This window comes from Hetaerina americana, unplaced genomic scaffold (genome assembly GCF_022747635.1).
Source record: "Hetaerina americana unplaced genomic scaffold, ioHetAmer1.1.p SCAF_19, whole genome shotgun sequence".
NCBI classification, from domain to species: domain Eukaryota; kingdom Metazoa; phylum Arthropoda; class Insecta; order Odonata; family Calopterygidae; genus Hetaerina; species Hetaerina americana.
In genome coordinates, this window is record NW_027286752.1 from 4697475 (window position 1) to 4769563 (window position 72089).

Here is a 72089-nt window from a genome sequence, read left to right on the forward strand (position 1 = left end):
TTGGTGGACAACTAACACTGCTCACTGATTGTAAGCAATAATATGCTGAGTGTATCACTAAAAACAATGTGCTATTTGCTAATATATTTTAAACCCATAAAAACAACATGCAAGCATAAGAACTTGAACAAAATTAGATTAGGGTTAAAGCTTTAGTTCTCTGTCAATAATATTCATTGATTAATTCTTAACAATTTAGTTTCTATAAAGTTGAATATTTGACAACAAATTAATTGATGCAGAAGAATGTAATTAACATTGATTCGGCCTCATTAATGTATATTCACTTCTATGACAAGTTTTATATTATTGTATATTTAATTAAATGTAGGTAAAAACACGAAATTATAATAGAACCTCAAAATATGGCAATGATCTTATCTTCACCCTCATGGTACTTGCATATTTCGTGACAGTGATATATTTTGACCAAGGTTGCATGTATTTTGACAGATTCGACCGTTAAACGTAGCCATTCAATGCATCCTTTAGAGTAATGAAACACTAACTTTTTGTGTAGACGTAACTTTCCTCTTTAATCGGACAGGCAACAAAGTTCCAAGTTTTTCGTTCGTTCCCTCAAATGAAAGATGTGGTTCTGATAAAAAATACCCGAGATTTAGAGTAAAAATATTTTTCTCGCAGGGGAACTGGCATCATCTGCGACAATAATAACAAATTTAAATTTTGCCGTATGCCTTAAGCAGTGTGAAAAACTTGTACGGTACTAACTGCACCAATGAGGTTTGACATGTTATCTAATATGAACGAGCATTTAAAGTTCCGGATTCGGGGCAAAACACCGCTTATAAATTTTGTTTCCGTGACCTTTGCATCGTAATTTACTATCAGAAGTTGGAATCTATTATCTTAACTATAGATTATCATCGATATTTTAGTAGTGGACTTCGGTGGAAATTTTATTTCTGATTAGAAGTTTTTTATGCCTTTTTATCACGTTTTGAGTCAATACTTTATCAGTGTATCGGTTAGTTGTTGGATTACTCGCCGCATTTCGGGAAGCGTATTTATCGGACAGAGTTATTTCGCTATACCGTACTACATGGATCTCAATTTTTCTCAAATATTTTCATATCAAAGGAGAGATATTTATGCCTTTGGCTGCCATTGCATGACCAATAGCCCACCGTTTTAGTCATTAATCGAAGTAACTGTTAAGACAAATGGCATTCGAATGATGAATAATGGATTCAAAGTATATCTTAAAATTCAGGGATCCCAGTCTCATTGAAGAGCGGTCGTCGGAAAGAGGATCAAAAGAAGAATCAACTTAATCTGTGTCGTTTAATTTTCCAAACATGTACGTTTGATTATTGATTTTTTCACGTCCACAGACATTGAGGTGAATCACTTACGAGCTTCATCGAGAAGAATTTGTGCTTGAATAATGTATAATGAGTGGTAATAATTACTATGGAATTTGAAACTCGGCAAGTAGGCCTTAACTTGATGGTATTCCCCCAATTATAATCACGACTTGTTAAAAATTCATGCATGTATTCCTCAAAATTACACTTTTAAATAGGGGTCACGAAAATGAAAATAACATTGTGAACTCCGCAATGGATATTCATTAGAACAACCTACATTTTGACACGTTGTGGCATCTTCAGAAAAAGATAAATTATCTATCTAGATATTTATCTTAATCCGATGATGAGATAACACAATGAGTCGAAACTTAGGTCGTTCCAATAAATATTCACGGAGTTCACAAAGAAAGTTTCATTTCCGCGATGGATAACTTCCGCCATATCGCAACAGAAGACATCTCCTCCGTGGAATAGGGTTTCTTCACTTTATGAATCCGAGTAAAAATGGCTACTTTTATTGTGTGCTATTATTTTAAATCTAATGTACAATTTTTTAACCAATCTATATTTCATTTCAATAACCGATTTAGGCGATTGGCTCTTGAGGGTTTTTGGACTCCCAGGTCAGAGGTGTCCTGCGATTTTTTTTACGATAAGTGAGAAATTAATAGGAACTAGACATTCGGATGAAAATATTTAGCTTACTGTTCTGGGCTAAAACGACTTGTCAGCCAAGTCATTTCCTGTTCACAGCAATTTTTAATCATGCGCATAATCCTTAGGTTGTCTTTTCCTTTCAATCACTCCATTTGTCTGTATAGATAATGAGTCATTGTGTTATGAGGCCGGTTGAAGCCATATGAAGAGGGTCGGGGTCAATGCGAGATGCCGATCTCTCCCTACGAGGCAGCGAAAATTCACACTTCATTTTCCTCCAGCGAGAGATGCCGAAAGATCGTTTGGCAGGGACCATTGGAGCGGGGTCCATGAATATAACAGACTTCTCCATACGACGACATCTACATCATCTGTCATTGTTGCGATGCTTGTATTGGTTGAGCGTTGTATGAATCTTGGGATACACAGCCTCGGCTGTCCTCATCACAGTACTCTACTAGTCATATATCTCACTGATGATTATGCAAAATCACACGATATCATGGTTAAATTCGTTTTATCATTTTATCTTAGGTTCTTCTCTTATAGGTCCTCCGGTTAAATTTATGAATCTGATTTTTGACCGTCAAACTTATTTATCCATGTTATAACTGAGGCGGACTAAATTACATCTGTCTAAGTGCTCGACTTTTTCCGCTATACTTTGTAGGAACAGGAAATATATCGGACGACTAGTGCAGAGTGTGTCGTGGGAAGCTGGAAAGCGGAACGAACGCCTTATTGGTCGACTTCATTGCTCGACATGTTTGCCGTTGGCTTTGCATTTCACGTCGTGTAAGGGGCGAACCTTGGATAGCAGTGAGACCGAATGCATGAATTTGTAGAAGTGAATTTCCGACTCGGATATTTCGAAAGTAATAATCAGCCGCGACTTTGACAGAAGGGTACTAGAATATGTAGATTTTAACTTGAGATCCTTGCAAACTGTCTGATGTAGTTCGAATGAAAGTCTCTCTTCTAAAATAGGAAAAGAGAAATTTCCGCGTGATGCTCTTGAGTGAGGCTTCTCACGTTTATGGTATCCTTCCTCATGATGGAGCCCACTCCTAATGCCCACTCCCCCGGAATCACCTCTTCCCCCCTCTCCGCCCCTCGATTTCTCTCCCTCCACCCTCTAACCCTTCGCTTCTCAAGGATGCATGATGGTCTGTTATTGTTTCAAAATTCACGTGTAAAACTTTCGGGTGTGCTTCCTTACTCTGAACTTAACGCATTTCTTCCTGGCATGCAACGTGAAAACCTCTTGAAAGTCAGTATAAACCTTTCTCAATCATACATACGAGATTTTTGGAAATGATAGTGTTGCCGTTTGTTCAGGTAACTATTCAGCATACCTTTCGCCGTTTTTATTTCAGTCGTCTACAAGCTTAGGCATGGACTAGTATACGTTATCATTTAACCATGAATCAAGTCATAAAGTTACAAAAGAGAAAATGATTGAAATTATAGCACTGCTCGATGAAATTACACCGATATAAGTGATATACTTAGCAGTTTTTCCCTCCACAATAATAAAAACACATATGTATGGTGCGAATTCAATCCCTGGACTTATTTCTCAACGGGGAAAGAAATTGAAAAAATGCATATTAATATATCTCTGAGTTAAGCTGCATATATGTATGCTTAATAATTTTCAGCACCCACTTCAACAATTATGCCTACTTACGTCGAGTTGTTGAAAAGTGTCTGCCTCGTCGAGTCTTTACTTCACGGGATGTCAGTGTGTATTACACTGCATCTTATATCAAAGAATTAATAAATATATGTACGCACGAAACCTGAAACCTAGGTCCTATGTCATTGGTGAATTGTATAAGTACTTGTGCTTCTAAGCTTACTTTTCTGTTATTTTATCTCATGCTCTCATCAACAGCGATCTAATTAATAGTGAATAATAACAAGTTTGTAACCAACACCTTTTTCATCTCTGAAACTAAAAACCGATTTGTGCGAAGCTCGTTCAGATATTCGAGTTTTAGTTTTTCGTTTGATGCCCATATTTAAAAAGACATCGGCTTACTTTCTAAAATTGAGGAGTGTACGTATTCCTCCACTTATTGATCCGTGTTTTATAAACACTCTTTTTCTCCAGCAGTTTTCAAACTCTTTAATTTGAGGAAACTTTAAATTTATGGTGTTAGAAAAAATATTCGGCCTATCCTGAACATATTCATGCTGAACTGAGCCATTTAGACTTATGATTCCCCGATATTTTTCAAAGACTGAAGTCACTGTAATACTATTTCTATAGAGTTGAAGAAGAATCAGTCGACACAACCTCTTCGAAAGCGAACACATTTTTGTTCGATATTTTTTCCAATGGCATTGAAACTAGGGATTCAAAACGTTACGAGAGTGTTTTTCCAATCCTCCTATAGCTAACTCTTTCATAGAGATGAAATGAGTTTTTTAGCGAAATTATTACTCCTTTAAATCCGTTTATTTGATTCACGATAGTATATGGCTTCGGCAATTTATAATAATACTCCTATGGGAATATTAATTTTGTAAGTATTAAGAAGGAGGGAGTTTATCGCCCTCTAGTCTAAATATCTGCAGAAAATACATTTGGAGATTTTTTTTGCAATGTTTTCATTTCGTTGCGATAATTCTTTCTCGTCATAGTTGATAGAGCATGAAAAATCTTCATTTTTAAATCGTTTTATCCATATAAAAATTGGATAACTATGTATGTATATAATATATGAAGAGTATTTCTGGTGAAAAGGTTACGCGGCTCACCCCGTATATTTCATTATTTTCACTCCTATCTCTCGAACTTCCTGCGTATAAACTGCGGCTACGGCCGTTTCCCTTTCACGATACTCTTTTGTTTCCCGCCATTCCTCTTCTCTCCGCCCCGCGTCCATTTTCCTCACGCTGCAATCCATCAAAATCACTCCCGGAGCCGGCCCAATGAACCTGTCTCTCCTCCTCACGTCCACTCCGGGTCCTCCCCCCTCCCCACAGCCATCTCTCCTACCCATGGCAACCGACCGCATTCACCCCTTCATGCCCCTCCCCGCCTTATCAACCCCTTCTCCCTCCAATGATCCATTCTTACCCTCCCTCCCCCCACACAACCTGCTCCCTTTCCTACCTCCCTATCCATTCGCATCCCCTGTAACTCTTCTCCCATAACACTCCCCGTCTCTTTCCATATCCACCCATCTCTCCCTGGCTTCCCTCCTTATCTCTATATATCTCTCTCTCTCTGCGCCTCGCCACCGCAGTTTGTCTCTCCTTTAAATATTTGCGTCCCTCCCAAACATCCACACCCACACACACATTGGTTTTTTTCGGCCAGCGGTTTGCATTCCATGTGTTCCCATTTTATTTCCTTACTTGGTGTCGATCGATTCAAAATCCCATACAGATAGAGAAACAAAAATAGTCAATTTTTGTAGCATATAATGGTTTATTATGAATTGTATATCTAGTGTAGTATAACTTCAGCACTCTTCGAACAAAATATTACTCTCCTCAAAGAAATGATTGCTGTTACTTCGTAGTCATTATTAGGACCACATCGAAATCTTGAAAAAGTTGAAACAACCGATAAAATAATATACGAGTAAATTAGTCTACTTGTAATCAACCATGGAACCACTTTTGATCCGCAACAAGGAAAGTAATTGGAGTTTTTCTTGAAATTCTTTTATTTTTACTTTATTTTTGATTGGATTGACGCATTAAATGTTTCTAGTTCAAATGAGACTACTATTTCCCTCTGATGATTTGGAATATTCATTCATATTTATTTATTTTTTCACTTCGTTCTTGCTTTGCATTTAAATGATCGAGAACTTTAGGAATTTGTTAAAGTGAACGCAATTGACTGACTCTGTATGCATATGCTTTATGATTTTGATTAAATGTGATTTTAGGTTATCATTTTCTACAACATTGAGTGAATATTTAATTTTCTACACGTCAAAAATATCTACGAATATTATTTGTTAAATCAGCCGTTAAAATAATGCCATTTTTAATTTGAAAACATCTCTATAGTCATAAACTTAAATGCAAAAACTGTTTAAAAATATTCACGTCGCCTTTTTCCGGTGTGTTCTCATTCTCCCCGAAGGATCCTTAGGATCACAGCCGTGCCCTGATCATTATATGCAGTTATTTGAAATATTAATCATGTAATGTTACGATTTCATAAGTCACCTATCATCTAATTGATTTATGATTATAGATATTCTACCGGTTAAGGTAGGTTTTGGATGGACACTGGGTAAATAAATGTACAAAATACCTTTCTTTCCTCTCCTAACCGAAAACAACTAGGAATTGGGAAATACAGTGAGTTCCTCTTCTACTCCATACGTGCACTTCATTTCTTACTTCATTGGGTCCAACATCCTTATGATTTTTCCACTAATGCTTCGCTTTCTCAACGTTCTCCACTCTATTACAGACTTCAACATCCCACTACCGTCCAATACGCCCTTCATCCATTTTTTCTGCCTCCATAGAATTTCTCCCCACAATCCCCTCTCCTCCCCCACCACACCTAGCACTTCCTCATTTATTTCTCTTTCTGTCCAGTTCACCTTCTCCACCCTACTCCGCGCCTACATTTCAAAAGCCTCCAATCTACGCCTATAATTTTGCTTCAATGACTATGTTTCCGTACATGACCATGCGCCGTATAAAAGTTTTAAAAAGCCTTTTCTGAGCATCCTTACTTAACGTCCTTGTCATTAATTCCTTCCTCCTTGTGCAAGCTTCTTTTCCTATTTGAATTCTTCTTCTTACGTGCCTACTACGTTGACCAGTTTGTTCCAAAACACTTCCGATATACGTAAACAGTTTCACCTGCTTTTTATCAAAGAAATGGTGGAAAATTAATCCTTTCGGGAAATTCCAGTCACTGCTAAAATACTGTGTGCGTCCTAAATGATATTTTTCGGATTAATGCATCATTTTAATTTGAAAAAACTCTTTGTTGATAATGTAAAGTTTAATTACATATTCATCGTTTGGCAAACGGCAAACAAGGCTGGCTGCTCGGCTGTTTAATTGCATCTTCTAAATATATCAGTTGCGCATTATTAATAGAAAAAATTATTCCAGTGTTAGATGCTGATAATTTACCCTAAATGCGATTTTCGACTAATTGGATGCGATTTGATACTCTCGCTGAGTTGCGCAATTCTCAATTGATTGATGGCTTAGAGGGGACATCGGTTCGTTTGTTTAATAAATGCAAGTAAATACAAGCTGGGAAAAGTACTTCCCGTCCTGCTATTCGGAATTCCAAATGAATTGTGGAAAATTAAAGAGAGATGCGTGGTAGTCCGAGTAACAGGAGCATATGGTTTTAATTTTAAAGAGTAAAAATCGGTTGACGAAAGGGATCTCTGCTGGTGGTATTTTCATTTATGATTTAGCATTCATTAGCGCCGTTGTCGAATGAAACAAGTTTTTGCGAGAGTTTATCTCTCGAGTCTCATTAATGATTTTATGTCCAACGAACATAGTGACTCGTGAAATTTTTATGTGCGCTATGATTTACTTGTGGTCTTTCTGCGTTTCACATTATTTTGAATTGTGCATGTCATTTGGTTTCTGTTGAGGTTTAATACTAAATGAATATATATCTAATTGCAATGACGCAATTACTTCCATTAATATTAATCGCATTTTCATTGATTATTAATAACGGTGAAAGTTCAATATTCATCTTCATTAAATCAAATGATATATAGTCTATTTGTACACTAAGTGAATGTAAAGTTGACAGGAAAAAATAATGAATTATTGTCATTTTTAATATTTCGAGTGGCCTACGGATCGTTGCTTTGAAATGAGTGTTAAAGGATACGAGAGTCACCAAACTCTAGCATCTACCCTTCTCGAGTCACTACTACTCATGCTAGAGTCACCCACGCTAGCATTCCATGCTTCCTATATTAGGGATGGAAAAAGTTTCTATTCATTTACATAGGTACACAATGAGAATTTCGGGGAATAATTGGGGAAAAAATTATAGAAGAAATTTCAGCATTTCCCGTTTAATCAATGACCTCCTTGATCACTGAAGTCCTCTAAAACTTCGGAGTCATCCTAACCGAAGGAAATTCTGAGAAATAGATAGGTCGTTCTTTTATTCATGAGGGCTGGCATTCCCTCTTATTCCACAATCGTAACTAGAGGGAAAAGTAAATGTCGCCACTAAATGGTAGCACACAGCCAATATTATACATTTACCAAAGAAAAAGTGAAAGCAATAAGAAAAAGTTGTGACATTATTACCACGCAAATGGGAACACAATGAAAGATTTCTTAAGTAAAGGAAGAAGGTTTGGAGATTAAGACTTGGCGAATAATTCGACATCTTATGCTCTTAAGACGAGAGAAAAACTGTCTCTCAGAAAAATATGGAATCTATTTAATAGTGGATATAATTGGAATATTACTTAGGATCTAGGAAGAAACTAAAAGTCAAGCGACGCCAATTATTTGGGAGAAATTCCAGAGATGAAAATACGTATGGACTGGTAACTAGGCATCTTGCTTCTACTGGATGCCTAAGATGATAGAGGAGATAAATTGGCTCAATGGCCAGCAGCTAAGTGGATCGCGTTGATACGTTGGCTACCTCCTGTCATTCCGAGGGCCTGGGTTCAAATCACGGCTTAGGTAAAAATTTACGATGATACTAAGCGCTTCTGTGCACTTGGCTATTATGTTTGGAACCCTTAAGTTCGCGCCTGCCGTCCGTCGGATGAGGCGTTAAATTGCATGACCCCTAGGCGCCTTTCGTTAACAGTAGTCTAATGTCTACACCAGGCTTTTTCCCACCCTCTACCATCCCCTGAAAATCCTATTTCTACCAAGTTACTAGCCTATTTATAATGACTCAAATGAACTCAGGGTCACTTCAACTAGAGGTGTAATTAACAGAGCCGTATATTGAGAACCCGTAAAACTTCTGTAACTTATTTACTCAGTGGGCCGCGGTAGTCCAGGGGTAAAGCGTTGGACTACGGGCCAGAGGGCCCGGGTTAGTTGCCCGGGCAAGGCACTCTGGGCACCTGCAGCTCCACCCAAGCTAAAGTGATTTTTTTGGTACCAGGTCTTCCTGGGGAACCATAAACGGCTCAGGGAAAGGAACGGCCCCCCTACTCTGATGTGTAAATTTCACACGCCGTATAGGGCTTAGTACAGGGTGAACTCTACCATCACCAACCAAACCGACCTTCGGGTTGAGTACTCTGTTTATGGTTTTTTAATAGCTACTCAGTTACTACCTAATTCATAAGTGTTTTTATTGATGTAGGTTTGGGTTAACGGCACGTAAATTAACTCCCTAAACGAATTTTTACTATGGATTACATCATTACAATTATCTTGTCGTCCAGTTATTCAGAGAATTTTCATGGATAATGTCTAAACTTCATAATAAACACGTACTGAGGAAATGGATAAGGACTCTCGAGGATACGCTGACCTACAACCAAAGAATGCTTTCTTTTGGTCTTATTCAGGTTAAACCTTTCGTTTAAGCTCCTTGCTGAGTAAAAACCATTAAATTTTAATTGTGTGACTCTACTTTCAGATACAAGAATATATAGGATCAGTGATGGTTAAAGCATATATCCTTAACAAATGCGAAAAAAAGAGCTAAATATTGATGAATTCCTGATGGTAAGAAAGTGTCGAATTCTGCGTATTATTCCAATTAGTGTTATGCTCTTTTTTCCTTCCAAATATGGTTTTCTTGACTCATGCTGAGCGTGAGTCACCCCTGTGGCTCTTTACCAATGTATCTCAAAGTTTTCAACAAATACGAGCGAATTAAAGTAAAATCGTGATAAAGTAACATTTGAACAAACACTGTAATCGCATTCTCTATTTTGTGTCATTTGCGCGAGGGCTATTTTGGATAACAGAACGTGCCAACACTCCGTCCTCACGGTTCCCAGCTTGTATCATTTTCGACACGCAACGAGAGATTGGATGGCCGTCAATGGTTCCCCATTTTATCAATACCTGGACGATAACGAAGCATTTTGTTGTTTTAGTGTGCACGCTGTCAATAACATTAAACGCTTTACGACTGGGAGCAGATAAACGTTAAAAGTGCTCGGGTATCGGTGAGTTTTGAATATCAGCAATATTAACTTTTAGGTTAAAATAATTTTAAAAATAAGTACATTAATAGAGGCATGGAGTGCAGGTATTATATATTCTTCCATGCTGTACGGGACTTTAATCTGCATTTAAACGTGTCTAAAATAAAGTAACTCTTAGATGAAGTTCTCTCGGGTCTTCCACCGGGTCAGGGGTTCCATGTTGGCCGACGTTTCGATGCACGAGTCGGGCATCGAAACGTCGGCCAACATGGAACCCCTGACCCGGTGGAAGACCCGAGAGAACTTCATCAAGCAGATACGCCGGGAAAGCACCAAATCTTACTTCAAAGTAACTCCTACTTTGCCCATTATAGATTTATTGAATTCGAATTAAAACTGAACACTTCTTGTCCACTAGACAGAAAACAACACAATATGCTAGAAATCATACTTCTATTTTTTGTTACGAACGTGGGCTATATTCGTCAAATGTAATAGTTTTTGGGGGTCACACACGCTCGCCGATTTTGGTTCTAACCCGGCGTCTCTTCCTCAGCGGCGGAGACTTCTTGTGGGGGTGGATAGGTTTGATTGGGGGCTGTCGATTTCTGCTCGGGTGTGGAGTGAGTGGGGGTGGATTTTGGAGGTCGGAAAATTCCGGAGTGGTTTCTGGTCTCCTCGCTCCACTGAGCACTTGTCCTAATCCCTGTTGAAATTTCCGGGATGTTGACCTATTTCAGTGGCCACCCTGATAAGCTGGGTCGTGAAAGGTCTTTCCTTCGCCAGGGGTATTTACATTCGTCATGTCAATTTCATAATCTCAACTGTGTACTCAGCAATGCCGTAGCTTGCCCTCCCCGCGTTCTCTCGGCCTCGTTCCGGAGGGGTTCGACGGGGGGAAGGGTTTTGCTCTTGCCTCTGTCTGTCGGCCGCTAACTGTCTCTGTCCTCTTGTGTTCCCCAACTCACCTTTGATGGGATTTCTGGTTTGAAGGCGATGGCTTATTGTATCTTCTAAACACCCGAGCGTTTATATTTTGTCGAGGAGATGCTGTCAATGTTTTCTTCTCATCCTCTCCATCTCCCTTTCCCTCGCCGTCTCCTGATCCTCCCTCTCACATCGCTTGTTCATTTGCTTATTCTCATGGTTACATCAATTGCTTCTCTCTTTGGCCAATTTTATTTCATTGCTCTATTTTAGTTGGGTTTAATATGCATATTAGGCTTTGCACAGTAGTAATAATCTAAGGATTATGGCTTGCCTATATATTGCCTATGCATGATAATAAGTGAATTAGTATATTCTAGGTTCACTCATTCGAAACCTCCCGCATGATTTATCTTCTCCCTCTGAGGACTTAGCAAGGGATATGGGTTTGGTATTCCATTCTACCACCGTAATAAATTTTCAGTTGACGCTGATGTCATTTGGATGTTTAGAAAAGGCTTCGTTCTTTTCGCGACCTTGAAGCACTTGGCAAATCATGCCCAACGTTTCCATACCTGATTTCTCCTGTCCAACACAAACTTTAATGGCGTACCGCGCCTACCGCTGTTCAATCCTTCACTGCAATTTGCGCTTGCATGGGGTCACTCGACAAGAGTCCCCTAAAGGCACGGTATCTACTGGACGACCGCTCTCAGGTGCTTGGCGCGTGTTACAGGTCAGCCCCCCCTACCACCGAGCCTGCCCAGTGCAAGCGCGCTGCGACGCAAAGTCACTTCAGGAAAACGTTGTCCCCGATACTTTTTATACAAACCTTGTTTGGTGGTCGTTGCCTCAAAGCATTCATTCCATTCTCGCATTTTCAGTGATTGCTCGTATGTTCGTGAAGTTTCTCTCTCTTCTTGAAAAGTTGTTGTCTCCCGCAAACCTTCGCGGGCTTGGATGTGCTTGAATTTGGATTTTTCTCTCAGCAAAGTCGATGACCGATTGCGTCGATATCGCAGTGAACAAGGGCATGACGTCTAATTTCACTGAAATTACTTCAGGCTTTGGTCTTATATCTCAAATGCGGCAGTGAAATCGGTGATAATTTGAAGCGCAATACTTCTCTCTCAGGTCGTGGTGTGTTTCTGGCGTGCTAAGATAATGTTTGGCCTGCAGTTTAGCCAACGGGATAATGTATCACTTAGAAAAAAGAGCGGAAACTGCACGTGATAGTAGTATCGTCGATCTGTATCGACTCGCCATCAAATTAACCCCTGGAGCCACGTGTGTGGACATTTTTAAAGAAAATCATTCACTACCTTTTTTCCGGTATTTTCGTAATATATTGCAGGTGTCTCTGTGCGCCATTTAGAATAGAATTAATAGAAAACATGATAATTTTGCGATGAATGGGATTTGATGAAGGGGGTAGGCAGGGGAGTGAAACCCTGTGGCTGCTCTATTCCGTTGTTAACCAGTGTTATTATGGAATTCTGCTTCCCAAAAGACACACATCGTTTTTCATTTTAAGCGTTGACACCTTTAAAAAAACCCAATGCTGGGAATGAACCCCGGAGCTACGGGATGGGGAGCCGACGTGCAAAACAAAGCGCCAATGCTCCTTACTCGAACAATAGTGGATGAGTAATGAAAGGAGCGTTGTGTACAAAAAGTTACGCCTCATGAGAGTAAAATTACGAAGTTGGTAAACGAGCAGCGACATGCTCCCACACACCTACGAACCCTGTCAGACACATGTCCTTCTGTAGCGACCGCCCGCCCCCGAACATCCGCCCCCCCCCAGCTCCCCGCCCCCTTTTACCTCGCCCGCCTCCCTTCACACATCACCCTGATCTTTATCCACGCCCCCCCCCCTTTCCCACGTCGACCGACACCTAGGCATATTCTTCCTCCGTCACGCCCGTCATCATTCTATTTTTTCCCTTGCTTCCAATTTTTATTTTCTTCACCGCCCACGTCCGTATCCGCCATGTGAGGGACCAGAAAACGCACACAGCGACGGCACACGTACGTCCTTTGTGATACCCATCCGCCCCGCGTTTTTGTTTGTCTCCATAATCCACCGAGGAGCGTTCCCCCTCTTCCCCCCATTCGCCCCCACCGCACGTGGAACCCATCCCGCCACGTCACACGAAAGCTTCTCAGTTTCTTCGCTTTTTTTGTATTTTTCCTCCTGCCATGTATTATTGTTTTCCTTTTCACCTGCTTCCTCGGCGATAAGAGGACTGTGGGAGGGGGATGATGGAGAAAGGGCGAGAGATGGAGATGGAGGGAGAGAAAGAGGGGTCAGAGCCAAATGCGCATAATAGCTCCCGTATGCTTTTTCTCTCTCTTCCTCGTATTCTTCCTGCGCCTTAGATTCCGGATGTGTATTTGCCGCGCCTCTCGGCTCCTCCTCTAATGGAGGAGGAGCAATGGAGATGTTGTTTACACGCTCCGCACGCTATTCCCGTCGCTGGAGGCAGAAGGAGACGGGATCGCCTAAATTTCCGTCCCTACTTGGAGGTGGCGATGGGGGGAGGGGAGGGGGAGTTGGGTGCAGGTGGGCCTCCGTCGCATGCGAGATGCGGCGGTTTGTGACGGAGATGTGCGACTCAAACCGATCCGAGCCTCTACGAGCCCTCTATACCTCTCGTATAGAAAGGGCTGAGCTACCCCGTCAACTCCTCATACTCTCTGCCTTCCGTCGTTTCGGCCAACGTTCCTAATCTTTTCCACCCTATTCCTCGCTTACCCAAACTCCTCCCTTTTCTATCCTAGGCTTTAGCATCCCATTTTCCCCGCGTTACCTCACGTATCCACTTCTTCCTTCTTCGTATTCCTCCAAATACTTCCTTTCTCCCCATACCGTTCCTTCAACCTCTTCGATCGTTTTCCGTTCAGTCCATTAGGTTTTATTTTTTTCATTCTTCTCCACACTCACGTCTTGATTACCTCCAATCTACATTTGTCCTTTTGTCTTAGCGGCAGTGTTTCACGGCGATGCACAGTTACGCTCCGTTGTGAAGGTTCCGCTAATCTTTTGTTCGCGGATCTACTCTTGCAAGGCTTGCATAAAATGTGCCGGTGACAATTTATCCCTCACGTGCGCGTGAAGTGCTGAATTCAGACCGTCGGTTAAGTCTGCGCATGATCGCATTAGTATGATCGTGTTGGCATTGATAGGATGACAGTGTACAGCATTATCCCTGGAAATTTTGCGATGCGAAAGATCTGAGCTAAACTTGTCCCGAAGGAGTGTGATGAGATGAGACTAACTCATTGTGTTCTTTGGATTTCCCCACTCTTTCCTATTTTGGTCAATGAAGAAAGAACACTTCCTAAACATGTGAACTTGTTTCCTCCCGTTGTTCTAACCACATTAAATGTTTGTGCCCACATTCGTGCAAGGTTATGGAACATACTTTCGCTAGTTCGATCGTGAGACACCTCGATAATCACGAGCTATTAATGAAATATCAGCATGGTTTCCGAAAAGGTAGATCCTTCGAGACACAGTTTGCGCTTTTTGCTAATAATATTCTTATTTCAGGAGAGAGCAATGTTCCAGTGGACGCGGTTTTTCTAGAGTTTAAAAAAACAACAAAGACCTTCGACAAAGTACCTCATAGTGAACTACTCACAAAGCTAGAAGCATATCGCATAGATAAAAATATCCGGGGTTTGATGAAAAACTTTTTGAATGGTCGGGTACAAAGAGTGGTGATAGACTTTGCTCAAATGCAGTAGAAGTTACTTCAGGTGTCCCCCAAGGAAGTGCTATCGGACCTCTTTTTTTTCCTACTTCACGTTAACGACATTGACTCCGTAGTCACTGGTAAGATATGTTTATTTGCCGATGATGCAGTAGTATAGCGTGATATAGTAGTAGTAATAGTATTTAGGGGAGGCGACCGACAGCTAAGGTCCTTCGCGCCATTAGAGATGGACAGGAAAGGATGAAGGGTGGAGAGAAACCCAGCGTCGGTTTTAGCCTACTCTTTACGAAAGGCGCCAAGGGGTATGCAGCTTAACGTCTCATCCGACGGACGGCGTACTTACGCGAAGTACCTTACACAAAGCACCTCAAGTAGGAATCGGGATGCCACTGAAAAATATTCAACATCGCCGTAATTTTAACCCGGGCCCTCTCGGTGGGAAGCCAGTATGATAGCCACCGCACCATGCCGATCCCCTTTAGGATTTATTGGAAGAGTACTGAGTAAATGTGATGAAAAAGAGAAATGTTATCTGTCGCTGGTTAGGCCTCAGGATATGCTGCAAGTATATGGGATCCTCACGAAGTTGGATAATTGCAGAATTAGATCACGTGCAGCGAAGAGGAGCTAGATTAGTAAAACGTCGTTATGATAAACTTAGTAGCGTATCCAAAATATTAGGCCTGCTAGGCTGGGAATCACTTAATGGAGCGAAGGTTAAATTACAGATTGAAGCGCTTGCATAAATTGGAATGGAGTCTCTTTAACAGTGATGTTGAAAATGTGTTATTACCCCCATCGTACTACGGTAGGAGAGATAATGCTAGTAAAATTAGAGATATTAAGTGTAGAACAGATGGATTTATGATGTCATTTTTTCCACGAACGATTTAGGATCATAATTATATTGTTCGACTGCGGTAAAATTATTCTGCTGTGTATTCACTGCCTGCCACACACCCTGGCGCTGGCTTGCAGGGTATATGAATAAATAAATGAAATAAAATTATAAAAAATGGTCCTCTCCAACTTAAATGTTTTACGTGACAGTCTTCATAGAGGTAATATTGGTGAAGGTGGTGTGGCGCAGATTGGAGTCGTCGATTTGGTGTGAGAATACTCCAGAAAATATTTGATATTGTGCGTGAGTAATGTTTGCTTTGACAGGTCGTAATTTCTGCTCATTGACTACGCGTACGGCTGCGCCAAAACACAGGTTCTTCGCTCGAAAAGCTTGTCCAGACATACCAAAAAGAGATTCCTGGATGTCCAAACAACATTTTAGAAAATGTTTGGCAAATGCAGGTTCACTGTTAAGTTTGTACCACCATCATAGATCGCGTGCGGAATTTGTTGTAATGCATGTCCTAAATAATTAACCTTGCAATAAAATATCATCTTTATTTGAGTTTTAATTGCAAATAACAAGACTTGAGAGATTTGTTTTATTTTGCCTTTGAGCACTAACCAGCGTCTGGATATCTATTGCTAAATGATTGCATTTTTATTTATTCATTGACTATTCCTTGTACTTACAGAATTTCCGAGTATAAAAATCATTCGCCTTGATTGGGATGCGAACGCAGATCCCTCAATATCCGGTCGAGTGCTTTAGCCAGTTAAGCTACCGAGGCGTTCTCATAAACCCTGAAATTTTGGGGATTTTAATGGAACAAGATGTTGTGACGAAATACCTTACATACAATGTCACAGGCATTCGTAGTCGTGCGCCACGCGCCACAGTCCTCGAGGTTAAAGCCAACTTTTAAACACTTATGCTGTTTAGTCAAGGCGAATGATTTTTACACTATGAAATTGTTGCATTGAAATGCACATTAGCGGATGACTCCGTTAAAGGTTACTGTTGCGGCATCTCCCGCAGTTTCTTTTGAATGTAGCCTTGGTTCTATTGAATGCCTTATTCTACGTATTTAAGTCAAAAGAGTCGCTCTTATAGGAGGATAGAATGTTCTGAAGTCATGAATATCAACTGCTATCTTAATGAAATTAAGAATACAAAGTAACTTTCCACTGTTCTTTATTAGCGTACAACCGGTTTCAACGCTCAAGCGTCATCATCAGGTACAAAAAAAATTTTTTTTTTGTACCTGATGATGACGCTTGAGCGTTGAAACCGGTTGTACGCTAATAAAGAACAGTGGAAAGTTACTTTGTATTCTTAATTTCATTAACATGAATTTCCACAAGGTTGAGCCAGAAACAATTGAACTGCTACCTTATTTATTAAATTACTAGAAGGAAGAATCAATTCAAATTCTTAGAGGAACTAAAAATATATGGCTTAACTTAGAATCTCATAAGGGTTATCTTATTTACTTTAGCCTTAGTTTCTTTGGAATTTGTCAAGGTATAAACACCATAAGTGTTTAAAAGTTGGCTTTAACCTCGTGGACTGTGGCGCGTCGCGCACGAATACGAATGCCTGTGACATTGTATGTACGGTATTTCGTCACAGCATCTTGTTCCTTTAAAAGCCCCAAAATTTCAGTTTAAGAGGAGGCCTCGATAGCAGGGCGTGCCTGTGTTCACCGAGTGTCTAAAATTCGCCGGCGTCCGAGGCTTCGGCCGCCGGGATTTGGAGAGCGGCACTGCCGGACTCTCTCGGAAATCGAGGTTCCGATCGTGTTTTGTTTCGAGCGGCGGTTGACCGTCTAGTCCATCAAGAAGCGTGCGATTTGACTCTTGACTTCTACTGCCGGGAAGGCCGTGCTTTCCGTTTGTTTACTGAATCAAGACTGACCTTGACTCCTGGTGTAGAGCTTAGGCTCCTTTTTATTTGCTACCCCCGGGTGCGTGTAGCGGGGAGGGAGTGCACACGATTGTTTTTTGTCCTTTCTTGGAGTGCCTTCGGTGCGCTCTTCCTTTTTTTCGCGCTGGTGTGCTCAATTTGATTTGTTTCATAATGGTCGTTCGTCACGTGAACACGCTCGCCTTGCAAGTTGATGAGAAGGCGAAGCCCCTTACTCCGTTGGAGGTCCACCTCTTTACACTAGTCGCTGGGCCTCGCACCCGAAGAGATTGTGGCGATCCAATTTGGATATAACCGCCATTTGGTATTCCTGAATTTGGCAACTGAAGCTACTATGAAGAGGATTCTAGATAATATCCCACGAAAACTACCGTTTCCATCCCTAAATGATCCGAGGACGACGATTACCAGTGACTAGACCTCCGGTAGCCCTCGTAATGTCAGGGTTCTTTTTCTCCCCGTGGAGACCCCATTGGAAGATATAACAGGCGAGCTTCAACGTTTTGGAAAAATCCAACGCTCGTGGGAGAACAGGTGGGAGGGCGACAAAATGGCGCGCGTGCTGATAGATACGAGAGTGGTGTGGATGACGGTCGAAAGAAATATCCCCTCGTACCTCCATATCGGCGGAAACGGGTCCATTATCATCTATGAGGGTCAGCGCTGCACTTGCGCTCGCTGCAACCAAGAAGGCCACGAGCGCAAGACCTGCCCTCGGAACCAGGGATTATTTCCAGCATCGTCCCTTTTTCAAGCCGTAGTTTACATTATGGTGATTATCGTCTCGATGTGATGAATTCTTCCGATGGGGGGCCGTTTGGAGTGGATTGCGACCCTACGATGGAGTGGATTGCGGTCCTGCGATGGAGTGGATTGCGGTCCTGCGATGGAGTGGATTGCCGCCCTGCGATGGAGTGAAACCGTGCACCTCAACTCGGCCAAGGGACATCAGAATTATGATGAGCGGAAGTAAGTGCAGTTCCGCTTTATCGTGCTCTCTTTGGCGTTTCCTATATTGCGAACCTAAATGAACGGAAACAGTTGTGTGCCATTCGTGAGAGACTGCAGCGTTCTCTTGCAAGCCAACAGAATTTGAAATTAAGTGGATAAGGGACTTCTTATCTAACCTTAAACAAGCTGTAGCAAGTAGTAGTTGATGGGTTGAGTTTAATAGGGGGTAGTAACTTAAGGAGTGTCAAAGGGGAGTAGTAAATGCAGACGACACAGTGATTTACTGACAAATAAAGTCACGGGCAGGTTGCGGGTTAATCTCTCACGATTTACTAGAGATATCGGAGTGGTGTCAGGCTAGAATTAAATACCAGGAAATGCACATCCTGCTCGTGCTTGCTTGCATGTACGAGAAAATCTATATTCATGCACATGCATGAATTCATATTTGTACACATTTGGCTGGTGCCCTAACAACCCCACCCCCTTCATACGTCTTTTGGACGGGGCCTGAGAAGTTTTGTGTAGATAGATCCGTGGTATCGGATCCTTGAGATCGGCAACTGAAAAAATCATGGAGTCGTGTTCCGATGGGAAATTGTATTTGCTATAATAGTGCATGTTCACAAATATGTATATAGAGCAATGAACGAGATGATAAAAATATAAACATTTGTGTATTGCTACGGCTATGATATATTATTATAATACGGTTAAAATATAAGGCGTTCGGTGTATAGTAGTACGTCAACAGTGTCATCCCACTGATACCTCTTAAAAGTATATGGGAAAAACATTACGTTATTATATGATAGGACTAATTTAATGTTCAATGAAAAACCACCCAAAAGTAATGCAAGATTAGGAAAAAGACTAATATTTCTTGGAATATTTTATATCCTGGCTTAGTTATTTGAGATGAATGCAAATTGTATTCTTTGGATAAGTCGTGCATGTTTTTGGAGCACAATTCATTCGAATTAACAGGAAACCCATATCTTCCAGTGGATTGATGTGAACAGGAGAAAATTGTTGTCCGTTTAATAGTTGTAATTTTTGTTTCATCTAAGTACATCACTAAATAAGTGATATTTAGTTGTTCCACGTACAGCCGGTCCTTCCGCTTTGTCGATTTTTCCCATTGTTTCATCCAAACTTACATCTGTACGTATGTATTTCGTATGAGGCTGATGCCCTACCACCCCCCGCCACACCCCCTGAGTATTTGATGCTTGGAAAATTTAGTACCCTGCAAGGTACATTTACCCACCGCTGGGGTGTTATTCTGATTCCTTATCGTTCGTAGAAAAAATGACATCTTACATATGTTCTACACTTTATCTCTTTAATTTTATTGACATGATCTCTCCTACCGTAGTACGATGGAGTTAATAATGCATGTTCAACATCGCTGCTGAAGTAACTTGCGAGGTACTTGTATTTTGCTGGTGTAGGTATGAATGCCGCGCCGCATCATCTTAATCGCGTCCATATGATCCGCTTATGGGGCAACAGATAATCTCTCTCCATTTCTTTTCATTGTGAATAGTTAAACTAGATGTAATAATGTATTCTCGTATAATAGATAGTGATAATATATGTGTATTTTCCATAATTCAGCTTACGGTGACATTATGGAATGTTGCGAGGGAAGGATTAGGAAGTTGTCTAGCATTTTAAATGGATATACATATACTGACGATTGCGTCCAGGGTAAGTGAACGGTATTTGGAATATGTATGGCTGATTCTATTGGGAAATCGCGACCCTCCTTTCCTCTTCTCGCTTTTCGTCACAATTTCCGCAAACGCCCGACATGGTGGACGCATTGAAATCGTCCATACAATTGCAAACACATTGGAAATTAAGCATGCTCTACATCCGAGTTCATTGTGTTGCCGATGTTGCCGTTGAATCGTGAAATCATTTGATTATCTACCTGTAACCGAAATGTTAGTTTCACGGAAATATAGCAATTCAGCGCATATAGCATTCATTTGAAATGTATATGACGACTGAAAATGATATTTCGTATGAAATGTGTAGCAATGCGGTGACTACTTTTTCCTCTGACCCTCAGTGAATGGCATTTGGCGATTTAAATACAACGCAGTAGATGCACTTGCTTGGTGACGTAAACCCAGGGATGTTAACATGGACTGGTGACGGAATAGTTTTTCTATTTCAAATACAAAATAAAGACAATTCATCGATTGAGGACCTCGGCGTGATACATGAAATGCCTTCTGCTAACGCTTTACCCTTTGTTCCTCCTCAGCTCTTCGAAAATAATTTGGAATGAAGCGTTTAGCTATTGTGAATTGACGCTGATCATAATTTTCAGAATGCTTTCATAACATTGAGATGATTCACACATCATCCAAAGTTTTATTGAATTTCATTTCCCCTTTCAAGTAACTGGGGCGTGAGGGACATTTTATTTTTCTTTCGTCATTCAGTCTCTATCTCCTCTCAGAGGCCCTTATGTTTCCCGCATAGAGTGGTGCTGCATGCAAAATAACACATAGAATTAGAATATATTTCAAAGAAAATTCCGTATTAATTTTTGCTCCCGGCTCCACCTTGCTTATTCATCACATTTTTTCCCATTTCTTTTGTGTAACATATGCTCCTTGTTATTTTCAAGCTGAAGAATACATGCAAGAACGTCCTTTTCTGCGCCCTAAAAATTGTAAGCTTGAAATTCTATCGTCGGACAAATTTTTCTTGCGACGTGACGTGTGCAAAAGCTGCATATATGTACGTATTTTTTTAAAATCACGTGGTCGAGGCGAGCATTTCCTAAAATGCCTGGCTCTTTTCATCCCTGTAGAGATATGTGTGTGTATGTGTGTATGGTAGTTGGAAAAATAACCGTGAGTCCGTATCCCGCCGTAACTGCACAGCAGTGAATCATTGTTCTGAAAGAAGAATAAGATACCATGTGTCTATTTTCTCCGCTTCTCGTCAGAGTCGACACAATGGCGCCACCGTCTCCGCGGCGAAATCATCATTCCTTCGTAATAATTCTTCGCTCGACTCCAGCGCTCACATTGGCCACGAGTGGGAAGAGGGAGAAGGGAACGGACGAAACAATGCAGCAACGCCTTATATCACTGCTGCCCCCTTATATCACCCCCCCTCCCTCTGTCGAAGCCTGGCCCATGCCCCAGGGATATTTACTAAACGCTCCCTGGAATGGAGGGAGAAAAATAGGAGTATGCATGGCGATTTTAATTGCTTCCAACTCGTCTGGTTCTTCTTGCAATCTCCAGACTAATAACAACAATTATCGCGTTCTGGAGGACGAATAGATGTGAAATTAAATGGGGCTGAGAGTCAGAAACGGTCACTGCTTGAAAGAGTCATATGTCCCAAGAGGGTTTAGTATGGGCAGCGTACTGCCGTTTACCGAACGGAAAGGGTCACATTCTTTTCTTTGGACTATGTAAATGGTCAAGCCTACAAAAAAAGAAAAGCTTTCCTTTATTCCGCAATCATTTGAAGTTATTAATAATTTCATCGTTTAAAATTCTTGATGCGTTAAGTAAAAAACAATAATGAAGTTATTCTCATTAGCAGTGGCATAACTCGTATCTAAATTTTCATGTTCAAATATTAAGTGAATCCGTCTGAACTTTAACTACACGTCGTATGCATAAGATTTATATCTCGGTTTTACAATCTCCCCCGTTAGAAAAGCTGGTCGAGCGGTACGAAATTTCTAATGAATCAAAATATATTTGAAACAAATTATTCGGAAAGCATTATTATTGCATTTTTAATGATGAAAATTACGTTATCCATATGGTTATGGTTCTACATCTACATCTACATAATACCCCGCAAGCCGCCGCAAGGGCGTGTGGCGGGGGGTGTTAGGTCACCAACCGTAAAAAGGAAAAATACCACATGCAAAAAAAACAACACGGAAAATTACACCCACAGCAGCGCACTCACTCATGCAAAAATCCCTTCATCCAATACTCATGCAAACACATATACCGCAAAACAACTAAAAAACTGCACCCCATGATGCAGCAGCAGCAGATCATGGTTATGTTTATGTTACGTATCCATATGGTATTTTTCCAAAAAAACGACAATTTCACACAAAATTAGAGAGAAAAACAATGGATTTGAACAGCATTTAATCAATATGTATGTCATTTATCGTTGTGTAATCATTGAGGTACTTTGTAATTCGGAGATATAGACGAGACTTCGCACTGACACAGAGAGGGAAAACGCAATTCCGAATTCATCGCGCTACTTGGCGAATACATTTCGTGAATGCGCTACGATGATACCGCTGGGGTGTATTGAAGTGTTTGGAAAATGACGCGAGGAAAAATCACAGATATCGGTCTTTGAAAGTGTTCACTTGTTGTGATGGGGAATCCAAGCCAAGGAAAAACTGATCACATAATTTTTGAGCTCTTCGTGATCTCTTCGTTTCATTCGATGCATCAGATTAATCAATATAGTAATAGTAATGGATCCTAACGGTCCACCATGATTAAAACCGCGTGTCCCTAATCTTAATCCTATGGAGCAATATTTTTAACGTCTCTGTGTTGCGCCTAATTTTCCTCCCTTCACTGTCACATTTATTATATTAAAGGTTTTTGGAGAATGGTGAGACTTCCACCTTGGACTTCCCTATTTTTGTTTTCTAGCAAAAAATACTTGGAAGATCCATCGGTTCTTCTTAGTTCCAATTATCCAAATAAATTAAAACGGATGTTTTTGAATTTGTTTCAAATCCTTGTATTTCCAATGTGGCCCTTGACTAGTGTGTGATAACAGGTACATTAAAATTTGATTGAATGTATTTTGTTTGATGTCAAATGAAATATTTCTCTAATACATGTTCTATTGGAAATATATCTGTAAGGGTTGTTAATGAATATTTACAGAGAAAATACAGTTAACGTAAAAAATATACGCACATGCAATTGTTTACCCACAAAGATAGTAAAATTTTACTGATTTAAATTGTTTTTAGTCAAGTGTTTAACAATATTTAACAAAATGGATGAATTATATGGCTGGTGTTCGGAAATTGTTTAAACTGTTGGGGCCTGACTTTAAAGGGTTGTTGAAAGCAATTAAAACGCTTCAATTTTTGAGATATGCCTAGACGAAATTCTTGTCAATAGGAAGTATGCATTAATTTATTGCCATTAGACATCTGAGGCGGAGTAAAAATTGCAAAAATCAACCAAATCTGCCGGTTGTAAACAAACTGAAAAAAAAAACTTGTCGGTCAAAAATTCAACTCTAGAAGAATGCAACACACCGTATAAGATTTATTTTACCGTTAGTATAAATGGATAAAGGCAATGTTTTAGCTGTTACATGATTGATATTGTCAACGGTTATAATCCACAAGTAGAATTCTTATATAATCCCGATTCCATGGTTTCTTGTGGTGTCAAAACTGAACTACTACTGCTAATAGTGGTTGGCAGCCTGCGTTATGCCCAAGCGGCGGGTCGCTCTGTGCCACACGGATGGGGATATATTCATTTAATGGCATTCTAGAAGTACCAACTCGGATTGGCCAATATAGAAACGAACTCTAGGGAAATAGATAAGGATATTTAGGGCGGCAGACAAAGTTGAGGCAATTCCCGGAGCCTGGCAGTCTGGAGAGGAAATTGACTTTGTGAAATATTTGGGAGTGTTTTCTGGGGAGAAATTCTCTTGGGGGATGGAAATAAATGGTGATAAGTTGACGAGAAAGGTAACAACCAAGCACCAGCAACTTAATGTGCGAGAAATTGATACCGTCTAGCTCCTCTTCTGCAGTCTTTCCATTGCTTATCGCGGGGAAATTTGATAATAGCGGTGCACTCAGAGGAAAGGGAAACGGCTTTTGAGATTGGAGGGAAAGGGAGGGGAAAATAAGTGCAGGAGAAGCGTGTGCCTTCCGATGAATAATTCAGATTTCAAGTCCTGACGAATGTTTCAATGAAGAAATGGAATTTTTCTAGAGAGAGAGACGCAAAGCAAAGAGAATGCTCCCTTTCTCTGGAGCACGCGTCTTCTTGAAATCAGTGAACTATGAGAGCTCGTGTCAATATTTAGCTTCTTTCATGCCGCGAAAGTCTGGATTGGGGATGGATTTGGTTTTAAAAAACCAAACTCTTATGCAATTGAGGTAATAGTTTGGAGATAAGTTCGCCTACTGCTTCCGCTTCATCGATTCTTGTCGCAACACTGCAGATGTGTAAGTTTCATTGATCAGGTTTGGATTCGGTGTAACGGGAAATTTGGTTTCTTCAGTGAATTTACTACCAGTAGAAATATTTTATGCATTAAAAAACACGGAAAACTATTTGCATAAACAAATGAAAATAAATCCAAACCAAATTGCTTGCATTATAATATGTAAGCTGAATGGAGGCTATCCATTTAAATGCGAGATTTTCATAAAAAATTGAGCATGTAATAATAGCTTTCAGGTATACATTAAAGGTTTTCCATGGGTATACTTTTTCCGCTTTGCATGAAAATTTATAATGCACCAATTTAATGTTTTTTTGTGCGCAACAAATATTTAGACGAACAAATATCTTCGTATGACATTAAAAACAGAGCATTTGAAGACACGAGGCTCTGGGAGCTCTTGTCGACCTTGGTATTACCTATATTTGAAATGCAGGTGTCATTAACTATGGGAATTTAACATGAAAGAGCTGATACCAATGTTCATGCTATAACAATTTAAATGAGGAGTGACAAACCTTTGGCATTTTATTTTATGAAAATCCTTTATGATATCGCTGTAGCAATTTTTAATACCATTTTACAGGATGAAATAACTGAGATTTTAAGAATGGAATTGGCAACAATAAGGATTTAAAAACAGCAGGGATAGTTCGAGAAAACTTAAGGGATACGGTTGGAGGATAAAATATTCAGAGAAGTCAAAAAGTAGGAATCGGAAGGTGCACCACGCCTGGGTTGTCTGCAAACACACAAGCCCCTCTCTAGTATTTCCCTCTCACGTGACGGCGTCGTTGGTGTGAGTTTGTGAGTTAGGAAGGCGGAAGGTTGGTGACGCAGGGTGACGTAGAATGTGAGGGCGACTGTCTTTTGTCCTCTCCCATTCTCGCGGGGAGAGTTCATGCTGAGCTGCCGTTGGTGCAGGGGAAATGTCACGCGATGCAGTATCCGGTCGCCGGAATATCATTATTACTACTTTCGGACGAGGTGTGGGAGGGCGAAATGGGAGGCGGGAGGGTGCTGCGGTTTATTGCGAACCCGCGAAGGGGGGAGACCGGACGGGACACGAGTTACTGGCGCTTGCGGAACCTAGGTGCCGTGACTGCTTCGGCCCGTGGTTCCCACGATATCTGGTGCAGTAGTTCCCGGACCCCGCGAGATGACGTCCGCCTCCTGGCGTGACGGTGCCATTAAGGAGTCCTGATGGGACACGCGGCATCGTCTCGTATTTATCGACAGTTTGCTCGCCAAATTGCAATCCCACACTTCCTCCATGTAACGAGTGCCTCGCAAATCGTGTTGTCAAGTCGTGGTGGCAATCCCTCTGGCCCTCTTCCCGCAAAAATGTCTAGATCTTTTTCTGCTCAGAGTTATTTTATTATTATTTTTATTGCACAGTACCGTGCAAGCCACCACTAGGGTGTTTGGCAAGGGGTGATTGCACAAGAGACTATTTTTGACACAAAATACTTCCCCACCCTAACCCCTAGCGCGGTGAGGGTTTCCATTGGGATTGAGCTTTAGTTTCCGCGCCATAACCATAAACCCATGATTCGTCACCAGTGATGACCCTCTGCAGTAAATTTGGGTTGTCGCGGACAGACTCCAACACCTCATTAGCGATGTTAATGCGTTGCTGTTTTTGGTCGAAATTGAGCAATTTTGTTACTCGCGGCGGCCCGTGTCATGCCCAAATCATTGGTAAAAATCGAATGGCACGAGCCAATCGATATGTTTAGGTCCTCAGCAACTTCTCTAACGGTGATTCGACGATTGGTCAACACTATTTTCTTCACTTCATCAATGTTTTCGTCTGTTGTTGACGTGCTCGGGTGTCGTGCTCTTCGTCGTTCACTTCTTCTCGGCCCTCTGAGAACATTTTGTACCACCAATAAACGTTTCTTCGGTCCAAGGTATTTCCTTCATATATCAAAGTTAACATTCGGAATGCGTCCGCGTACTTAATTTCGTTTTTCACACAAAGTTTGATACAGATTCTGTGATCCATTTTTAGAACAGGCAAAAATCGAAGACAAGCCAAAACACATCCATGCAAAACAGCTGTCAACAATTAACCGGACATTCAAAATGGGCGAAATTTTCGGCTTAAGTGGGAGACGTAAGTACCAACATAGCGCCACAAAAAAATCGAACATGAAATGTAACCCGCGGAAAATCAAAATTCGCGATACTTTTTGAACAGACCTCGTTCTTTGTCCAATGCGTGTTTATAATCCAGACAAACCGTACCCGCTGGAACATGTCCAATATAATGTCAAATGGATTGAAATATCATCTTTCAATCTAAAAGAAGTTGGCTCTTTATTATTGTGATAGCCCAATTGAGAAATATAATTTAGAAATGTAAAAATCAAATCATTAATATTATTAGTAAATACGCGTTAACGGAAATGTAGATATTGGAAGAGTTATGAACTCTTAGGGAATTCCCCTTCACTAAATACCCAGACTGATATATAATTGATGGTCCTCCCTTTTTGGCCAACCGTGTGCGCAAATGCATGACAACTCGTAGTATCATCAGAATTAACCCTTTGACGCCAATGTTAATTCTGAAATCATGGAATGCCATAGACATTGCCTTTAATAGTATCTTATTAAATATGGCTTTCATAGTCTGCATTTTTCATTTTATTATGGCCGAAGCTCTCGGTTACATCATGTAGTTCATCCATATTTGCCTCACTGTAAACGATGCAATAATCATCGAAATGAGAATTTCGCTGCACTATTTGCTGATTTTTTAACTCTGACTCGCTAAAGTTGAGAATGATTAAAGAATAAAACATCTGCATCGCATTTCAGTTCCAATCGCACAATCTTAGGTTAATTTCGCCGAACATTAAAGGCTTTGAAGTATTTTACACTAAACCAACCTATTGTTCCTGTCCTTTTGACAGATCGAAGAGGGTCGCATCAATTTTTCTGTTTCCTCGATTTCATCACATGTCAAATCAGTACGGCTCGTAGCGAATCAAAAGATCTTCTCTACATGGAAACCATTTTGCTTGTTTTTGAAAACAACTTAGCACTCTCTGTCGGAAGTTCATGATTTCATTCTTTGTTCTAATGTGCTCGAGGAAGAAGCATTAGAAAGTAGTTAAAGGCAGCGGTCTTTTATATTTTCGGGATGTTAATTATTTCCCTTTTTACGCGGATATTTATCTACAGTATGACCATTCTCATGTTCATGCCAATCTCCGATCTGGAATTTGGCTTCTAATATTTTTCAAACGATCTTGTTTTCCGCCGATGGAATCTTTCTCTGTCGCTTTTTATATCCCATTTCTCTGTTATTTATTCAGTTACCTGTTTCCGCAGATTTTATGCAAAGTCAGGTCAAACTTTGATTGTGCTTGTATCTTTTTTTTGGATTTCAGAACGTGATATAGATTTATCGGACCCGTTTTCCATCCATTCCCATCTATTCAGAAAAGGACTCCATACGTACGTGGATGCGAAGCAGTAATGGATACGGTTATTTCCTGTGGCAGCTCTTCGGGAGTGGCAGACAAAAGAACGGAAAAGAAAGTCGATCCTTGATCGCAAACCCTTCGCCCGTGCCGTGGAATGTCTACTCCGGTCGAGGGTTTTTTTTTTATTTTCGGGGCAAAGGGATCCGACGCGGGCGAGACTTCCTCCTGGCGCCGAGGGCCCGCCGCTCCGGGGAATCCGATCCGAGGGATCGGTAGTGGCCCCGGAGTCGAATTGAATCGCTGGAGAGGAAATTTTAATCGACTAACGCCGACGGAAATTAGCCATACTGATTTACGCATCGCTGGCCCCCGGATAATTTATGGGATCGCCAAGTCGCGCGCTTATTGCGCTGTCGAACCGGGTTGGGTACGGGGAGAGAGGCCGCGATGGGGGTTGGAGGGAGGGGGTTCGGTCCAATCGGGGATGAGGGGCGAGGGGAGGGTTCAAGGGTAAGGATTTTTCCTTAGGATCCGAACGCGTTGTCACGCCGAGAAAAACATAGAATCAAGTCAAAAAATAGGTTTAAAAAAATGGTCTCCTTTCTGGCAGACCTCATTCTTCGCCAATAATTCGCCGGGATCCTCTTCCCATTCGCTCATTCGTCTCCACCTCGGACCAGATTTATCTTCCTGTCCACGTTTGACCTAGACCCGTCCCCCTGGTGCGACTCACTCCCTCGATCCCTCCTGCTTCGCTTCTTTTTTCCACCCGGATCTCTTCCACTCCCGCGGCAAATGTCACCAGCACATCCATCATCGCTCACCGGCAACCCACCAACCCCCCTTCCCCCAGCCCCAGCGCACGTCTCCCCTCTCCCACCGCTATTCGCCCGTGTTTTGTTTCAACAGTCTCTCCTGCCTTCTTCCACCATTCATTGATTCAGCAGCCAACGCCCCCGCCTCCCTCTTCCCTTCATTTGTTTGCGTCCCTCTTTCCTTCTCTTCACCACCATTCTTACATGCTCGTGTCCTTTGGAAACTTTAGTGTATATAACGTTATTTGAAGGTTACGCTTGCAAATATTGATTAACAATAGTAGTATTATCGGTCGAGATAGGTTTGTGGTGGAGACGGAGACACTTGAGAGCTTTCATTTTAAACTACACTTAACACGGCATCACTCACTTATGAAACGTTTAATGATAAACTTATGTGTCGTATTCAAAATATTAGAGGAGCTAGGCTGGGAATCACTCAATCAAGCGTAGGTTAAATTACAGATTAAATCTCCAGCACAAATTGGAAGGAGGACTCCTTAGCAATGACGTTGAAAATGTATTATTACGACGGGCGAGATCGTATAAATAAAATAAAAGAGATTAAGTGTACAGGACAGAAATCTTTAGGACAGAAATCCTGTAGAACAGAAATCTTTAAGATGCCATTTTTTCCACGAAGGATACATCTACATCTACATCTATTTAATACCCCGCAAGCCGCCGCAAGGGCGTGTGGCGGGGGGTGCTAGGACACCATCCATAATTTAGAAAAGAAAAAGAAAAAAAAACCGCATGCAATAACGACAAAATCATATATAGTATATAAAAAAAAACATGGCATACATTCATGCATGAACACTTACACCCCACACACATGCAAACACTCAAACTACCAACTAACATACACATGCACCTGAAAGTATACCTAACATCTCTATAGTGTTTAATTTTGTTCAGACATGTAAATTCAACGTTTTTAATATTTCTAAAGTGACTTCGGTTTCTTGCTATTATGATTACTGATAGTTCGGGGAAAGAATGAGTATTTGTACCTATCTGTCTTGGAATCTATCTCCCTTAGTTTATCTTTGTGGTCTGATCTACCTAAGTAGTGTGGGGCCATTATAATTCCTTCAGTGTCATATTTAAACTCGTTTGTTCTGAACCTTTCTAAAAGTCTAAGCCTCGCTTGTTCTCTCCGCACTTCAAGTGGTTCCCAGCCTAAATCCCCTAAGAGACCTGTCACACTTGTGTTGCGGATTTTCTCTGGACTTTATCTAATTCTTTTTGCCAAATTTTCTCCCACGGATCCCAAATACTTGCGGCATATTCCAAATGAGGTCTAACTAGAGCCAAATAACACCTCTCTTTAACTTTTTCATTACATTTCCCCACCACCCGTTTTATGAAGCCAAGTTTCTTTAAAGCTGATCCGCATATTGTCCTGATATGTGCTCCCCATGAAAGGCGTGGTGTTAGAACAACCCCCAAATATTTAACTTGATTTGCCGTAGTCAATACTGAACCCTCTATTTTGTAGTTTATATCCTGTGCCTCGCTTCCTTTATTCCAAAATTTCAAAACTGCGCATTTATCTATATTAAGTGTTAATCCCCATTTATTGCACCATTCCGAGATATTGTCTAAGTCTCTAGAGAGTAGCTCGCGATCTAGTTGGCTCCTTATTTCCCTGTATATCACCGTGTCGTCAGCAAATAACCTTAGATTGCTACTAACGTGTGTGCTTAAGTCATTTATGTATATTAAGAACAGAAGAGGCCCTATTACACTTCCCTGGGGGACGCCCGAAGTTACATCTCTCTCCGTTGAGCACAACCCATCTATGACTACTATTTGTTTGCGGTTTGACAAGAAGTCTCTAATCCAATTAATTATTTTCTCATTGATCCCATAGTATTTAAGTTTATGTAACAATTTATTGTGTGGGACTTTGTCGAAGGCTTTTTTGAAATCCAGGAATACTGCATCGACTTGGGTGTTGTTTTCTCCCGATCTAAGTATATCGTGAATGAAGAGACCAAGTTGTGTTTCGCAAGATCTGCTTTTCCTAAATCCGTGCTGGTTGTGGATTAGTATTTTCCTACTATCAAGAAATTTCATAATGTTAGTGACAATAATGTGTTCCAATATTTTACAAGAGATCGATGTTAAAGAAATGGGTCGGTAATTGGTTGGTTTATCCCTATCGCCGCCTTTATAGATGGGAGTTATATGGGCTAGCTTCCAGTCGCGAGGCACTGAGCCTTCTTCTATCGATTTTAGAAAAACAATATGTAAAAATGGGGCAATGTCGTCAGCTAATTCCTTTAATATTCTAGCAGGTATTTCTTCCGGACCAGGTGCCTTGTGTGCTTTGATACTACGGAGCAGATGTACTATTCCCTGCTTGGTCAGTATAAGATCGCTCATGTGTTCCCCGGGTGGGTGTGGAGGATCGTTTGGTGCTTTTGTGTTTTTGTTGTAGACGCTCTGGAAAAAATGGTTTAAAATATTTGCCTTTTTCACGCTATCTGTAATGATTTCTCCATTTTCCTTCTTCAAAGAGTGAACAGTGGGACGTTTACCCTGTATTTCCCTAACATAGGACCAGAATGACTTTGGATTTTCCTCAAGATATTCGCTTAGCATTTTAGATTTAAAAGAGTGTAGTGCTGTGCGCATAATACTTTTCGTCTTACTACGACATTCTTTTAGCAGTTGTTTGGTTGTATTCACATAAATTATATCGTCACTTTTTAAACTCTTTTTGAAATTTTACTGTAGCTTTCTTTGTCTTCTTAATGCCGATCTGACTTCCCCGTTGTACCATCTAGGTTCCTTACTGTCGCATTTGAGTTTGGACGGGATGTACGTCTTCATTCCTTCGCGTAAAATATTTAAGAAATAATTCCAAGTGTTCTCTGTATTTGTTGTCAGTGTTTTAGTCTTGTATTCTGGTAATTTTATCTTTAAATATTCTCTTAGTCCGTTAAAATTTGCCTTGTTGTATAGGTATATTTTACGCTTTTCTTTGTTTATTTTGACGAACTTAGTTTTTAACTCCACAAGAATAGCCTTATGGTCACTGATTCCGTCTATTATTTCAATGTTAGTAATGATTTCGGGCATAGAAGTCGCAAAGATGTCTAGTATGCTTTGGCCCCGTGTTGGTGATTTAACTATTTGTTCTAAGGAGTGTTTTGTGAATATATGAAGGAGTTCTTGGCATGAATCTCTGTTTTTGGCAGATTTTCCTACGCAGTAGTTGTCCCAGTCAATTGACGGTAGGTTTGTGTCACCAGCGATTATAGTAATACTGTTGCTTTGTCTGCTGCTGAGAGTGGATATTTGTTCGTCGAGCTTGTGTAGGACATCTGTGTTAGAATCTGGGGGTCTATAAAATGAACACACGTATAGGCTTCTGCCGTTGTAGTCCTTAATGTTGCACCAAACGCTTTCTATGTCATCTACGTCGCATTCATATCGTTGGCTACTAAGATGTGACTTTACTGCAATGAATACTCCCCCACCCAACCTATTTGGTCTGTCCCTTCTGTAAATTGTGAAACCGTTTGGAAAAACCTCATTGTTTTCTATATCTCCCGTGAGCCAACTTTCTGTTCCAACTACTATGTCTGCGTTTGTACTGACAAAAATATGTTCAATATCCGATATTTTGTTTCTAATGCTACGGCAGTTTAATGTTATAATTTTAATATGGCTAATAACTTCTTGTTTTTCGGTTTTATGTACGCTAACAAAACTGTTTTGAGACGATTCGTGGTGAACAGAGACAAAAGAATTACATTCACTTGCATTGCTATCTGTTATGTATGTAGAGGCACCAATTTTATTAAATTTACGTGGGTTATATGTTGTTTTAACGCAAGTATGTGTTTGTTCAATTTTTTTGGGGATATGAGAGGCATTACCTGAACTGAATTGACAAAAAGCGCTGGATTCTACTTTATTTTTCCCAATATATGACCTACGCTCTTGCCTACCAAGGATAAGGGATTGTCATAACATTATCCGACTGCGGTAGGGGTAAAAATATTAGTCTGGTGTGTATTCATCTCCTGCCACACACCCTAGCAGTGTGGCTTGCAGGGTATTAAAATTGTTAATACACATGGTGACAATTTAAACTGCAGTAAACGATTTATCTAGCATGCTCTTTTTGCTTTACTTCGTCCCGTCCGACATTTTTGCCTTTATCCTCCCCGTGTTATCCGATTATGGAACATACTCCTCTCTATCCAGATTTGCACAAATATATTTGCGTTGATTATCAGAACTACACTGATGAGCAGTTATTCTGCGAGGGATTTATCCACCAGGGATCGGTGTCTTGAAAAGTAAGTGGATTGCATTTGTTGTCATTACTGGTCTCCATTACATCGGCAGTGGAACGCTGAAGCATGAGCTGTTACCGTCAATAGATAAGAAAGAATGCTTGGAATCGAAAGGCCTAATGGTCAAGCCTGAAAATATTCCCCTCCATTGATTTTCTGTTGACAACAAGGTGACCGTCGTCGGGGAGAGCAAACCTTTTCAGGGCTTTACTTGGAAAGAGATTGCTTCACTGGCACCGTCCATTTGTAAGTGAGAGTTTGTTTGGTTGGGAGCGGGGGCCGGGCGGGTCAAGTGGGGATTAGAAAAGGTGAGCAGGAATTGTGGCACAAGGGCATTGACGTGAGGGAGATGGGAAATCCCAGAGGAGTTGCATATTTGAATTCCCGAATATTTAAAAATTCGACGACAAATCAAATAGTAATGTTAAATTCTTGTCAGTGTAGTTTGCAGGTGTACGGTGATAAACATTCATGATACTAGGCTCGTAATTCATAATTCTGTTCTGATTCGTTTATAGGGATTTTTAGGTTATTGGTATCGTCGACATTGGCATTTCCGTGAATTGTTTGAATAGTCTTGCGATGTGGCAGGGTTGCTTGTTCCATAAATGCATTTGGTGACCGCCGATCTCTCAATACAACTCCGCATGCCAGATTTTTCTAAATTGTTTTCTATGGTTATTTTAACTAGGTCGTTAGATGTTCTGTTTTTTGTGAATTATTTTTTTCCCGGAGTGAGGCCACCTTATTGACCATAACGTTGGTCGAAGGTTTAGAAATGTCTAATAGTGGAAACTAATTGTGCCCTACATAGTCTAAGGATAAGGAAAATGTTTCGAGTTTTTAAAATGTACGTAAATTCCATTTGTGTTGACATAGGCTTCACATTAAATTATTATGAAATAATGACATCATTCAATAATATAGATACGCTGTGTAAGGCAAGCCGCGGCATTATCAGGTGGAGTGGGGTTTAAGGAGCTTTGCTGTTTGAATAATTCTACGATTTCGGAAAGTTGAGTATGTGCTCGCTCAATCTTTACCAATCGCTTTGACGGTTAGTGACACTAATAGTTTATTTATCGCCTTGGGAAAATTATTATTGTGGGTAGTCTACCGGTTAAGGTAGGTTTTTGATGCCAGAGCTGATTAATGTAATCTCTTTATTGGTCAATGTGATAAATACTAGCATAAAAATGTTCTTAGTTCATAACTAAGTCCTTTCAAAAATTATAATATTTATTTTTCTATCTCTGCTGTTTGAAACGTTGTAATAAACTACGGAATTGGGACTAGGAAAACACTCGTATCAATATTTTCTCATTCTAACTTTATTATTCGCTCTACGTTGATGGCGCTCTATCATATATACATGTATTTTTCGCAAATTAGGTGATTTAATTTGACGTGAGTCTGATCCTACAGAAGAGTAATAATTTTTCTGCTGAAATTGACTTTGAATTATTTCGTCAACAGATCGCTTGCCGAGGCTAACAAATTGGTTAGTTTCTCGTAGAAATTTCGGCCCAGTAAATAAATATTTGTGATAACAACGCATTTTCCGCAGGACTTATTTCTTTGCTATCTTTTTGCTGCTGAGGGACCTTTTGCCGTTTCTCTCAGGCCCTTTTGTCGTGTTGAGACTTTTATTTTTCTGTTTTAGTTCGAAATAGTACGTAGCTCGCGACATCTTTCTATCATATTTCTCAAAAAAAGTTCTCTTTATTGCTGTTTCATTCCATGATTGGGTGAATAAAGTTTATCACTGAATTTTTTCTTTTGCTTTTATTTATATCTCACGCTTATTTTCTCTATCGTATTGGTACTATTTCACTTGATGTGTGACGGCTTCCAAAAGGATCTCGGTCTCTCGAATCCATTAATATTTTGATAAGCCGATGATACTAAAAATCTGGCTATGAATTGATGTTCAGGTGAAAGACGGAGATCGTCTGTGTAATTGTTGATTTAGTGTTATTGTCATTCATAGAATTTATTTCGTGAAAAACCAATAAACAAGTCTATTCCGAATGTACCATATATATATTAAATACGTTTGCGGAGATCAAATTGTTTGGGAACTACTAATATATCGTGCAACACAGAGACTAAAATATTTTCCTTAATTGTTGGTTAAGGGTTATTAGCGGTAATTTTTCAGCTGTAATCCGGTAGTCCCCACCATAAATTTTCGTCTAATAGGTTTTATGTTGCAATTGAAATGATTAAATACTTCATTAGCTTTTTCCGGCTGATTTTTGCATGGGTTTTCGGATATTACATCACACTAGGTACTGCTTTCCTTGCGAAATGTTCTTGATGACATATACTCTATTGTTTTCTGATGAAATGGAATAGAAAATAATTATAAATGTGGAGAGCCAGAAAAGCCATATTGGAGAAACCTGCGAAAACAGTTTCTATGATACGCCTATGGGGAAGATCAAACACGGCAATTAGGGCAGTGTTACAGGATGACTCTTCTGGCGCAATGAAATTGTTTGTTTTACTCCGGCTTATATAGGCTTACGTCTGACTTTGTTGGTCCATTCCTCCACTTTTACTGAGGATCATGAATCATTTCTTTTGTTGCGGTTGGAGAGAGCAGAGAAGATGGAAGGTTGTTTGATCCCGTGAGAGGACGGAGTCACTGTGAAGTCGATGAACCGAACAAAGAGTGAACTTCTGTTGATGATGGTTAAAAATTGGAGAGGAAATGCGAACGCACTCGCACTCAACCTGATGGAACCGACTGGAACGCGAGAGAAAATGACATGCTTTATATACTACCTTGATCAAAAAGTTCCCGGAATAACCACCGTGTGGCGCTCCCATCGTTCCGATTTCAGTTCTGTTTTTTTTGTTAAATTAGTACATCTGTTGTTGATATTCCCTTTAAATCTTAGTGTCATAGCTCGACATTTGCAAAAGTTACGTAGCCAAGAGTACATCTATCTCTGTGTGTGTTGGCGATTTTTTACAATTGCAGAAATGGATTTAAATTTGCAACAACGAACTTGTATTAAATTTTGCGTAAAAAACGGATTTAGTGGCGCACGGACGTTGGAAATGTTGGAAAAGTGTTTCGGCAACGATTCTCTAAAAAAAAACGGTCGTTTACCAGTGGCACGAGCGTAGTAGTATATTTCGCGCGGATGAAGTCTCGAATAGAAGCATATTCCACAGTGGAGCAAAAGGCTTAATGTCCTACTACGCAGAAAAGAGTTTGGACAAGATTTGAGGCATTCTAATTCTTGTGCTAGAAACATTATAGGGAGAAGAATTCCTTACGGAAGACCAATGATGGCATACGTGTAGGTGAAGTAATGAAAGACATGAGGTTGGGGTTTATAGGGGAATTATTAATAGAAAGGTGAGAATATAGGGCTGCTTTTAGCCTATTTTCGGATTGAAAGTTTAATATTTGTGGGCTGTAATTCGGTTAATTTTACCGCTCTCCGAGTCATGCAAAAAACGCTCCTACACCTCATCAAAATTTAATTTAATTAGGGTGTGATATTTTAGGTTAACATTTATCTTGCGTTTTACCCAATCTATGACTTTTGCTGGTATAATAACTCATCTGAGATGGTTTATAGTTAATTAAAGGCTAATTTACGGATAAATGGTATTTCATTTTCATAGCAAATCATTACTAATTAAATCCCATCTCAAGTGACAGGTCCTTCTCCGTATCACTTTAATAAATTGCACATTTCCGACTCATAACCGCCATTTCACTCACTCGAGTGCCCTTGAATGGAGGAAATTAATGGATCCCGAGTGAGAGGTAACCTCTGGAATGTTTCCTAACGCAAACAGCCTTGGAAACTTTCTGGAATAGTGCTCACTTAGTATTCCAGTCACTATGTTCGTGGCATCTGCTGCTCTCCAAACGAATATATCGATAGCACATCTTCCTTTGTGATGACACTCATTTAGTTAATAGATGTTGCATAGAACAGTCCCGTGACTAACTATACTCGTAGAAACTACTATGTGATAGGTAGCAGGAGAACAATGCGGGATAATCAATTAGATAAATCGACAAATGAGGGGAATTAAGTGGTGGTACGATAAATGAAAAGGGTTAATGGAGGCTTGAAGATCAGCTGGAGTCTCACCAATATGTTTTAAAACGCAGTTAGGAGGTCAAGTGATGACCTCTCGGAAAACATATTTTTCCCATCCTCCCTAACACAGCGCTATCAAATACATTAAAAGCACTACTTGATGGTAATAATCATTTTTAGATGTTTATGACGTCAGATTCAGACGTATTTTTCTGCGGTTGTGATAGTCAATGCTATCATCAGCTCATCAATGTTTGAGGATTTATGAAACCAAAGTAAGTCGTCACCAAGGATCGATTTCCTTACTCTACGTTCGGTCAAGCGTTCGTACTCACGTACCAATACCCAAAGAACTACACGCGTATTATGATTTTGTTACTAGCGTTTCTTAAAAGAGAAATGTTCTAAGAAAGAAGGGCTTTTTGACATATTTTTTAAATATTCATTAGCCCTTTTGAGTTTTATGTGGACATAGAGTAAATGAATGCCCACAAAATTTGACATTTGCATAATTTGATACAATTTGATCATACGTATGCATATTTAGGAAACTCGCAATTTCTTAAGGGCATAATGGCTGGTGAGTAAGAGGTGATTAATACAGCTTCAATGGACCATGAGGTCGAAGACGGTGGCCGATGTAGCATTTTCACCTGGCATTCTTTCGTTTTTTTCATAGCACTGACGAAAACACTCTCCATGAGCGAAAGCGGAGGCCTCAGGAGTAGTAGCGATAATCATCAGTTGTGTTTCTTTCGAAGAAGGCTATCCTAATTATCCACAAAATTTGGAATGAAAATGAGTTTCTTACTGGACAAATTGGTACTTTATTGCCAAAAAAACTGAAATACTTCCTATGAAAAATTAGTTATTTGAATGAATAAACTGATTGACATCTATCATGAATAATCTGCTGTTTATGTAGCCGTTTAAGACGTGAAATTTTAACAAAAAAATGTTTTTCTTCGGAAAATGTTTTTCGAACCATTATCGCCGAAAATTTAAACAAGCTCTTTTTGGGAAGCTGATTCTTTGGGCCGATGCGATCCACAGGTGAAAAAGAAAAGGCACACAGTCGAAACGCAAAGGATCGCACGAGATAATGAAGAAAAAGATGAGAGCATCCTCTCCTACCCGATATTTAATAAACGAGTTTACGGCCTCATTATTAAACCCACCAACATTCCGAACCGTGGGCGAACTTTTTCTTGCCTATGACTGAAAGATATCAAGGAATTCAAAAGACCATTATAACATCGGTTGATTATTTCTGAAATGTAGTGGATGAATATCGTTAGTTTGTCGATTTAGAAGTGCATTCTCAGAAATAATAAAAAAAGAACCATAAAATTCACGGTAATTTCTCGATGGCTTTCAGCTATTAGTCTTTGTTATGTTAATCAGTTTAAAGTAGGTCTGCGGCGGTTTGGAGTTGCATTTCAAATAAGTAATCCCAGGAAAAGTTATGCAGCATTTATACATGTTTTCCCACCTATATTAGATACCCTTCTGAATTTGTACTTCCGATCTTTTTATAAAAGTGCTATATTTATATTAATTCCCCCGCCCTCATTCCATTTTTGCCTTAAGCGGCTCATCACCTTTACCTCGTCCACCATCAGCGTTAGACTGAAAGATGAACAAAAGGCAGTTAAAAGTCATGAAATGAACTTTATGCAATGAAGATGAATATATTTGACAAACGAAATCAAAGAGAGATTTCTCAGAATTAGGCTGTGTTGGTGAACATAAAAATTATGCAAAGAGTAATGGTCATAGCTCATTTAATCTTGGCGGCGATGATTAGTAGGCATTGACTGTAAGTATTACTACGTAGTAAGAATTGGGTTTCCTCAGTATTTGTAGGATTATTTGAGCTAAAATGCGATGGAATGTTTGGTTCTTTACCCGTTAGAGGGAACGCAAAACTTTTAACATCTTGGCAACTCTCTTGAAGAATTGGAAAAATGGAGCAGGGATCAGATCAAATTGATGATGGCCCTGGATTCCTACTTTACGTATACTTCCTCTTACGCTCTCAAGAATTCTACCCACACCCCTGTGGTGTTTTCACCCGTAATGAGACAAATTATTTTAACTCTCGCTAATACCTGCTAATTATTTCCCAATCGATCCGTTCACTCGATTTACAGCAGTCGTCTTTGATTTTATTTCTTCGATTTGTATCCCGAGGTGGCAAGGGATGCAAAGCATTTCTCTCCTCTGCCGCCCGTTTCCCGACCTTCAAGTCGTCCAACATATTGTATTTCACTGAAATACCAGGGGTGATGTTAGACTGTTGGGCATAAATGCCGCTCACTTTTCTCCTTTCCTCCTGGTGGGTGAGGCGGGAGGGAATGGGACTCGGGGGAGGGGGGACAGCCAGAAAAGTACCTCTGCCTCCCCAGCATAAATAAAGATGCAGAGAGCGAGGTGGCGCCATAAAGCTGGTCGTGAATTGAGTGGGGCCATTATTCCCCCACCCCCGTCACTCCAAACGCCGAACACAAATGTCGCTGGATGTGATAACAATAAACGCCTTCCAAGGAAACCCAATCGCCTTGTTAACGACCCGTCTCGGAAATCGTTACTTCGATTTCGAGAGGACAAGGGACACACTTCCGTGGGCCGAAAAACTGTGTGAATAGCAGACGCATATATTTATGCATGCACGAAAAGGGTAGGTATCTGGTTTCCTCTTCTTGAGTAGCCCCCTCTTGAGAAACGTCGGTGGGAGGGGGGGCATTGTCATTGTCTGGTGGCGGGAAGTCGTGGGCGCAGTGACTCGGGAAAGAGGGAGGAAGGGGTGGGGTGGGGGCGTGGAGATAAATACAAATTCGTGGCCACCGTGAAATGAGGGCCACTTACGTGAAACATTTTGAATTTTTTTAGGACTTGGGAATATTTTTTCCTGGCCGCTATGATTATCATTGTGAAATGGAGCGAGAAATGAGCTTGCTTGCTATGGTTGAAAGCTGTGATGATCTGTCCTTGGACCCGGCCTCCCCTTTATCTCCTCCTCCCTAAACCATATTTCTTAGCTTTTTACAACCAACATACTTATGGCTCATTATCAGCACCTGAAATCTAGGTCGTGATGGCCGTTATAAGGTGAAGGGGCCGTGATGGCCCATCGTAAATCTTTGAATAGCTAAGCGAAACAAATATCATAAATATATATCCTCGTAAGCGTTATATCAATATTGCAAATACGTAAATATTATATATATATATATATATATATATATATATATATATATATATACCATTCTCCTAACAAACCTTAGGATGACCCAGCGTGAATTTTCCACGAGTCTAATCTGATGTGATAAAAAACCATTAATGTGATAGCAAATAAATATAACACGAGTGGTTTAACTTTCCTCGTAACTTTGAATAGTTTATTGATTGTTGAGTACATTACATGTTTGATTAGTTGAATATTCAGTTAGTTGAAATCGTTAAGAAAGGTTGAATATAAATTGTGAATACTTTCTTACTCCTTTCTTGAATTTTTTTATTATGCTTAAATTTTAGGAAAGTATGTTTTATTTTTTTGATAATTGTGAACTCTGCTTAATTATAACCTCATTCAAAATCGTATTTTAATCTGGGCATTTTAAGATCGTTAACTCCCAAAAATAAATATGTAAATCCCGTGGGCCATTTTATCATGAAAACTATAAATGAGGCATATGGCAGCGGTCGCATTTCTTTAATTATCTCAGAAATGTTTCCGAACGCCAAAAACGAGCATTCGGGATTAATAATTTTTAATCTTCTACTCTAGCGAAATGTTGTAAGAAACGAAATTTCTCATGCCAGTCATACGTATTTCAAAAGTGGCTGCTTGTTAGTATGGCTAAATTAAATCTATTTTTCAAGGGTCTAAATTTTCTTTTACGTAGGCCAGTGTCGTTTCAGTTTTAATGAAACTGGAAATGTAATTATTCAGGAGCATATTCGCTTCTTATAGAATATTCATTTTCATTATCCCATTTAATTTTAATGACAACTAATATCTAGTGTTCGAACGAAATCGTTTATAGCTGTTGAAAGATTCATGTTAACCCATTCGTGTGGATCCTAATAATTAATTGTATGAAAGTGTTTACTGCCTCTGGCGCTCCTAAGACGTTCTGCATTTTAGTAAGCGTTACTAAACGCTGCCAACCTCGAACAAAAAAGGTCAATCGGTCTCTCACGGTTTGACGCCCCAACTAAAAGGCTTAAGTTTAAAATAAAAAAATATTTACCATTAAAGTGTACGGTAAAATAATATTTTCCATATACTTAAAGATAAATAGAGGGCGTATAGATTATAATGCCAGGCTTGAAAAGAATGAGGAAGTTTTTCATAATGATATATTTTTTTATATTTGCCTCCATTTCTTTGTGGTATCTGAATTATATACTGTTGAAACGATCCGATTCTGATGTTTTGGTGGCACCGATTTATTTTGAATGGCCACCATCTTTCATTTGAGTACCTCAAACTATATGGTTGTAGTTCGGCTCAAATAGATTCGGTTCAAGAAACAATTTTCAAATCGCAATCTTTCTTTTCACACGCTCTGATGAAACCACGGAGATTTATTCAATGAAGCCTCCAGCGCCTAAGAACACGCATGCCGCCACTAAGGGGGGGGCAATCCGTGCCCCCGGTACCCAGCGTTCATCCTTCCGTCGCCAAGGGTGACAATGGGGTGCCGAAGGATATTGTTTCAGGATTTCGCACTGCCAAAATGTCATGCCACGCCCTATATTTCATTTGCCTTTCCCTGCGGATGACGATAAATACGTGCCTTAATGTTTTCCATACATTCTTATTTACATACTCTTATCTATATATTTCTGATAGAGAACTTTGTTAGATAGATAGGTGTCTAATGCCTCTTCTTAGACATATTTCAAAGCTACATTAGTTTCAGTGCGAGTAATGAAATCGGAGTACTGAAAATAGTGTAGCTGTTTTTATTTTTTTAGTACACTGCAAGCCACCGCTAGGGTGTGGCAGGGGGTGAATAAGCACAAGACTAATTTTGATCCAAATGATAACTGTTAAGGCCCTTCATGAATTACCTATCTAAAGTCTCCTGTTAAGAGGTGAGGCCCTGTTGGGTACGATCAAAACCAGGGTGAATAGAAAAATCCATTCAAACGGGATCATCTGAGGTGACTTTTCTTGCTAGAGAAAAAACATTTGACACCGTACTGGTACGAAAAGAATTCAGAAAAGTGTGAAATGATGCAATTGTATCTTATGCTGTGTTATTATTAAGAATAGTCTGCGGGCAAATGTAGGTTTGTGATTGATCAAGGGACTAATCACCGCTTCACTTCTATTTCCTCCCAACACGACATGTTGCTTTTGAACATTTGAACCCCAGATTGCAGGAAATCATTTTTAACTCCACTTATGCTCTACCCCCCCCCCGCCCATCCGTCTGTCCTAATCTTTTCTATCCTCTTCCACATTCACTTAGTATTCCACCCCTATCACATTGCTGTACTACACACAAAATACAATGCCGCACGTAGCCCAAGTCATTTTTCACTTTAGTTTACTCTGCTGCCACGCGCTACTAAGCGGGATCATCGTCAAATGGTGTCAACCTTGCGAAGTGGACCCAGCGCACCGAGCCCCAAGGCCATGACGAGAGAGGGAGATGGTTGTTTTGTCGCCCCACGCACTCCACTGTCTTGAATCCGGTAAACCTTTGCCCTTTCTCTACTCCGTCCCCTTTCCAACCCCCCCTCCCCCCTTTCCTTATCTCTCCCCTTCCGATCTCCTTCCCGGCAAGGCAGCAAAAAAGTGAATGCCTTGGAATGAATGAAGGGAGAGAATGCCAGTCAATTTCGGGGGCTGAACCCATCCTCACAACTCCCTCCCCCCGCCCCCCATCTTCCCCTCGCCCAACAAACTGAACTACCGGGGACGACGCGACAAAAAAATAAGGCTCACGGAGCCCTCCGCCAACCTCCCTCCATCCCCCAGAAACACCTCGCCAAACCCTTTTTGGCGATGGAAGGGGAGGAGGAGGTGTGAAGGGTGGAAAAAGTCGAGGGGAGATTCTCTCTCGCAAAAGGCGAGCAAAGGTGTATAAGGTAGGCGGGGTTATTCGTAAGGATTTCGACGGGAGATAAGGCGGAGGAGGTGGAAGGCAGGCGGGGGCAATCAATGTGTTGGGTGGAGGAGGGTCTGTGAGGGTGAAGAGGAGGATGAGGCGGACGGAGGTGGGAGGAGGGGCGAGCAAAAAACTCTGGTGGAGGAGTGCGAGTGGGTGTTTGTGAAGCAGGTAGGCAATCGAATTTATTCTGACAAAATTGAGACTTTAAGGGCTGCCGCTTACATCCATCTCTGTCCACGTATTATCTTCCAAGCCGCCGCCGTACAATCTTGTGGTTGTTGGTTTTAAGGAGCCGGCCGTTGGGGACGATAAGGAGTACTACTACTTCAGTGGCTAGGTGGTAAGTTCGTAAATTTGAATTTTGTTCATGTGATGGAATATGTACTAGTTATTTTGAAGTAACAAGGTTTACGAACGAAGAAAATTATGATAGGTAATATTGAAGTCGTTTTGCGGGTGTTTTGTGATGATTCTTTTGTTTTCGTTCTTGTATCTACAATCTTTCACACAAGTACCCGGTAGTAAATAGGGAAATAATTTTTGGATCAATATTTATCATAAAAGAGGTTTTGAAGACGTAAAAATTCGTTTGCTTCTTAGTATAATAAAACCTACTGGAAGAAGGGCCTGCTTGTTGATTAAAGGCATTAGTATAAAATATCCTTGGAGAAAATTATATTGAATAGAAAATGGATACTCCAGTTTTATTAAATGAATGCTCACTACGCTACTTTGATAAGGGTTGGTGTAGCAATGTATGGTTATTTTATTTGACTTCTATTCTCTCTTTACAGAAATGCCTATGTATTGTCGAGTCAGTGCTATTTACCCCTTTACATTGACGTGAATCGGTTTATTTGTCAATAAAATAGTGGTACACATAAAACTGCCTTTACCATCGTAATACTTTTCGTAATGGGTTTTGTTCTGATATTCAAACATGTTGTTCTTGAATATGTTGAATATGTTTTTTCCAGGAATTCTTCTGAACCAGGGAAGTTATAATTATTATAAGTTTCAAATAGCAAATTATGATCTTAAATGAACATTGTCAATTCGGGCGTGACGATAATTATATAAAGAGAACACCACAGCACCATTTTTCATCACCATTCGCTAATTCATAAATCTTAAGTAATCAATCACTGGATGGCTGGTACGAGTATCGTAATAGTTAAGTCTAGGGCTCAGTGTTGATGCTGTTTTTTTAAGTCATCGTCGTGTGTGTTCCCCCTCCCCATGTTGAAGTTGCGACACCACCGCCGAACAGACGACTCGTCCATTACATTGTCTCCATACACCTCCTTTAATTGGCGATGAATATCACATGGGCGAACGTTTCTTGCATTGAGGAATTTAATCACTGCCCTCACTTCACAACTGGCGGCGTTCTCAATTTTTTTAAACATTGTAAACAATCACAGAAACAACACAGGCAATGCTAGCGTCACGCAACTTGGCTCAGAGAAGGCAGACAAGCCACTGAAGCTATCTGACCTCGTCCAGCGGCTACTCGCGTCGTCAGCACTTCACGAGGCACGAACGGATACTACTTTCCGGATGACCCTCGTATTATGAAACCGATTCTGGAAATCACGCTTTACTATTCATAATCTGAATGTATAGTCTACGAGGTCTGGCCAATAAATACAGAAACTGGTGCAATCTGGCGGCCATGGCACGGATTAAAGCCCCGCCCACTAGCGGCGCTGGTTGCCTATGACCCAATGAGCCATCTGTGCTTGGCGGATCGTCGGGCTGTGCGTATGGCGCCCGTTATGTTAGTTTCAATCCTGTTTGTTTTTGCTGTTTGTCGAAAATGGAAATTGACGAAATCACGAAGCAACGAGTCAACATCAAGTTTTTGGCGAAGTGCGGTAAAAGTTATTAAGAAATTATTGAAATGTTAACTGCTGTTTACGGTGATAATGCTCTGAAGAAAGCATCCGTTTTCAAGTGTATTAAGTCTTAAAGATGACCGGCAAGACGCCACGGATCATAAAAGGTCGGAACGACCTTCACTCACCTGTGTTGACGACAGCATTGAACGTGTGCGGTCCCTTGTCCTTACCGATCGTCGAAAAACTGTCCGAATGATAGTGGATGAACTGAATTAAGGAAAATCAACACTGCACACTATTTTAAACGAGCATGATGGATGGATGACAATGTACCTGCATATTCAGCATTGATTGTTCGCCAGTTTCTGGCAAAAAGTTCAATCACCAACCTTGATCATCCTCCTTATTCGCCAGATCTCGCCCCTTGCAACTTTTCCCTATTCCCAAAATGCAAAAATGTGATGAGGGGATATTACTGGGAAGATGTGAACACAATAAAGCAAGAAGCGACGAGGAAACTAAGAAAGCCTAACTGCCGAGGACTTCCACGGGTGTTTTTAACAGTGGAAAAGAAGATGGAATAAGTGCATGGCAACGAACGGAGAGGTTTGAACAGGGGACAAAATCTATGTAGACTAAATTTTGCAAAATAAATTGTTTATGGCCTCGGTTCGCGTATTTATTGGACATACCTCGTAGGTACACTTTCCAATACATTCATTCCAAGCTTTCTTCCTACAAATTTCCAAGCAGCGATATGAAATAGTGATATTTGATTAATTTAAATAAGACTACGTCGCAAGGGGTTCCAATGGCGTCAGCGTAGCAACGCGCAAAGGTGGGAAGGGGAGAGCGAGGGGAGTTTCGGTGGAAAAAGAATCAGCCGCTCAGTCGGGCGGATGTTCTTCACTGCAGTCCTCTCCAGTTTGTATGGTGGTCCACTTGAACCACACGCAGTATCGGGGACTGCAAACCGCGCCGCACCCGACTTCTCAAGTCAACCGTCTGCACCAACGAATGAACAATGGGGCTCTCTTTGTTAACGTTTGCTATTATTCATGCATTCCACCAATGCGTTTTCATATGCAACAAACTATAGTGGGTCAGGTCATTAACTAGGAGCACCCGGTATCGCATTTGCCCTTACCCATTTACGTATTCGTCGGGTTCAGGATCTAACTCCCACATGGAAAATCCCGAAATAAGAGGAATCTTCATAACTGGCGAGTTCGCAAGGCAATGTAGTTATATTTTTGCTCATAACTGGCTTCTTATTGTTAAGAGTTGTTTATTGGTCAAGATAGGTCATTGATGGATGAAGTACCTAAGCTATGCTACGTTCGTATTCCCAACCAAACGCAACACTAAATATTTATTCCAAAATCTGGTTTACAGTGTTCTATTTCTCAATTCTCCTTACTTCCAGCCTGCCTTCCTTCCACCCAACTTGAATTTTCTGTTCCTCCCTCTGCCTCATTTACCCAAAATTCTCACCTCTCTCTTCCCCTTTCCATTCCAAATTCTCAGTTCCACTCAAACATTCCATTTCCTGCCTTCTCTGTTTTCTCCTGACAACCGTCTCTCCTCCTTTGCCACGTCTAGAACGCCTTTGTTTGTTTTTCTTCCCACCCATTTCACTCCTACCATTTCTCTCCTCAACCGATTCTCCAAAGCCTCCATTATTTGCTTGCCTTTTGCCTCAACAACTAAATTAATGCCTTGAACTAGGGAAGCATTTCGAATTCTATTGCGTGTTTGGTACTAATGAATAGTAGTATTTATTAGGGGAGGCGACAGACAGCAGAAGTCATTTGCGCTAAAAGGAATAGGAGGGTAATTAGGTAAGGAAAGATACATTGTGCGTTTTGGATTTTCTGACTGAAATGATTTCAGCGCCTGAAATGGCCCGCGTCATATGAAATTTTTTTTATTTCGTGTTCTTACAAACAGTCGGCTAAGAAACTTAGTTCTTTAAATGCTCGTCTATTGATCAGAGAGATCTGGTTTCAAATACGAGCCCAGCCTCAGAACAAAGCCAACTTCAACCAAGATGTGTGATTTTTTTCGGATCACCTTGGGAAGCTGAAATTGTCGCAGGAAAAAACAAACCGGTCCTCCGTACCCTTTCTGTGAATTTCCACCTTCTTAGGGATTTAGTTTGGAGTGAGCTCCATCCTAATCTATCAAAGACTAATCTTCTGATCGATCTCTGTGGTAAAAAACAGTTGAAAAGGCCACATGTGTTGGCACCCAAAGAAAATGCCCGAAGATATACTCGGGAGATATGGAACCCACACCGACACCATCGTAAACACCCTTACGCACTAAACTATATTATTCATTCGCATATGTACCACTCCCTTATTACCGTCCAGCATGCCTTATCTTTTTATCCCTCTATCTAGCTATGCCAATTACTGCTACACTCTATCAAACTCTCCGTCGTGGAAGTTAATTCAAAATAATCCACATCTTACCCTGCAAGTCACCATGCGTGTTTCTACTGGTGTTAGATCACGAGCTTAGGTGTGTACTAATATATGTATAAATATATATGTGTGTATATATATATATATATATATATATATATATATCTGTGTGTGCGGGTAAAACTTATGTGGAAGCCTTACGGATGTGAATAATAATGTACTCGTATGTCAAGAAAATAATTAGGTGCAAAAACAAAAATACAGAAACGCACAAAAAGAAAAGAAACGTTTGAGTCAGGGAGGGCAGTGTACGTATCTCGGTATTGTTTTGGACCAACACGGTCAAAGTAGTAGGGACGTAAGGAGAAGAATTGCGCTAGGCAAAGAGGCTCTCACAAGGAGGAGGGAGTTGATGACAGGGACGTTGAGTAATGATATTAAGAAAAGACTCGTAAAAACGTTGATATGGAGCGTAGCTATGTACGGCGCGGAAACGTGGTCATTGATGCAGGAGAATGGACGTAGACCGGAGGCTTCTGAAATGTGATTGTGGAGAAGAATGGAGAAGGTGAAATGGAACGAGAAGAAAACAAATGAGGAAGTACTTGGTATGGTGGGCGAAGAGAGGGGTTTGTTGGGAGAAGTCCTATGGAGGCAGGAAAAGTGGATGAAGGGGGTATTGACCGGAAGTGGGAGGTTGAAGACTGTGATAGAGGGGAGAATATTAGGCAAACGAGGAAAGGGAAGGAACAGGATAGGAATGTTGGACGGGATGAAGGGAGGAAGAAAGTACTCAGTGATGAAGAGGGACTTAATGTAGAATAGGTTGCTGGATTGTATTTTATTAGGAGTCATAAAATATTCATTTGGTAGTAATTTCCATCAGAAACCTACCTTAACCGGTAGATTACTTAATAATAATAATATAAATGCTGATTGATCGATTCTTAAACTAAAATTGATGAAAGTAGTGTAAACATTGTAGAAACCTATACTTAGAGTGTTATTGGTCTGTTGACTTTTTTCTTTTGGGCGGTGCGGTGAATATGACATCGTCGACGTGGAGTTCATATGAGAAATATATGCGGAGAAGCAATCCGGCGTCAGGTGGAGCGATCCTACGTCAGGAGCTGGGGAGAGGGAAGGATTTAAACGCTCTCCGGGGAGCGATAAAAAATTATTATTTCCAGGAGACTAGAAGACGAAATTGGAGGGGAGGGGGAAGAGGATGTGAGGGATACTGGGGAGAGGGAGGGAGGTTGAAGGGAGGAGAGGAGGGGGTGGCTGCGCGGCCCAGGCAGTCAGTTGCAGCTAGAGGGGGTGGGGGTTGTTGACCAAGTCTAAGGTATGGTATGTATGCTCCCTCCCTCTCTCTCTCTCTCTCAAGGTGGCAAGTGAAAGTGATGGGGAGGTTCTGGTCGCTCCCATAAAAAATCCCTGGGTAGGGAAGTGCCGCCGGGGTGAGTCGGTAGGGTGGGACGAGGGGCGGGGGAGGTGTCGGGGGGAGAGGTGAGGATCGAGGGAAGGAATTCGTTTGAAGATGTGGGCAGGCTGCCTTTCCCTCTCCTGAGTAACTACGCCCCCTTAGCCTCTCTATCAGCAGTTGGGTTTTCACGCACCTTTTTTTCTTGGAGGGATATTTCCCTTGTCCCTTTTACCCTGAGACCCCTGGTACGAGCACCTTTTTTGGCCAGAATGAATGCTAGGGGAAAACGCTGCGGGGAAAAGATGGTTGCGTATGTTAGCGTCACAGCATCTCCCATCTGATTATACAACTCGTCCGATTCTACTGTTATGCTTGCCTTCTTCCCACACTCAATGAGAAGTGACCTCATCTTCCTTTTACATTGACTAAAATGATTAATTAAAGTACATATAGAAATGTACTTCACTGAATTCAAGTGATTTAATCAGCATCAATTATTAGTCGCAGTATCTGTTACAATTAAATTAACAGAGTTGATTTAATTATAGAATAATTTATAGAATTGCAACAGAGGGAAAATTTATAAAAATACTCTACGATTTTATTTCGTTTGCAACTATATCACTTTTTCATTATTTATGCGACAAAACATTTGCCTGTGTAAAAAGTGAAAAAGAAAGCAAATTTGAAACTTTATACGACGAGACATTTCTTTGCGAGGAAATGGCACATCACGCAGAAAAAATTATCGCAGGCTAAAGCATAGGGGTTAAAGTTGCTGTTTATCTACTTACCAGAGAAAAAACCTTTAAAAATTACGCATGTAACGACTTCTTACCATTCATATGAACCCCTAAAATAAGTTCACTTAGTTGTTTTTTCACTTATCAAACGTGGTATTTGATGTTCGCATCCCCTCCATTGACATACATCTCTTTTTCAACATTATTTGATTGCGATTGACGAAAAGGGCTTTTTAATTTTTACCGTCATGTATTTTTAAACAATTGGTGGCTCTTTCATGATTCTTTCCTTGCGCTTTGAGATAATTAACAGCCCAAAATAATTTCCAATTTTGAGATTTTTTGCTTTTCTGATTCACGTTCCTGCGCTTAATATCACACTGAGCGTATACGAAACGTTATTCGATGATTCCCCATTCCTTTGCTCGTGAAAGGCTCGTGAACTTATGCCGAAAACGTAAAATTAACAAGGATACATTAAATTTTCAATTTAAAGTTCTGCTTTCCATTTTTCTTGTTAACGTTGTCATTTTTCAATAAAAACTCACTATTTCCATCTGCGACGCATATTAAAATCATGCATTTTCCTTTGTGAGAAAGTCACATTACCCAAATTTCAGATTAATCGTAGGAAATCAAAGTAAAAGTCTAAATGCAAAGGCTTTATTATTAGCTTTTCTGTGTTTGTGGAAACCGCGATCTTCGGAATCAAAAATACCTTTACGTGAAATATTTACTCACAGTGTTAGACTTTTCTGATTCTGCGGTAAAAATTGGTTATGCTTTCCAATCAAATTAATTATACGAGGTCTGTCCAATAAATACGCGAACTGAGGCCACCAAAAACTTTATTTTGTAAACTTTAAATCGATATTGTCCCCTTCAAATTACTCTCCATTCGTTGCTATGCACTTATTCCATCTTCTTTTCCACACTGATTAAGCACCCTTGGAAGTCCTCGGCAGTTAGGTTTTTTTAGTTTTCTCGTCGTTTCTTGCTTTATTGTGCCCACATCATCCCAGTGATGTCCCAGGTGGTCAAAGGTCGTCCCGGCCTCGCATCATCCGTGGCCTTGTCGGCCATCTTTAAAAGGCTTAATTCACTTGAAAACGGATGTTTTCTTCAGAGCATTATCACGGTAAACAGCTGTCAACATTTCAGTAATTTCTTAATAACTTTTACCTACTTCACCAAAAACTTGATGTTGACTCGTTGCTCCGTGATTTCGTCAATTTCCATTTTCGACAAACGAAAAAACAAGGACGACGGAAACTAATAACGGGCACCATACGCACAACTCGACGATCCGCCAAGAACAAATGGCTCATCGGGTCTCAGGCAACTAGCACCGCTAGTGGGTGGGGCTATAGTCCGCTTCATGGCTGCCAGATTGCACCAGTTCGCGTATTTATTGGATGGACCTCGTAAAATAATTTTCGCTCTTCAGCTCGTTATGTACCGGTTGTGAAACATTGACTTAGTGGAAATGATTTCTGGACAGGATTGAGACAATGGAGATGGGGGTGTGTTAGGAATAAAACGAGTGGGCGCATTAAGGATCGCGGGAAGGCGCTGTGTAGAGCAATTAGAACAGTTCTGGTCACTGAAGACAAGGAAACTTGATCGGCGATATGCCCAGAGCGAATTGTATTTTTACAACGGGTATTGAGGCAACATTGAGGGGAGTAAGAGTAGGGCAGAAAAGGGACTGAAAATGTAGATTACGTAAAGTGTGCGGGATGCAAGGTGACGAAGAAACAGGTTTGGATGGAGACAACGTCAGATTGAAATTGGTGTGCCACTCTGCAGAGCACTTATGATGGTGACCGCAGAATAATTAGTATCGGCGTCGCATTTACTCGGAAGTCGGTACATTGGCTATTCTGATTGAAAAATGTTAAGTTTTGCCTGTCTACTGTTGAGTATGCAGCGGTGATTTCCAGGAGGAACTCCCCGATTTTTTGTGGCAAAGAACAGCATTATGCATGTACCGCGCGGATGGCTGCACGTCTTCAGTGGCTCCGGCACTCAGGTCTAATCCACGGTACGCGTACCCCACAAGTATACGATGAGAATGAGCGATCGGTTGAGTAAGGTAATTATGCCTTGACTATGTATTCCTATAATGACTGAGGGAATATTTCATGCATCTAACAGTGTACACTTTTTCACTAAGGGTCAGAATAGGCACGTGGCGGAGCAAGTTGGAAAGTGAAATAAATGTATGTATTCCATTAGTGCCAGTGAGCAGAACAAAGTTGAACAAATTCAGCACTGTCTATTGATTGTTTCCAAAGCCACTCAGATTATTGTTTTAATTCAGTTGTCGTTTGCCTTTCGGCGAATGCAGATAACAGCGTCTGCAAGTGCGTGCTGTGATTTGATTTTTGTGTTTTCAAAAGGATCATCAGCTGTTCAAATTCTTCGGGAGTTGGCTAGCCTAGTTTATCCTACCTAGAGGAATCAAAGAGAGGAAAAGGTTAGACAATGGTGTCGAGACTTCAAAACTGGCCGCATAAATGTGCGTGATGGAGAGCGATCGGAGTGGCAGGGCGATCCAATTGATCCAGAGCGATCAAATCGTTCAGCAAGTGGACCAAGAACTGCGTTCTGATCTGAACAACTGATGGTTAGTCATCTGGCTGATGAATTGCCTTTTGCGGGACACACCACTTTTTACACAATTCAATTGTTACGGAAAAATCTCGGATCTCATAAACTTTGTGCAAGGTGGTTACCGAATACGCTTACCGACCAACTCGAAGAGAAAAGAATGTTGAGTGGGAGAGCCTTTTTGGACCGCTATCCCCGCTCCCGACCTTGCAGCTATCGACTATTTCCTCTTCTTGCAATTGAATCGAGGCAATGGCTTGGTGGACAACGCTTTCAAGGCGACGAGGAACTCCTGGGAGGAAGTCCTGGGACTTATTGAATGGGATATTATTTTTGGGATGCGCAAGGTGTAATTTATATCTAATACCTTGAAAAGGGAACATCTATCAATAGTGACTATTACATTGAGTTATTGGTGCTTTTAAAGGACAAAATCGCAAAAAATGACCGCACATGAAGAAGAAAAAAATCATCTCTCGTCCAGACAATACACCATAGTGCCACAAGTCAATGAAAACAATGGTCAAATTGAATGAGCTGGGCTTCAATCTGCTTCCCCACCCACCCTCCCTACTCTCCAGATCCAGCCCCCAGCGACTACTGGCTGTTTGCTTATGCTCCGGGGAAATAGATTTGGAATTTCGAATGAGGAAGTCATCGCTGATCAACTGAGACTTATTATGAAGGCAAGGACGACAATTCGTTTTACAAGCATGGCATTGAAAAGTTAGGAAAGCGTTAGAATTATTGTATAGCTCTTGAAGGTGATTATGTTGATGAATAAAAATCAATTTTGCGAAACAAATGTTGTTTTTTTTAGCTAGTCCCGGGGCTTATTGAATGTAGCCCGGAACTTGTTGAACGATGGGTTATAATCTATTTTTTCGATTTTCTATATTTTTCCGTGGACTGATTGGCATATTATTTCTCTCACCCACAGGTTCCTTGGAGTTTTTTGCCTGATGCCTCTGAGGACGCCTTCCTGCGAAAGGTCTGTGCCATATGTTCACCCGTCTTTATTGAGTCTGAGACATTCAGAAAGCTTAAGCTTAGTTTCTGGAAAATTATTGTCCATCATATTTACCTCTCAATATATCTGCTCTATATTTTATTCATCCCCAGAAAATAGGAACATATTGCACCCGGAATAAGTTTTTACTGGTTGAAAAAAATTCACCACTTTGTTGACTTCGAAAGTAAATATTGAAATATACTCTTTTTCAATTCCTCGTCAGGTTACTATGACATTTAGAAGAATATATTTAAGGAGAGGATGCCAGCTGACTATAACGCAACGTTTCCAACCCTCCCTCAAGTGCCCTTAAACTTCTTTCGGAATCGCGTGTCGAAATTGGAATTTCCATCTGGAGTCGTCCATTCCTCCAAATCCCGATGCGTAATATGAAAGTCATATTAGGGAAATTTTCCTTGAGATTAGGGATTATTTGCAGTAACTTCGCCTGGTAGCAACTTTATTGCATTTTCTCGTATTAAGTTACTGTGGAAGTTATAATGTACATATAAATATGAAAGGTATCGCGACGGATTCGTCCCACTGAAGTTGCGGTTATTGCTTCTGCGTATTCCATTCCAAATAAGAATGAGAGCTGTTAAGGGCACGATATTGCACCTGGAAAAATTGAATTAGTGAGGACGTAAGGGGAGTTTTTCATTAGTTTGCAGTAACTCCTTCGCATCAATAAGGAAAGCTCTTAAATGCATTTACTTAATCATGCAATTTTGAGTATAAGCCATTTAAGATTAGCGCTAGTTTCTGATTACTTTTGACTGTGAGCTCCATTTCAACCTCAGAGTAGAATTCAATTAATTTCCTGCCAATCTCCATACCAGCCCCACGTGCCCCTGTGACCTCATTTTGGGCTAACAAAATAGATGTGGATTATATTGTAAAGCGGAGATAACGACGTCATAACTTGGCGCTCATTCCCTCGTGAGGATTCGACCCCGCGACCTTTTTGATTGCCCTGGGGGACGATAATCAGCGGATTACTCTGGTCGACCCATTCTTTCACATCCCCTCCCGGAGACGTTAAAGCGATTTAACAGTTTGACCCCTCCGTGTGACACCCGTAGACTGCGAATTGCTTCGTGTTCTCCCGTTTGAGGGAATTAGGATAGTTGCTAATTGAATGGCGTTTACGTCCGAGTCTTCTCGAGGAATGTGCATTAAATTCCTCACTGTTTTAACCGTTAGGTCAAAAGAATCGGTGCAATACCACTCTATACTTTAATTCTCAGCACCACTTGTCATTTACTCGCCGTTTAAGAGTGAGCTCTTGTTTAAGCGGAACCTATACAGCGACAGAACTACATTAATTAGTGCTCACGGGAAACAGAAAGAAATATTACAATTGTTGGAGTCTTAAAAGTAAATTTTATTTCAACTAGGGAATAAGATCCGCCCATCGACCAGACGGATTGTATCCTATTTCCAATTTTAAACTTCTTACATTTGAAAATAATTCGGGATGCTTCCCTATTAAGCATGTTGTGAATGAATAATAAATGTTTTTTTCTGCATGCTTTTAGCTGCCAATTCCTTCGAACCCTTCAGATGTGAAAGACCTTAATATTATACTTCTATATATTTGCTATAGCCTCTAACGCATTTAGAATAAAAAATAATATGTAGTCATAAGAATCTAGATAGTTATATGTTATTGTTGGCTCGCTACCATTATTAAATGTTTATTAATAACTGTACAAAACGACTCTCGGGATAAGTTTGTAAATCCTGGACCATCCTGTTTTAGACATTAGTAAGTTATCAGTATCGGATCTCCATATTAAAGAATACATCCGTCTGTTTTCATTACATTGCTTAAACTGAGTGTAATATTAAATAAATGCCATTATAACTTCTCTCTTCTTTCTCGTTAAGGAATAGATTTTAAGTTCTCACCTAGGAGGAGAACCCACTACTACAAATTAAAACTGCAGATTATAATCCTGAGCGAATAGTAACGTTAGAGCTAGGATACAAAAATATTTTATACTTATGCCTAAATGTTTTTATTTTTAATTTGATTTTAATGAAACTCTTTTAGATATTCGTACAATATTCGCAAATAGGTTGGCATACACTTCTGCAAATATGTTTCAAAATTTCATCGGATTATTCAACGGTTGGAAACGTAAAATTTTCAAAAAGCGAATATTAATTTTTGATTTTGTGTTTAAAATATCAATCTAAATAAATATTAAAATCCATGTACTCTAACCTTCTTCCATTTAGCAAGGTTATGACTTTGAACTCGATGATTCTCGTTGAATAAATACATCAAACATTTGTTCCGAACAAATATCAATTGGCAAGTGTATGATTGCAATAAATTAGTCATTGCAGGAAAAAATCATCGAAAAGTTTCATTTTGTTAATATATATAGTATTGAAGAGAGAAAACGTACCAAATTGAATTCATCGGAATGAGTTTAGCATTCCTTCTATTTATTCGAGGCGATTTTTATCCCCGTATCTTTTGTACTCGAATAAAAACATTAAATAATAATAAAAATTCTTTATTTGTAATTAGTCGCACGGCAGAGATAATAAATGAGTGTTTCAATATCAGATACGTATAGTATTAAATTTAGAATGTGTAGTCATTGGGTGGGACTTATTTCGTGAAAATTGCCACAGTAAATGAGTGTCGCGTTACAGAAGTTTTAAATGGGAAGTAGAAGAGGAATCGAAGTGAAGTTCTATTATCGAGGTTCATTGCTTCTCGGAAGCATGTGAAGGGAAATCTATAATGATGGAGATGGAGTTTATTCTAGTCGATCGTGGTATTAATCGATGCACTTCTTTAAATAGCTCGTCTCAGCCTCGAGAAACTTCTTAGTCTAGCCTATCTTTTAGTGAGGGTCCGCATATTAATTAAACTATTGAGAATATTTCGTGATCTCGGGTTTTAAGTTTGCTTCCTCAAGCAAAATGGCCTAATGGCCTTAATGGCCTTCCCGTAGGAATTTTATGCCTTTCAGAATGCGACACACATCCAGCATGTCCCGTCTCCTGATCCCCCACCCCACTTCACTCTACTCCCCCCCCCCCCGCCCGCCACACATCTCCCGAAAATCTCATCATCAAGAATTGATGGGAATTCAATCTGCCTTCCTCCCGTCCCTCGGCACCCACTGCCATCTCCTCCCACCCCTCGCATCGCCCGCGCCTAAAACAAAGAGTAACTAACAAAGAATCAGGATATTACGCGACCTTGTTTTCCTGTTGCAATAATTCCAAGTGTAGGAACCGTTCAAAGGTTCGTTCGTTTTGTGGATTCGTCGCACCGCTACTCTGAGTCCTTTTGATGATCGGAGAGAAATACACGCCCTCCCATTCCCATGCACATGATATCACTTCTCATTTGAAGCACATGGAGCGCAATTCGCTCTTTGTGCGTCATGCATCATTGGAATCGATTATCGGCCATATTCATGCTGGACACTTATATGTATTCGGAGAAGAGAGTTTCCCGAGAAACGATATTGGTGGTGCTATTAAAAGGGTGATGTAATTACCGTCCTTTGATAAAAATGTTTCATTTTATTTAAAAATTTTAAGACCCTTGAACGTCCTCGTTAATTTGAGAGGATGAACAAAAATGCTTCGACTGAAAGAAGATAATGGAGTAGTTAGCACTAGTTCGCCATAGCAAGCACGGCCAGAATCAGTAATCATTGTCACAGTTGCCCTCGCACTAAATTCAATGGCCAAAATCTTGCTGTAGATCTGTATTAAAGCGTCATGTGTGTATTTATTTATTGCACTCGCGTAAATTATTACCCTAGGATGAAGGAACGTGAAATTTGATAAGGTAATTAATAGAAAAATATCTCCCATAAATGGGGGCTATTGTGGATCTTTGATGAGATAAGGATCGAGCTGCATTTAGGACTCCATGTGAACCTCTAGTATTTGTAAATAATTGATTATATTCAAAGGCTGCCATACATCTATGTGGGTCGCTTATTTATTTACCTACTTAACTTGCCCTAAAATTTAATTTATTAAATCATTTAATTCATTCGTCATTTAATTTGTCTCGTGCGGAATCCATCTATATTTCCATGTAATTCATTTGTGATGTAGCCTCAAGCTACGGAATCCATTAAATTATATTTTAAAATTTTTAAATAAAATAAAATATGCAATACGAATGCTAAATATTCAATTACACCTCCGTATTTTCAAGGTGTTTACTTTTTATATAAAGAGCTGTATGAATAAAATATCGTTGGCACAATGCTTATTTATTTCTTTTCTGACTTAATCACAGGGCGAAACATTAATAAATTACCTTTTTTAAATCAGCATCTTTGATTTTTATTGCGTTTAGTATAATTTATTTTTGAAATTCAACACACGTGAAATTAGAAAAATAATTTCTACATCCATGAACCTAGGCGGCAAACTGTCTTGAAAACTGCCGAATGACTCCTGGCTAAAATAGGTGGGCTCTCGAAGACAGTTCAAAGTAATGAATATATCTTCTCAAATATATTATAGACGGATTTTCTCGGTTAGATCCAACCATGATATCGTCGTACTATTAGTTGCACCCCACTGTAAATATGAAGTCGGCATAACTCCTTTTCTCGTTCGTAGAGGCGCGGTTTTTCCGATCCCCGCTTTGAATATAGGATGGGTACGAGAGAGCAGTGACCCCAAAAAGAGGGCCTTTTTGTGGGGAGGTTCTCTTCCATTTTCAGTTGATATTCTCCCTAGATAGCCGGAAAATTGAACGTCCAAAGGGAAGCACGGCCGCCAAAGGGAGGAATCCTTAAAATAACAGAGTTCGCTTAAGAACATCAACTCACGGGCCAATAATCGCTCGAGTTGTACCCCGACGCCAGCCAGAGTAGTGGCCGATTCGACTCGTTCTATCCTGGCTCTAACGCAAACCGTGAACCGAGACTCGTACACAAATACAGAATTACATCTACGCATTATTTTTTAGCAGTAGCCTGCGAGAATAGCTGGTGTCGGATGAACACCCAAACGCACCACCTCGGCATTTCTGAGCCTCACCCGACACGACAAAACGTGACACTCTACCCTCTTTCAGTGCTGAATCCTTTCTGCCTCTCTTCATGTCGACCAGCATGCCCATTCAATTCCTCTGCTCCACTCCTTTCCTAGCATTTTCACTTCTGTTACATCCTTCAATATTCCATCGTCAATCGAACTCCCTACACCCACTTTCCTTCCTCTTTACAATTTCTCCCAGCAACCCTCTCTCCTCCCTGATATTCACGCACTTACTCATAGTTTCTTTTCCTTTATTATTATTATTTGGTATTATACCAGTTGAGGTAGGTTTTTTATGGGTGCAGACTTCTCAGTAACACAACGATAATTCTTTTGCCTCTAATAAAAAAGCCCAGCCTGAGATCCTACTCTACAACAAGCCCCTCTTCATCTCTGTACACTTCCTTCCTCCCTTCATTCCGTCCAACATCCTTATCCCCTCCTCGTTTGCCCGACATTCTCCCCTCTATCACAGTCTTCAACACCCCTCCCCGATCAAAAGGTTAGAAATACATCTTTTCTGCCTCATTATGAATTCTCTCTTTTCCTCCCCATCATACCTAGCACTTCCTCATACGAGTATGAGGAAGTATGTTTTCCTTTCAGCCCACTTCACCTTTTCCATCCTCCTCCACATTCACCTTTCAAGTGCTTCGAATAAAATCTCAGTTCCTCTCAGGAAAATTAAGTTAATTTAAGAGTCTTAATATTGAATAATAGATGTAATTCCAATAGTCTCAAACTCCTCGAAAATATTGGTGCTTGAAGTCACCCGACATTAGTATTATGATTTTTTCGTTAAAACGTGAAACCAAAGGAAACTTGGTTTCACGTTTTTACACAATGCTCAAATCATCTCAGGCGAATGAGAAGAGAATTTTCAGTAAGTGGATGATGAGAAAAGGAACAGCACAGAAAAGCGAGCACAAGGTCAGTGGGTGAGGCGTGGGCATAAGATTTCAAACCTCAAGGCGAATGATTTTTACGCTCTGAAATTATTGCATTGTAATGTACCCTTAGCGGATGACTCCGTTAAAAGTTACTGTTGCGGCATCTCCCGCAGTTTCTTGGAATTAGAAAAAGAAACCCTCGGACCGGCAAACCTGGAGAATATACTTGTACAGCTATATACGTAGATAAACGAAGATAGTAACCGCATAGGTTTAAACATAATTGATTGCGAGAAAAAAGGACACAAAGGAAGTTGAAATAAAAAAGGGCCTTTGGGATAGAATTTCCATGGAACTACTTAAGATAAAGAAAATGTGGTTGGAAGAGTTTTTGCGGACTGATTCGTAGCATTAATGAGATACTAATTTGGCTTCGTCAGGTCAGTGTTAGTTCCCAACCCAAAAAAGGGAGAGACAGCCGTATGTGAGGACTGGAGAACATTAAATTTAATTCGCACGCAGTTAACTTGGTGTTAAGAATCATTAACGGAGGACCTAAAAGACATAATCAACAATTTAAAGTAGGAATTACATGATAAAAACAGACAAGTTAGTGATTTACAAAATAGGGTTAATGAACTTGAAAAAAATCTTATGGGGAACAAAGTTGAAGTTGTGGGTCTTGTCTTGAATAACAATGATATCTCTCCAATCTCGGTTGTGGAAATGATTGCCAAATGAATTGGCACGGAAGGCTACTGTAAAAACTTAGTTGATGATGCATTTTTATTTAGAGCAAGCAAGTGTATCGATAAAAACACCAAACTAGTGGTGTCCTTAAAAAACAAAAACATAAAAGAAAAATGGGTCGCCAAAAGGAAAATTATTGATAACAGTGATGTTACTAATGGAAGTCTTCTGGTAAAATATTTATTAATGAGGCAATGAGACTGTATATTATAAAAATTTGTAATGAAAAGCAAAAGAAAAAGGAAAGGAAAGGGGATGCAAATATTTATATGGGTAAAATTTGGAAAAAAATTTAGCAAATAGGTAAGAAAACTCTGAGACCATCAGGATAATGTCAGAGGAAGATCTTGGCCGGTTCTAAGACATTATTTTGTCAGATCCTAAATTAATAAATGGATATGTTTTCAACAGTTAAAAATCCAGATATTCGTTGTGTTTCATTTGATGATTCCTCTTTCCTCCTCTCTCAAACAAAATTTTAATTTTTCAATCATGCCCCTAAACATAAGATCGTGGAGAAAACATTGGTATGAATTAAGTGTAATTCTTAAATATCTACAAGTATATCTCCAGTTTTGATATTGTGATTCTTTCTGAGATGGATATAAGCAAAACAGAAAAGGATTTGTATTAAGATTGAAAGGGTATAAAAAATACCAAAAATTGAGAACAAAAATAAGAGGTGGTACTATTATATTATTTGTAAACAACAAAGCCACTTTCAGTGAAAAATAATTTGGAACGCACCCTCTATGTAGAATTAAATAAATGAGTGATTGTAATATCTAGTATAATTTGATTTAAGTATGTTTTGTGTCACGTAGGTAAGGATTTACGAGCCCAGTATTGTGTATCTCCAATTTGAACTGTTTTTTTCTACTTGGAGGTTTGCCCCCCCCCTTCTACTTAAATTTTTATTGTATCTTTACCATATAGTGGGAAACTTCTATTAAATATTAATCCCTATCCTTATTCTATTTAATCGCGAGCATGTTTTCGCCACTGAGTGATTTTCGTGCGCGAATGTGCGTGCGTGTACTATATACGCACACCTATGCCTCCCTATCCGCCGGGCCATGGAAACCCTTCGGCGAAGAGGGACGAGGTTCATCTGCGCGTGTGTGTGAGTGCTTGATAGGTGATCCGGGGGTTAGGTTTGGGGTTGATTTAGGTTGGAGAGAGAGGGTCAAGAGAGAGGGAGAGAGAAGTTTCTGTGGGCCATAGGGAGCGTAGGCGAGGTAAGCGAAGGGAGTATAGGACGAGGCGAGGGTGGCGACGGGGAGGGACGAAAGGGGGGGGTGGAAGAAGGGGGTTGAGCGGAGGGAAGTGGACGTGTGTGGAGGAAGAGGAGGTTAAGATTTTAGATTTGAGGGGGTGTGGTGGGTCAACGTGGTGGGTGGGTTGGCCGATCGATGTAGTTGCGTGTAAATGGATTCCCAGGGTTGGCTATCTCTCCACCTCTCCGTCTGTCCCCCCCCCGCCTTCCTCCGTTGCGGCCGTGAAAGAGGGATGGACGGACGGCATGTGTGTTTGGGCGAGAGGCTGGGCGTGAGCGAATGAGGGAATTATTGAAGGCTAGATTGAGAGCGAGAGGCAGATTCTGGCCGTGTGTGGCGTGCATCTGAGTGTGTCTGGACCATTGTGTGACGCACTTGGCGGGCGGGCGGCCGAGGGGGGTGGAGTTCCCCGTGCGGTGCTGCTTATTTTTGCGATGCCATTCTCGATTGCTTAACTAATGCTACTGAATTATTTCCCCCTGCATGTGTCCCTTAATCATAATGTATTTTTATCTATTTTTCGTGAACATTTGATTTTAATTTTTAAAAAATTTATATCTAAATTTATTTTCGATTCAAATCAATATTTTGATGATATTGATGGATTGGTGTTCGAACGACAGTCCAAAATGAAGCACAAAACGTGGTGTTCTCTTAAAAAAATGAATTGCTCTTTTTAAATCAGTGATCCTTGTAAGTTAATTTAGCTTCTCGTCAGGTTTGGCGAATACAGATCAGAATGACCGTAACATTCATTGGATTTATTCATATATTGAGCTATAAAATTATTTATCATGTGCAAAATACTTATGGAAGGAGAACTATGACTAAACGGTGGGCGTGTCTTGAGATCTGTAGTTAAGCCGTGCATGACCTAAAGGCAGTCAGGAAGAATGGATAATAAACCTATCGTCAACACTTGCACATTCTTAATTGAATACGCTAAGGAGTCTCGGATTTCAAAGGATAAGGGAATGCAAATCCGCGCATTAGATTTTACACCAGCGATTGCACTGAAACATTGCACTACAGCGACAGATCTCTTGGGAAGTGACAATGTGCGAACCCAGAGTTCGCCAGCGGTGGGAAATGAGTAGAGTTTCCCTGTACCATTCAGCAAGCCGCCTCCATCGGCGGCGATATCCATAAAACCAGAAGTTGTATCATATAGGCGTTGTTAAAGCTGATTGCAGATTGAATGGGGAGCACTCACGGCTTCCACTAGTTGGTTACCCTGTTACAAATGATAATGAGCAATCCGTATCTCAGAAGACCGTGAAATGCAGGGGTATAGGTTTGCCGAAGGGTGTATCTTTTACTATTGCTACAAAATAACGTTTAACATTTAAAATATAATTTATTGCTTTATAAAAAATATACACGAGTTGCTTTAACCACATTTATGGCCCAAATTTATCGGATGCCTCGGTTTAGACGTCTGTTAAAAATTTAAGGGTGATCTATTTACATCGAAATGTAGTGAAAGTGTTGAGGTCATAGGGTCATTTAAGTTATCTCCGTTTTCTGTCAATTAGTGGCCTTTTATTAGTACTACGGTCTCATAGTTTGGTTTCGATTGGCCGCCGAAAATCGGAGCGAAGAGAAGCAATGGGAGGTAGCTTGAGAGATATTGGCCCTTGATGGTTGTGATGTCAAATTTAGAGAGGATGAGACTGCCGAGGTATTGGCCATAGTGCGAGTTGAAAAGTGCAGTCGTTTTGAAGTCCAGATCGTTGAGGGATTAATGTTGCGGCCTGCTCTCAGTGTGAAACTCAAAGGAATCCGCACAATCCACTTAAGTGCTGGAGACTGGAGTGCACTAGTCAGTGGCGCGTCTCCGGCGTTAAATTTTAACGTCCCGATGAACTGAGGGGGCTCCATGGGCAATATATCGATCGACCCATCTGGTAGCAAAACAGTGAGCGCTGGAGGCCATTTATTAGAATAGAATTAGAGCGGGGCTCAGGTTAATGCCGGCAAGGACTCGAGTAGCTGCCATATTCATGCTGCGTTACATTTCTAACTCGTGCACGTAATGTCTTAACTTTTATGTAGCATATTCATAGGGAAATTAAACTTTTTAACTAGCGCTATTATTAAAGTATCGGAAATTCATAATTTCTGGTCTATTTACATTTCTTTACTATGTTATTTTATCAAAATAATAAAAGGTAAGATTCACCTTAAAAAAAGAAGAGTCATTTTTCCTGATGTTCTAAAATGTAATGTATTATAAATTTGCGTGTTTATTTTCCAAAATATTATTTATTATCAAATGAAATTGAATGTATATTTATTTTGTGTAACAAAGGCATTTTGTAATTTTCACTGAATAACGACATGGAAAATACAGCCGAGATATCGGTGATATTTGCTATGACGACGAAGGTTATACCTCACCATGAAAATCAAATAGTTAATCACAAGTCGGGCACAACACCCTTTCCCAAATAGGAATTCGAAATTGCGACGTTGTCCGGCGGAATCATTTAGATCCTAATAAACTTTCAAGTATATGTCGCTGGGAGAATAATTCTTCCATGCGTAGTAAAAATTTAATTTATGGCCTTATTTACAAGTTTAAGAAAATATAATGAAAACTTTGCTTTGCAGAGCATTGTATTATAGTCAGGAAACTTTGTCACTGCGGAGAGAAGGCACGAGTGGATTAGAGGCTGAGTAATTGTGACTACGTAGAGGAATGTAGATAATGAAGTAAACTTAAAGGAGAACAAAAGGAGAAGTACCAGACATGATATGGTAAGAAACATTTGTCAGGAGAAATTCGAAGAAAGCAGTAAAGATGGGGGCATGAGTATTTGATAAGCAGTAGTTTGGTGAAGATTGTGATGGAATATGATTAATAAACGCAGAGGTAGGGGAAAAAAGAAATTTTAGGCGAAAACGAGAAAATATTTAGATCCGAAGAATGATTTCAAATGTTTTTAGAACAAGAATTGATTGAATACTAAGTTTCAAATTAAGGATTAATGAACTTACGTTATTATTTAAATCTATTTTTTCGGAATAATACTTTCTTAATAGTGAACAATATATTTAGCTCAAAACTGCAATTGAATTCATTTTAAGGTGATTTCCCACGTAAAAAATTTTAAATTCACATTCCGACATACATGGGACGTCGATTACTGCGGCGGGAAGAAAGCGGAGGAGGGGTGTGGTTCAGCGGAGAGCATGGACGTGAGAAGTGTGGAGTTCACATAGGGAGGGATGGGCAGAATCCGGAGACAGGACAAGCTCCTGGGTTATCCGCCCGCTGCCCCCTCACCCGTTGTATTGTTTCTGTCTCTCGCTGACCCCAACGACCCACGCCTCCCTATCTCCTCCTCCCCCACCCCTAAACCTCTCCTCTTTGCGTACCCCCACCACCCCTCTCGCAAATGTCATCCTCGGAACACCTCCTGCTCCTGAACACACCTCCGCATCTTGCCCGCTGCCTTCCTCCCAGAACACCCCTCTCGCCCCACCTCTCCCTCTCCTCTCACCCGGGTGTTCTGGAATTAGGAGCTTCCAAAAGTTGTCAGATGATGTGTAATTCAGGTGAACCCAGCTGCAGTGTGTGCTAAGCAGAACTGCAAAAAAAGAGTATTTTAAATCAATGGATATCCTCTTTTTTCTCAAAGTTACGCCTGAAATTTCTAAGTGAATGCATTGAGAGCAAACGCTCCTGGTATTTACCGCTAAATTGCAACTTTTTTGTTTGATCCTAAGGCTTCCAGTACAAACTTTAGTTGCTGGAAAAGTGAACGTGGGTAGTGGACAGGGGTGGCTATCGCGACAAATATTTTTCACCAAAGAAATCTAATTTTTTTGCTGCCCTTCTGTTCCTCGCCTTCAATATTCCACACTACTGTATTTCAACCAGTTCCCCCCAAGGTTGGTAGTTTGGGTAACGAGATAACCCGCTGACCAACATCTCCTGTTACAGTCCTCCTTAACGTATGGGTATTAAGTACTTCATTTTTTTATTTGACTTAATTGGGATTAGATTGAGACTTAATGGCCCCTTCTTCCAACTAGCCCCTAAACAATACACACATTAAAAGCAATTACAAACGCCCAAGCCCTAGGGGGGGAAAATACTCCTAGGCGGAGATCAAACCTGCGACCTGTGGGTTGGCAGGCGATTGCCTCACCCCGCGGGGTGAGGCACTCGCCTGTCTCCCTCCCCCCTAGCCTTCCTCTCACGGTTGCGTACACAAATGAGTATCATATGGAAAGCGTATGAATCTACATTGAAAATAGACCGCATAGACAGTATAAAGGCATTTGGAAGTTCCGAGCAATGATTGGGGAAATAATGCAGGGCAAAGAAAAGGAAGTTCTCGTGATTAGAGGAAGACAATTGTCGCAAGGGACCGACCAAAGCCTATATTTAATGGGTGCAATACATTCGATGGATGAAATCCTCTAAAATTTCAGTAAAGTAGGCAATCCATTGAAAACGTAAAGGAAACTGCATCCTTCATCCCTCCACAGACTCTTCTTTAGTATAATGTGAAAGAATTCAAAACGTGCAAACAAAAAGGATGAGAGTTCCACCTTCTTTTTTCAAGTACGAGAAATATTTCGGCCAAATAATTCCCTGTTGCTCATTTGCTAGTAGTTGTGCTCTTGCTAGTACGAATCAATTGCAGTCTTTATAGAAACCATCATTAACAATTAATGCTATTCACTCTTATATGCACTCTCGTCTGCTTAAGTTACAATACTAATCAAGTGCGCGCATGGCCATACAGTGTTTTGAATTTTTTGTATTATGTTCTCCTACTGCCATATCAATCTTATTATAATTACGTCAATCTAATGATGGCGTGTTGTGAATATAGGCGGAGATCGTGATGCGTATGAAAATCACCTCGTTAATAAGCACAATGGCCCACCGCAGATCACACCCGTATCATTCTCGGAAACGCTGACCACCATCCACTCCCCTGCTCTCCGCAGACGGAGGCGGCAGATGGCCCGGAACCCTTGCGTCCATCCTCTTTGATCTCCAAATGCCACCGGCGTTGCTCTCGCTCCGCTAGCCATCGTCGGCCTTCCACGGTTGCTGTCGCCAAAGTTGTTAGGTGGCAAAATTAGTATGGATGCTAAAATATAAAATGAATTATCTAAATTTTGTAAAGTAGCCGCTTTCAGAACGAACCAAGGTATCTATGCTGCCTGCAGAAGCATTCTCATTCGGCGTTGCATTTTAAAGGCAGAGTGTGACACCGCGCGCTGAGTTTATTCTGTTATTTAATCTAGAGTTTAAATAAGAAATTTTTGTGATGACTTGAATGTAATATATGTAGCTTTATTCGGAGTCGAGCATTTGCGTAGAAAATTGTTCGTTCTCAGCCTTTAGAACTTTATGTGTGACGTAAGATATGACCCGTGTTCATCTTTAAAGTCGATGTGTATAAGTTAAATTAGGTGCCCAATCACGGGGAAGCACGTTTTTCTCCATTCGATTGCGCTTGTGGCTCGTACACTGGCGCTGCGATTGACTAACAATTTCATTAATCTTGGAAAATTGTAAGCAATTTACGGGAAACATCAACAAACTAAATTTACAGTAAATTAACCTTTGAAATATATGTCGAGTAGTAAGTGTGTAACACTATTTCACATTTGCGCTGCAGTTTCGACGCTCAAATGTCAATTAATAGGAGGAGTGTTCCTATCGGTCGAGAGGAGAAACGCTTATGATAACTTTATAAGTTATGCGATAATTCATTTTGAACGATGCGCGAGCTACCTGCCCCTTCCCACGATCCACACCCGCAGTGCGCTGTACGGTGTGAACTCCACCCGTTTCCCATCGAACAAGTCTTGGTGTTCATGCCCCAACAGAATATTTTGTCGACATATAGGATCACGTGAAGGCATTGCAGACGCTTATTAACGTGGAGAGTTTTTTTTAGCTGTTTATTTTCCTCATCCTCGAGGCGAAAAAGCCCCGATTCCGGCGAACTAGAACGATGCCATAAAGTGTATTCTTAATGTGGTTCAAAAGTCGCTGCCTTCATAGGTTCAGTCGTACTTTAAGCATTCTATGCATCGGTGCACGGAAACTGCGATGGCGTAACTTTGGCCTCACTAATGGATTTTCACGTTGTCTATTTCGGGTTGCACTCATGACTTCTGGGAATCCTGTTATCGAAAAAGGCTTCTTCATTTCATTCCATTCCATTCCATTACATTTTCTATGCCTCGGAAAAAACAACCCGCGTCGTAACTTCATTTTGTAATAACTCCGCTCGAATTTGTGTAACTAATTTGAGATGCCTTAGCCAGTGGTTTGGGTGGAAACAACCTCGACACCCTGCATAAAACCCTAGTAGGTCGACGTACTTTCGTCGTTACTAACCCCCAAAGTGGTATACGAGCTTGTACCTCTTATAAACATTTTTTTTACTCGGAGCAAACTCACCGTATGCCACCGACCACATTTTGAGTGTTTTGGAGCACCTAATTCTATTTTTTTTACCCAGAATTTGATGCAGATTCTTTGATCGATTTTTTCTTATAGCAGAAAATCGTCGAGAACAACAAAACACCTCTAACATTTTTATCTGTCAACAACAAACTAAATATGCTATATTGTTGAATATGTTAACAAATGTTTGGGACATATCTACCAACACAACAGAACAAAAAATCGAAAATCGAATGTATTTTACCCGCGAAATTTGAAAAGTCATCTTACCTTTTGAACACACCTGGTATATTTATGTTACTCTAGCCCTGCGTGACGAAAGCACCGCAGAAAGGATTTGACGTAGGCAACCATATGATATGTTACGCTTGCAATGTGAGTGACATTAATGAAATCTATTCGCTTCTCCTTATTTTTTTGTTTACTCATCCGCTGTTCATCTCTTTATTACGCCTTCGACACCGAGTCCCCCTGTTTGGTCCCTCCCTTTCATTTGCCCTAGAGGTGCCGGAAGCGAGTTGTTTTTTCTACGTAGCATACGGTTGGATTTGGACGGAATGAGGGGAGACAGAAAGTATACAGGCATTGAAAATGGGTTTGTTTAGTGTAGAGCGTCATGTCGTGCCTTGTTAGGCGAGGCTTAGAAATATACAGTGGCTATAATGGGCCCATCCAAAACTCACCTTAGGCAGTACCGTTATAAATATAGCTTAAATATTTGGGTTCCCTCTATTTTTTACCGTAGTCATTTTTTCCCCATCGATTTTGAAGAAACTTGTAAGCTACTCGCCTGTCCATCCGGTCCTTCATCTCCGTCGTCATCCGTCTTTTTCTCTCTCTAGTTGATGATCGCGCTCGCCTCTGATCGTAAGATAATTTACATGGCATGCTGTCCCATTTATATTCTATTTTATTTTAATCTCTTGCTGAATCTTTTGGTTAGCCAAGAGGTTCACTCTGAATTATTTGTATAATATTCCACAGTCGTGGAGCCGAATTTCAAGGCCTGCACATAAGTCAAGACAAAAACTGCTTACTTTATTCTCCTCCATGCATGAATAGAATGGTAATGACGTATAAGCGGCAATTAAACGAGTCGTAACTTGATCGATTTTTATATAATATATGTCAAGTCGACTCAACGCGGAATCGTGTTTATCCGTGCAAAACTACCGTCAACATATTGACGGTGGAGCTAAAATCATCCATAAAAATCATCGCTAAAATTGGCTCAATCATCTTCGATGGTGAAATTAATTGTATTAAATGTATGAATTATTAAATTATTTATCGACTCGATACAAACAGTAAATGAATAGTGCGCTGTTGGCGATCTTTTCTAGTCCAATTTGAATGATTTGACCGAAATAATCGGATAGCTGAAGTGGGAATGATATGGAAGTTTAAGTCGACCCAGAAATTAAACACATTTACTGAAGAAACGAAAAGAATGGAATTAGTTAGAAAATAGCAACGGAAATGAATGCCCAATTTTAGGAGTATTCCCACTTCGGGGTTCCGTAATCACCACTCCCAGCGTAGTTGCAAATGGGCAGTTGGAACTATTGCAGACTGCAGTATTGCTTTTCAAGTGGAAGACGCATTGGCCTGGTTAAGTAGAGGTGACACTGAGTCCTCAATGCTTGCCGGAACCCGCTGGCGCAAATAAATCAACATGAAGCCTAAATGCGCGTTGATATATTTGATCATGCCTCGTGGTGAAATCAAAATGAATATATATTTCTCCTGCAGTATTGTACAGTAGGAAAATGTTTTGGCTTGTTAACTATTTCCTCGTGTGCGAAATTAAAGCCTCCAAAATATTGCATCCATAATTCAGAAAGTGATGGCGGTGGGTGCCACCTGAGTTCAGGCTAAAAGAAATTTCATTATTATTTCATTCATTAGTTATTCCAGTGCTTTTAAATTTCCGCATTTACATCCTGGCATGACCGTTTAAAGAATGTTAAACATTTTGTAGGAAAGTCTCCGAAGAAGAGTAGAATATACGAAAAGAAGAAAGTTATTCGTTGCAACGTATTAAAAATACTCAGCATGATATTAAGCTATATGGAACTAGCGTTTGAGCGACAACTGTCATCTTATATATAGTCATTAGAAGTGACATAACTCTCGTCAAGCTAAAACAATGACCCATGTGTTCATCACGCTGGCACATACGCTTAGTTTAAATGCGAAGATGCAAGGACCAGATGAACTAATCAATCGGTAGTGCAAGTCAAAATAATGTTAATCGAAAATCATTTCAACCATTTATATTGCTATTTATATTATAATTATCTATCTATGTATTTATTACATCAGGTGGCTTTTTGCATTATATTACCACAAATTACTACGCAGAAATGGACGAAAAATTGCGAGGGAAGAGTTGGGTGAAATTCGAAGAACAAAAAAGGTTGATTGAACAAGCGGGTGGGATGGATGCTGAACAGGATGGATCAAATGCAACTTTTCCTTTTGAAAATTTCAAATTCCAACAACAATTCCTCCAAATCTGTTATTTAAACAATTAAAATATGCAAATATTATTGGAGCCAAAAATTATTCCACCCAGCCGGATTGCGATCAAATATTTAAAACTTTCTGTAACACGGTGTAAATGCGTAATTAATCTCTAAGGTGTGAATTTTTGGAAGGGGATGATGAGAAAAGTGTAAGGAAGAAATTTCAAAGAGAAGAATTTTCAGGCGAAGTGATTTACAGAAGAAGGCATCGGAAGCAGTCATAATAGGGAAGAGTTATGGGAATCGCCAAGAGCAGAGTGAATTACGAGACTCAAGCATTGGAAGGCAGCAGACAGAACATGATACTATTAGCACATGATGGAACTGGCAGAGAACTGAGGCTACCGAGGAGAGGCCACGAGTATTTCGGATTGATATACTGCGATGATATCCCATTTATTGTCGGAGAGATTGCCGCGCCAATACAATCGACTAATGCCGAGGGAAGAAGAGAGTAATCAACATAATTGATTCGGTGAAAATGGGACAGCGGCAGAAAGCATGGGTTGATTTGCAAATGAATATCTTCTGCAAATAACATTCATCTGTTTGCTGTTGACGAACCTAATTTGCCTCCTTTGCAAGGATTAACGAGTTTCGCAATGAGTAATGATTGAGCAAGTATTTTCTGTGTGTGGGGTATGCATGCTGTGCGCAACTGTCAACGCCATGCCCACGACCTTGATGAAAGACAGCTGACGCAAAATCCATCCAATATTTGTATTCGCACGGGACTTGTCGAATCAAATCCTGTCGATCGAAATCCTCCCGCTCACTCTTTTGGCAAGTGGCACATTCGCGTGGTTGTTTTTTTTTCATAGGTGATTTGTACGATTTTCAATGACCTTTTCGCGCGAATTACTTTATTTTCTTTTATTGCTTTATGCCTACAGCAAACATCACATCAATTCTTTTTCATGTGATCGGAAAGAAGTTTGAATTTTTGTATTTTATTCCATAGCGTGCTATTTTATATTAATATATATGTTTTTTTATTTCGACCCGAATTCCGCTGCCGGTCGCCACCTCCTCCTCCTCCGCGGCTGGTTGCCGGACTCGCCGGAGTGCCTCCGTTCAGTTTTAATGGAGTGTGCTACGTAGACTGCGTGAGTGCATGTGTGTGTTAGTTCGGTTGTCGAGCATATTTTAGCTCTATCTAAAATAAGATCCGAGCCAGGCGATAAATATTTCCGAGCGAGATAAAGTCACCGCGGCGTTCGTGTTTTGGAACGATTGGGCCCAGATTGATGACTCCTCTCCCCTACCCACGTTCCCCAAACCCCCCCCCCCCAACGACCCCCTCGCTCCACTGGGTCCAAGTTCCCCCCCTCTCCCTTCGGTCCCACTTCCCCCTATCCCTCCCGTGAGTAACGGGGCCCACATCGTCAATATGGAGAGACTGCGCACCCGAGGAAAGTTTCGAAAAGTTTGATCAAATCAAGCTCTAATTAGGTGGCGACGCTGTGCGGGAAGAAGAGAGAGGACGACGGAGTGAAAAAAAAGAATAACGCCACGCACTGCATAATAAATTCGGTCGTCTTCTCGCAGGGGGCATCAATTGCCGCCGCGCTAACCCCCTGCCTTCCCTTCGTTGCAAATTCTTCCTTCATTCCC